Source organism: Elaeis guineensis, chromosome 10 (genome assembly GCF_000442705.2).
Source record: "Elaeis guineensis isolate ETL-2024a chromosome 10, EG11, whole genome shotgun sequence".
NCBI lineage: Eukaryota > Viridiplantae > Streptophyta > Magnoliopsida > Arecales > Arecaceae > Elaeis > Elaeis guineensis.
This window is the reverse complement of record NC_026002.2, coordinates 23,791,510-23,863,598: the sequence shown is the minus strand read 5'-3', so window position 1 is coordinate 23,863,598 and position 72,089 is coordinate 23,791,510. Positions and strand designations below refer to the sequence as shown.

Sequence of the window (72,089 nt, the reverse complement as noted above, 5' to 3'; positions counted from 1 at the left end):
TTATGGATCAGTGGAGGATCCTAATACATAGACAAGTCCTAAGTTTGGTTAATCCTAAGAGAGGTCCTCGATCTGTGTTATTAGGATCGATTATCGATAATTTTCTCCATATATGATCTTTATATTTGATCAGGGTTACGAAGAGATGATTGTCTGCAAATGATATCGAGTAGAATATTTTGTTAAAAAAATTTATAAATCAAAAAAGAATATTGATTTTTGTGCTTGGATCGGTCACCGATAAAGGTAAGAATCTCTGTACATGATCATCATTATATATGTTATTTTACCATTGATTTTATCTCATTGATTTTGTATCGTTGGATTTGAGATCGATGAATTTGTTATATCTAAGACACTGTTATCTATTTATGTGATTTTGAGCATGAGTATGTTATATCAATACATATGTATCAGTGATTGATGGCATGATTAATAAGTATGACATATTTATTACACTGCAAAATTTGAATTGATTAATGAAGTCAAATATTATAATTTCATGAAAATGAAAAGAAAGAGAAATATGGTTTGGACTGGCCTTGTCATGTGGAATAACCTGCCAGGAGCTTATGCCTGGGACAGCCCCCACAGGCTTATGTGTGGAAGAATCTGATCCGAGAAAGATCATGAATGATTTGATCCGAGAAAGATCATGGCCACTTTGATCTGAGAAAGATCATGAATATTTCGATCCGAAAAAGATCACAGAAATCGATCCGAATAAAAGATCGTCGCATGATCCTGGTAGTCCAAAGCCAAAGCCAAAGCTAAAGCTAAAGCCAAAAAGAAAGGATTAAAAATGATGTGATAATAGAAGAAAATAGAAAGATAAGACATGAAACAATCGTTGAATAAAATTATTTCACTTAATTAACATATGATGATGCATCTCTTTTGATGAAACAGATAATCTATAAATGTTTGCAGTATTTTGGACAGTGAATATCGACTTTTATGTATTATTACTTATCTTTATTTTTAGATTATATTATTATATTGGTGTGATATGGAATTCTTACTGGGCTGTAAAGCTCACACTTCTTTATCTTTTTTTTCTTCTCAGAGTTACAAGATGTCCATGGTTGGCTATGGTATGGATTTGTGAGTGAGCGGATGCATAGATAGGTACCGTTGATACCTGATCAGAGGATTGAAGGAATGTTAATTGTAATTATGTAAGTTTTATGAATTATTGTTGAAATAAATTATTATGGTTGATAAGGTTGTAATGATTTAATTTGGCCTTGCATATTTTTTAGGGCTTGCTCTAAGGAGTGTGCGGCCATCACGTATCCGATCCGAGTGCTGGATTCGGAGCGTGACAGTGACATAATAATCTCTAAGATAAAATATGGTAGAACAAATTTTTTTCTTTAGACGAACAATTTTTCCCATATGATGATTGCATCTAATGCTAGCAAAATCTCCGATCTCGACTACTACGTTTATTATTTTATTAAAAATTAATATCTTTTTTATTTATCAGATAATAATAAAAAAAAGTCTTGGTATTTGAAAAGCAAACTGGTTATAGGGTAGTTTTTTTTTTTTTTTTAAGGTATAAAGCATGGATAACTCATACGAAATAGACGAGCAAAATCATTGTATAGGCCTCTGATGTTGATTGGGATTTTCTCGGATCAAGCGCATTCATGAGACACTCTAGGGTGTCATACATTTTCCTCCTTGGGTCGAGGCATCTGATCCCATTTAAATATTTCACGATTTATTCCACTTTTATTACTCTCTAATATTTTGTCAAAGTAACAAGGCTGGAAGAAAATCGAAATTCCAATCCTTACCCCATTTCTATATTTGATAAGGGATCACATTTTCTTTGAAAACACCATTCTTTTAATTTAACAAATTGTCATTCCACTCTTTAAAATAAACTTAATAAATATATAAAATTAGCTCATATCATTAGTCAATAGTACATTCAGAACTTAAATAGAATTGATTCCATTTTGATATATAATACTTAAATATTAGAATGGGATGGACTATTTTTTGGCATAGTCCTTCATTTTCTATTCAAATACTAGAATAGGAATTCTATTTCTCATTTTCCATTCCCATGCCATTGTCATTGTCCCTGCTAGCATTGTTGATTTCACGGGAACATCGACACGAGCTAGGGAGTCATAAATTTTTCATTCTCTTGACGGAAGCATCAAAACAACTTTTCTTGATGTTATACTGTTAGCTAATTTAATATTTGATGAGGGGGGCTTAGAAAATATCAAGCTGGCAACAGAGGGAGCATATAGTAATTTAAGGATAAAGAAGGGACTTTAAAATAATCGAGCAGACAAGGCTCCTAAATCCATCGGTGCCTCCAAATTCCCTACCCTTTGTGCAGCCTCAAAGTCTTCTATCCTCATAAAACAATATTAAAACCATTTACTTGCTATGGATCCGGACCTTGGATGTCTGATTTATATACTTATCTAGAGTACATACTTGTTGGGATATACCGGCTGACCCCTATACGCCGACTTATCCTCAAGACAGTCCGACTGACGTCCGACTCTATCCATCAGGCAGATAGACGACTCCGATAATGACTGCCGACGATATCCGGCCGAAGGTATGCCGGCCAAACAGACCAATACTGTTTCCAACCGACCGAGCGATCGAACCCATATCACCGACTCACTGTCGGGGGTGGCAGCCGACGTCCGACTTCCTCGAGATACCAGATCAGCCGACGGTATTTCCGAGTCATCACCCGACATCCCGGCAATCAAATATCGACATATAGTCGGCCAATCCGTCCAAACATCGTACTACCGGTATGGGCTGTTGTCCTGTCAAGGACATGCTGTACGACCGTCATGGAGCGTTGTCCTGTCAAGAACATGAGTTAATTCTGATGACCTGACAACCCATGACGATTTGATAGCCCCCGGCGATTTGACAACTCCCTAGTTATCTGCATCATTAATGACGGGACCATACCGCATTCTATTATAAAATGGGATAAGGTAACGGTTTTGGTAAGCGCTCTCTCTCTCTGGCTGAGCCTCCTAATTTTTTTCACTGTTGCCTAGTCTTCTCTCCGACTTAAGCATCGGAGGGTCCCCGTCGGAGATATTTTCGATCAGTGAAGACTTTCTTTGCAGGTGCGCATCCCGGACGATCAGACGATGAGGGGATTGGCCGCAACAATACTTTAATGAACTGAAAGAAAAGTTGATTTAAGAAACTCTATGGTATTGTTTGTAGCCCATTGTCTCCTTTAATAGCTCGAAGTTAAAACGTTGAATGATAGAATGAGAATATTTTGGAGACTCAGCATGAGGCTTGCCCAAGATGACTTTTATTATTCAATATCCACTTACTAATAGCAACTGGAAGTTTGGAAAGGGTAATGGTTTGTGTTAATTTAATTCATGGCATTTAGTCCCAAGGGCTAATAATGATCAAATGTGAACATCATTTTTTGATCCAATAGATGGCTAACTTTGTTCATTTTTGGGTAAAAAGATGGCCAAATTTTAAGTTGCTACCAAATTTAATGAACCATTTATTTTCCACAACAAAGTTACGTTAGAATTTCAAATTACATTAAGTTTGTGCTTTACTTGATATGCCAAAAAGTTAATTTCATTTTGATAACTATATCTTTCAATTTGTAAAGTAATTTACTTTTCATGTTCAACGCATTTATGCACTTGCAAATTTATTTTTAAAAAATTATTTTTTCCTGATAGAATAAAAAATATCTAATTGATCAAGATGTTGTTATATCATTGCATGATGTGTAAGGAAAAGCATCACAATATATGCTATAACCATAAAAAACCCATAAGATATTATTTGATTTCTTTAAAATTCTGAATAAAATCTACCTATTCAATTTCATTTAAGTTTTTTATTCAACAAAAAAATTTTCAAATATCTAATAAATTTTCAATAATGAATGACATATTTTTTAGTTCAAAGAACCGAAAAAATAACTTCTGCGCTCTTCAGTTTCAATCACATCAAATAATTTTACCTAATGAATGAAAAACATCATTTGTTAAATAAAATTCTTCAAATATTTTGATTGAAATTATATGCTAATCAAATAGATTTTCGACAAAATAGAAATCTTAAAAGCCCTGAATGATGTGCTAATCTAGTACAATGCACCTCCACATAGCACAAGCTTTCTGATGGCCAAAATTAAATGACAGCGATTACACGCTGAGCTTGATCCTTTACAACTAGAATTCCAAGGGACCTTTTCCAAATCAACTAAAATGTTGACATGTGACCCGATCCGTTACACAACAATAGCATATCACAGGAGAGAGACTATGTTCACTGTCAATCAATAGGAAATTTTCCACATTCCCACATGCAAGTAATGACATTATATCTTTCTTTGGTTTAAAATTTTTCTTTGGCTTTTTAGAAAAAATGAAGAGCTTTTCCAATGGCATAGAAAATTTTCTGCACACGCCACCAACTTTCCTATTTACATTCACCAAAATTCCCCCTTGAAATCCCCTCTTCACACTGCCATGGGTTGATTCACCTATCACAAGAGGCAATTAGGAGTGGAAAAAAAAAAAAAAAATACTAGAACACAACATTGAGACTTTAGGAATTGAAGCCCCATGACTGCATGATAGACTCGGTATTGATTATCTACACATCTTGTACATCCTACAACTATGCAACAACTATGCCCATGCCTTATTTTTCTAGCGAGTCCCTCATGGAATGTGAAGGAGTCTATAGGTGTGCGGTATATTGCGTACTGGTGTTGGAAAGGTTAATGTCTAAAAGTAACCGTTGAGGATAAACTAGCACGTGCTTATAGGACGCATGTTTTCCATTGTGTGGAAATTTTATGCAGGCTAACTTCATTCTTCTGGAATTTTTTACAATAGTTGCTTTCAAATAAATTTAGAATTCAAAGCACATGTATGGCCGGCAACTGGGCTACGCAATGACCACCACCTTTTCATGCCAAAAATTTAAAATATGTTTGTTTTAAAGGAAGGCCGGGACCCAAAGAAACGCAAAGAAAATGAAAGAAAATTCCAACCTGGCGAATTGGACTTCCATCATATCAGACATGATGTGGGCTCTAAATTGAGGCGGAAGACTGGAAGTTGAGAAGAATATATAATAAATCAGGAAGTCTGATTCAACCATCCGCCAATTGCTTGGATTTCCTGGTAAGAATGGGATGCCTAAAAGTAACCCAACGAAGCTGAGCAAGAAGAGATAACATAGATTAAAGGATGACAACATTAATTGTTCCCTGAGAGGCAGTTTATCTTGCAATACTTGTTAATTCAACTAATAAATATGGATGAATCTCCATCAAGCCAAATATGTTTAAATTCAAGATTGCATATGGAAAATATAATTTTAACCGATTTATCAGATATCGGATCCGATCTGGTCCACTCCGAATAGAACAGATTTTATTTAATCCAATTAGAATATGAGATGGATATGGGTTTTAGAAAAAAAATATCCGAAATGGATTCGGATTGGATATGGATAATGATATGTCTTTTCCTGATCTCAATTCAATATAATTTTAATATTTTTTTTAAAATTATAATTATTTTATAATATTTACATGTATCCGATCAGATCCAAACTCTCTTGTCTATCCAATCTGAGATGGATACAGGGAGATAGTGATATTAGATTTTTAATCATAAGACGGATATCAATATTAGCCGATCTGATCCATTGTCATTTCTAATCAAATGCTGCCACCATCAATCCTCTTCACATGGATTGCAATTCTGTTTTTTGTACTAAGGTAGCATGATTGTGCAGAGTTTCGGCAAACAAAACAACTCCATAATAATCTCAAGTGATATATCCTACTACCGCATTGCCATTAGGCCATCAAGCATCAAAGATCAATTTTACCTGATCACAAGTTTACCTGATCACATGATAGGGTTTCCATGAATCGAATCTATAATTGGTTCTAATAGAGGCTTGAAATCTTGCCGGCTCAGTTTTGTCCCGGTTAGAGTCACTCCCAGGTAATTTCGTTGGCCTTTTTGTAAGGGGATATTGGGAATTTGTAGGATTTGTAGGGAGATAAAGGGCAACCTCATCTAAGTCCAACCGAAGATCACAAATAATCAAAAGGGCGGACATTGATAATTATTGAAAAAGCCAGCTATTTAATGCAGCACATAGTCCACTTAATGAACATAGAGTGAAATCCAAATTAGTTGAGAGCAGCATCAACAAATTTCCAAGACATCTTGTCATTGGCCTTCTCCATGTCAACTTTAATCATCATCAATGCATTTCTAGTAAAAGCTCAGTGCATGGAATGAAATATCTCTTGAGCGATTATTATGTTATTGATAATGGCTTTGTCAGGCACATTAGCTCCTTGCTCCAGTAAAACATGAGAGTTAATCAATGGTTTCATTCTGTTGACAATGATTTTTGCCACCTATTTGTAGAAAGTACTACAGAGACTAATCGGCCTCTTGTCTTTTGCTTCTTTAGGGATTTGAGTTCTTAGGTGTCATGACAATCTATGTGCTTTCAAGTCTTTTGGCATAGAAGCTTTTCAGAATGTCTCCTAGATTGCAGCAACAACGTCATTATTCCTAACAATAGACTAGAACTTCTTTAAAAACATAGGTTGGAATCCATCAGGACCTAGGGCCATATAAAATGATATTTGGGATAGAGCCTCAATAGTTTCATCCACTGTAATCTCATTAGTAAGAAAACAGTTCTGATTCTAGTAACAATAGTTTGGATTGAAGAAAGCTAGCCAATTGAAGAGCTATCATGAGCACGTACACCAATGATTCTAAAAGGAATTAAGAAAAATTTTTGTTATCTCAGCACCATCCTTTGCTATAGACCCGTTAGGTTTGGTCACAGTAGATTCTATTTTTTCATCTCTTAAGTAGGATTCTATAGGAAGTATTAAAATCGCCCTTAGTGAGCCATTGGACGTGTGATTTTTGGCGTTAATATACCTCGGGAGTTCGAAAGCTTTATCATACCCAGAGATTTTGTGAGATAGGGCAGCTTGATTGTGAATATTTGATCCTGTGCACTGCTAATTATATCGTCATCCTAAAGATGCTTAATTTGGCCTTCCAATCATTTGATTTTTTCAAAATGGTTGCCGACATATTCCTTGTTTCATTTACTGAGTGCCTACCTGGTATCTTGAAGGAGCCGAAGAAGTCTATAACTTCCCTAAGCATTTCTAATCAACCCTTCAACAACATCATAAGATAAACAGAATTCATGGAACCTAAAAGGTTTAAAAGATTTTTGAGATTTAAGCAACAACTTGCGATAGAAGGGAACAGTGATTGGAGCTAATTCTAGGAAGGTGAGACAGATTAGACTCCGAGAAAAGTTTCATCTAATCCACGGTTGCTAAAGCATGATTGGGTCTCTATGAGACTCTAGCTCCACCAAAGCGATTGCCGCACCGAGTGTGGGTGCTTCCAAAATAACCTAAGTCAATCAAAGCGCATTTGAATTAATAAACTCTTGGAACTCCAAAATTTCTCTATTCTCTCTGAAATGCTTTCCACCTTTCCTTTCATGACTTGAATAGATGACATTAGAATCCTTAATTAGTAACATTAGATAGCCCAATGGGATATAGGTAGCCCCCATGTCCCAAAGCTATCTCATCTGTCTAAAACAAGTATTAGCATAGATAATACACAAAATCCAATGCTTCATAGCATTCATCATGATCACCCAAAATTCTACCTAATGATTATAGCTATAGAAGCTGATGTGCTATACATCTTTTCTCCGGGTGATGACTATGCCAACAGACAAACCTTCAGCATGGGAAGGAAAATATCTTCCACTACTTGCGAATCTTCCTCTGTAACTTATTAATGAAATCACTAGAGATCTTGGTTCCAAGAAGACAGAAAATGTCTGACCGATATTGCCTAAGTAAATTATGAAATTGTTAAGGAAAGAGGGTTCGCTGCGCTCCTGCAATTCCAAGAATGATGTTCGTAAGGGGAAGGAAGGAACCAAGTTATCAACTACCTAGGAAGATGATCTCCCCTCCACTGAACATGCCACATCAGCATCTTCCACCAGTGATTGGAGACCATCTTGCACTGATTCTTCAAAGAGAACCTCTTTCACCTTTGTCGCAGGTTGCTCTGCTTGAAGATTTGATTCCAATTCTCTCTAGAGCATCGAGCACACTTCTCCCATGCAATTTCTTTGGTTAAATTAGGATCACTTTCCTGCTGTTGGGCGTCATGTAAGCTGGTGTGGAGAATCGCATCCTCACTGGATTTCTTACTCAGATTACTGTTAGGCCATTTAAAGGTTGTTTGTTCCTTTGAAGAGGCAAACTAGATTAATTTTACTCTCTTGAGTGATCCACATCCGTACCATTTAGACCCTTATCTTCGACTTTCAGAATTTTGGACTCAATTTATGGCAGGGATGGGGTATCCTACCTTAGCCTGTCAGTATAAATAGGCCATATATGTTTTTCCTTCTTAAGAGTTGATATCCCTGCCCCACTGTAATCTATTTTTTCAGGTTCGACCAACTTCTGAGCCAATTGGCAACACTTCGATACAAACCACGTCCGAATTAGGAATATCCTCTTCCATTGATTGCAAGGTGGAAAACCTGCATGCACCGGCCACTATTGGCTCTCCCACTACCCTATTCCCATAACCACCTCTACCATTGCCCCTTTATGGTGGGATGAATTGTTAATTAAATTATTAGGATTTGATGCCTCGAGATTCAGCCCATATTGAGTCCACAACGAGGTTCGCGGCAAAAAACGGAGTCCAACGAGATCAAGATCATTTCAAACGGAGCTCGAATGGAGGAGATACGAGCCTTTGAAGTCGGCACGAGATCCGAAGCGATGGAGGACCGCCGGCGGTGGGCCGGTAGAGCGGCGGCGTCGCGGCCACAGGCAGCAGCGGACGGCCCAAGCGGGGCCAACGCACGGGACGTGGGACCCAGGCGGGCGGGCGACCCTGGCGGGAGCGCGGCCCAGCCCGTGCTCGAGCCCGCGCGAGCAGGCCGACCCAGGCCCGCGCGCGCAGGCCGACCCAGGCCCAGGCGCCTTGCCTGGGCCTGTACCCCGGTCCACCGTGGACCGGGCGGTCTACGGTTGGGCCTGTGGACCGCATGGGCGTTTCTCACGCATTTCTCAAGGTCCACGGCACTATTCCGTTGATCGAAATACGATCGGACGGCATGGATGGCTCCCGATCTTGATCCGATGGTCCAGGAGGTTATTTGGTTTTGTTTAGAACTCCTAATCCCTCTCTAATCAGGTTTAAGCCCTTTAAATAGGGTTAATCGGTGAAATAGAGAGGAGGCAGCTTGGTTTTATCTCACGAAAATTCGTGAGGGCTGTGTTCACGCAGAAACCAGAGAAGATCGGGGCCCATGAAGGAGAGAGAAAAGACCGTATGCTATGAGAGAAGGAGCAGAAGGCTCTTGGACAGCGGACGCCGGTCACTTCAGGGGTTCAGGAGGTCTTCCAAGAGAGAGAGAGCTTTTGAGAGGAAAACTTCTAGTGAGAGAAAATTGGGTGCACAAGAGTTGAGGATGAGGTCTCTTCTTGTAAATTTTTTTTTTATAGTGAAGTTTGTATACTCCGTGGAGGTGAGTCCTTTTGTGGCTGATCTATGTATTTTGATTGTTTTGTTTTGTTTCTTCTTTCTTCCTGCTGTATCGCGTGGTACTGAAAAGATCTTAGGAGGTGGTGTCCTGTCCAGACATCCATCCAACATAAATGCCACTCTCATGAATGATGCAAGAAGATAGATTTTCCCATCAAAATAGATCCCTAGTTTCGCTCTGTCCTACTAAGAAACTTCACCCTTATTTTATGGAGGAAGCGTCGAGCGGAGCTGTTAAGATAGTCCTTCGTATACCAAATAATCTATTCATATCTTCTTCAAGTGCTCAACTTCTTCACCTCTAATACATGAACATTCATCTTCATTGTAACCTACTCTACCATATACCTAAGTTCTCTTTTCTTTCACTAATTGATTCTCCATATGCTATAAATAAACTAGGGTACATAGCCCCTATTTATAATAGTAAGATCAGTCTTTGCATAATTTGGATCAGATTCCTCTTTTTATCTTTTAGAAGGATATCTATCCTTGAATAATTTATGGGAGACTCCTCTTCTTAGTTTAAATAGAATTAGACCTCTAAAAAATATGATAAATATTAAAAATCATGAAAAAAAATTAAAATTCAATAGAAGATAAATTTCGGCTCATATATTAACTTTGCCTTAGTTTTATCAATTCTTTATAGGTTGAAAGATAACTTTTGGTCAAAGCTATTTTCAAAAAAGAAAGTGTCAGTTTGATCAGTTCATTTCGAAGTCTAAATGATTAGATTTTGATTCGATTTGTCCTTTAAAAGATTGGCCTAAAGTTGTAGATATTAAAAAGATACTTAATAAAGGATTATCTTAATTAGGAATCGTATGACTAAGTTTTAATCTTCTGAAGTTTGAAAAATTAATCTACATCGAGTCTGGTGACCCTCCAAATACTTATTGTAGTCAAAATGATTCACATTGAATCTAGTGGTCCTCTTAAATATTCATAGTAGTAGTGGTCCATATCGAATCTATTGATTCTCTTAAATATGAATAGTATCAGTAATTCATATCAAGTCTAATGATTCTTCTAAATATCCATAGCGGCCAAAATGGTTCACATTGAGTCTGGTGATCCATCTAGATCATCCCAGTCTAACTAAGTATGCTATAGGCATGGCATACATTTGCAAGGAACGCATTGAAACCAAACACATTATAGCTTTAATGATGATGTGGACTTAGGCTTACATTTCATCTCATCTCCTTTCCTAAACATGCTAAGAAACAACATATGTGAAGCTTTTGTCATGCATGACTTTGAAAGGAGAACTCCAATCCCATGCGTCGGCAAGGAGATGTTGTATCCATCTCTACTTATCTGAATCTAAAGAATGTGGAAAAGAATGATGAAGAATTTTGGTCATGGCTACGGTGGATCTTGACCGACTTGTCTAAAAGGGACCTCTGTTGTCTAGGTTTTCATATTGCCATTCATTTATGAATTTGCGGAGAAGATTGTAGCTACAGGAACGAATCTTTCAAGCTTTTCGACTAACTTTTGTTTCCACGTCATGAAGTTTGCTTGAGAGAGGTGACTGGCATCTCTCACGTCTAGAGGAAATCTAGGATTCATATCTGGTTGTTACTTAAAAAAAAATATATATATATATATATATATATATATATATATATATACATAGAGAGAGAGAGAGAGAGAGAGAGAGAGATTATTTTTGTTAGTAAATTATTGATATTTATCTTTTAGTCCTTCAGTGCTTTCGAATTCCCCAAATATCCCTGGACGGTCAGATTCCGCAAGTGGTTCGAGCGGATATTACTGAATTTTTATCATCACCTTTTCTTGTAGTACACATTCTTAATGCGTCCGTGAACGTCGCAACAAGATTTGTTAATTAGGTTTGAACATTCCACCCTCCGTACCCTATGGTCTGGGCCCAGAAAGCAACAAATTTATCGCGTGGTAAGACAGTGCTACTTTGATGTACTGGTAGCACTTGGAAAAAGTGTGCCTTCAAAAGAACTATGTCATTTTCCCATTTAAAGCAGGATGGCCTATCCAGTATCCATGTATGTTGGCAAATTCTTTGTGCACAGGGACGGTGTGGCGTGAAGCACCTCATTTTATTGGATCGATCTATATAATTATTATTTTTTTAATATATATTTAATTTTTATAAATTATTTTTTATTTAAAAATTTTATATAATAAAAAAATTATTATTTTTTTGATAAATTTATGATATTCTGCATTCAAAAAATTATAATTTTTATTTATAGAATATTATAATATAACACAAGATGTCATGTATAGAGTATCATAATTTTTTATAAAGGATAAAAATATTTTTGTCATTCAAAATTTTTAAATAAAAAAATTGATCTACAGACATTAAATGCGCGTTAAAAAGTGGTTGGACAAAAATATTCTTTTCATATTATGATATTCTGTGCCATATTATGACATCCTGAATTATAATACGCCGGAGGATGTCATAACTTTTTTTATAGGATTGGAGTATTTTCGTCATATAAAATTTTTAAATAAAAAAATCGATAACTATATAGACCAATCGAATAAGACAGTACATTCCACGTCAGATTTTCTACACCGCCCATGGTGTACAAAAAATTTCTCACATATGTATGGATAGACGTATGGATGCATATACGTGAGTGTAGCCACATAATATACTTCTATCGTGAGAAAAAGATATATACCTTGCCCAATTTTATAATAGATAATGAAACATTCAAATTAAAGATCCATGCTCCTAATAATGATCTATATTATTAAAAATATCTAAAAATCAAAATTTATATATCCTAATTGTCGCTAACTTATGCATCGGATGAGTGCGAAGATGAATAAATTAATATTTTACAATAATGATTTTTGATGATACAATATAATAATAATATTTAATATAGTTATTATATTATATTATATTAATTATAATATAGTGATACAATATTATTATATCATAATATTATTGTAATATAATAATATTATAAAATATAAATTTTAAAAATTATTATTTGTTATATTATTTAGATTAAAATATCAAAATAAATAATTTCTAAGAGTTTTTTATTATACAAATAGTTAGATAATTAAAAATATTATATAATATCATTCATTGTTATTTGCTGATACTAAAATTACTTTCTCAAATTAGCTATCAAATAAATATTAAAATTTTATAATAATTAAAAAATATAGTTATCAAATAATAAATAATTTTTTGTTAAAAATTCAACCATCAAAAACTCTACGGATAAAAAATCTTTTATCCATTATCTACGGTAATGTCAAATAAGAACCTATTCATTGTGTTCGGAAAGCGACTCAACTCATCCAATTTAGGATCTAACCCAAGGAATATCTTATTAGCCCATTGTAGATTAAAAGTACAGGAAACATGCATGGAGAAATATTGTACAATTACTTCGTCTGCTCCATAGAAGGGACTAATATTTCTTAAGGTATGCATTACAGAATGTCAAATGAATAATTAGCCTAACTCCACAAACACCTCAACTATAGCTAGCTTCCTCCACCACCGTCGGATCTCAAAACTACGTACATGCAAGAATCTATCCTACTTCCTAAGCTTTGGGACAATAAGTAAATTTGAGTGATTTGAACTAGGCTAGTTCAAAGGAAAGCATATTTAAGAAGGCTACGCAGTCACTTGGACCAGAGAATCTTTGATGGAAATTAATTCGGCTATCAATTCCATTTTCTTGGTTCTTCTTCAATCTCTACCGCAAAGCTCACGTTTTCCAACTCCTACTCCACTGTTGATAGGGAAATGTGCTGGTACACCACGTTATGGTGGGCCAGCATGCCTTTGACCCCTAATGTGGGAATTTGGTGGAAATTAATGGATGGTGATCGGGATGGATTTGACCGTCTGATTGATGGATCTCACCCACCTCCATGTGAAAGCGGCCATAATTCCAATAGCGCACAACACTTTGTTAGGCCAACATGAAGGGAATTTTGTGCTCCCTTTTGTTTGTTCTCTTGTTATCGTTATCTTAATTTCTTTAGCTCTTCTCATGGAGAGAGCGCAAGGAGTGCGGTAGTTTAGAACGGCAAGCAAATGGAACAGGTCCAAATGTCGGCACCACCTTTAATTGACATGAGGGTGGGTTATTGGGGGCGAATCAATGCCCTTTGCTCTGCCAAAAGTCCCATTTCTTGACTTCCAAGGCATTTGCTTTGTCACTCACCCCAACCATTAATGAGAGAGAGATTCTGAATGCCTAGGTGTTAGCTAGGTAATGCCCCAAGGAAATCGAGGTGTAATTTAAATAATGCCCACAAAGAATTGGGGGTGTAGGGGCTATAATAATATATTAATAATTGTCTACTCGTAGCACTGTGTCTGATAGCCTCGTAAAAGATTAGGGCGGTCAAAAGTGAGATTCACGAGGATCAAGTAACATTTGAGCATAGAAACAAAATTCATGTTGGCCATGTTTCGAACGTGTGAAATAGGAGAAGGTCTTGAGATAGAACAAATCTTGCTCATACGCAACCATGGAAACAAATTCGCAAATTGGTGCATGCATAGCAATGATTTTTCTAGTATTAATAAGTGTAAGTTGTTGGTTTATTAACCGACATAATTCAAAACTTTGATATTGTAAGAATAGTCGGATATTAAAAAATGAAATAAAAATCTATGTAAAATCATTATCTTAGATACCCGAATAAGTTGATCTCTTAAGGAAACAAATTTTAATTTTATGTTTGCTTCTCTCTCCTCTCTTAAAACCATACAAGATGGATTCCCATGAAAAGATGTAATAATAAATTTGAAAGGAACAATCCTTGATGATCGGATAGATCATGTTACGCTCACTCTTTCACATCTATAAATACAGAAGGGGATTGTTATAAATTAAATACGAAGTAAGTGAACTACAATGCATCCTTTAAGCATTTAAGAAGGGAAGATTGAGTCTATAAAAAAAAAAATTGAGGGAGATTTTATTTAATCTATTTTTTGATTTTTATTGCATCCGGATTTGATTGGTTTGATTTCGACGTTAATTCTCTTCTATTAAAATATACTTTAAAAACAATACTTGCAGTCTATTGTATCTTGAAAGTAAATCATCATCAACTAATTGTATCTGGGTACGGTGAATTCTACTACGAATTATTTACTATGTACTAAAAGTAGTTTACTAAATAATTAAGACAAAATAACAATATTAAGAGATTTCCAATATCTAGAAGAATTTTTCCAACATAAGTTTTAACCAACTATGTGTAACATGACCAAAATTAGAGTAAAATTATTAAACTATGATGAAATGATTGTTGCTATCCATATCAAAATGGGCAGCAAAGCTCTTTATGTTTGAAAGAAACTACGTACCATTCCCCATTGAGATGGCAATCAGTGAAAATGCTTCTTCGCTCTTTCCTTTTCCTAATTGATGTTGCTCCAGTTGTTATAATAGGCAAGTAAACATGAAAACATCGACTTGAATATTGCAATCCTAAAACGTTCTAAATTATCAGCCATAAGGTTCCACAAGCTTTCACCACAAATTTTTTAAGCAAAGCAACATCCATGCATGCATGCATGGCAAAAACTTGAAGCCATTCGTATTTCCAGAACCCAAAGTGTTCTTTCAATTATGCAAAATTCTCAACCTTTTTGTAGTATATAATAATAAAACCGTGCCAATGCTTATCACATCTTTCAGAAAGATAAAATTTTGTCCCCCTTAAATATCTTGTATAATTTGAGATAAATATATATATGTAGCCCTTCAAGGAGTTAAATTTGATCGTCAATCATCATGAAAGCTAACTACTCGTGCCTTGAGTTACATATAAAGTAAGAGCGAGCTCCAAGTAGAACTTGATGTACCGTTATGTAATGGCTGCAATTAATATTGATAGATCGTTGATATATATAGAACTGATGTCTCACCAGAAGCACCACTAGGTTAAAAAGAAAATATATACCCATGATCCCTAGCAAGCCTGTTTTGGTCTTTTTACAGATTTACAGAAGGCCAACTTCATTGTCTCATCTTGTGAGGTGTCATGCAGTGAAGGACAGCCCTACTTTTCTCACGCCATTGCTTTGTTCAACCTTTTTGGAGAGCAACGAGCATGTTTTGACCGGACTGGGTCAGAAGAGTAATTGGCCTGGCCTTAATATGTACAACTTACATGATAAGGGTTAGCCCTATTAATGGTGGGTAGAACTGCCTAACTTGCTATCATCAGTGGTTCTCATCACACCAAACTTGAGATGAAGAGAAATAATCAAAAGATGAGAGGCTTCGAGAGGAGAGGAGTGAGGCAGTACAACAGATCGGAAGCCCCTCGCATGCGATGGACCGAGGAGCTCCACCGCCGCTTTGTCGAAGCTATCGATCGCCTCGGAGGACAGAACCGTAAGTTTGGATCACATGAAGCTCTCTCTCTCTCCCTCTCCCTCCCTTTTTGTGTATGTGTTTATGTCTGTCTGTGTGTAAGGAAATGGTGGGAGCGCCATCGTCTATGTTTGAAAGGAGAACCTCTACCCACCGCATGCTTTGAGTAGAGAAGTGCCAAACACTGAACTCTCTCTTTCTCTCTCTAGAAAATGGAAATTTTGGCAACTCGGTCTGTAGTTGATACAAATATTTAGCATAAAGTCATGCAGAGGAATTAGCTTGATGCAGACACGCACCAATGGACTTTCAGACTTCTACGGCTTAGTTTCATTTTTCTATTAGAATTATGCATGTATTTATGTTCTCCTAATGATGAATATAAATAACCAATCTTCAAGGGGAAAAAGAAGAACAAAGTGCGGCCTAATGGATCACACAACTTGTGAACAAGTTGGGAATCGTTATCAAGGAAACATATCAATAGCCGTCTTGGGTACCTGTGCGATCTAAAATTGCAGTTATCATAATAATATCCAAGAACGAGAACCTACATGAATAGAAAAGTTTATAGTTTATGAACTTTCAATTTTATAATGTGAAAAGCTTAAGGAGTTGCTATTTGTTTATGATGATAAATACATCACTAGCGTATGGCCATTTCTGCTCTAGGAAGTCGGATCACGTCAATGAAACAAATGATTACCTTATTTCAGAAAACGGTAGTTTCTATAATATTTTTTTTGAGAATTTTCATAGTGCATATTAAACCACCAATTCTGACAGCAATTGGCATAGAAAAGTTTAAAAGCAATTAATGATCCTCATGGGTCCAGTATTGACGTCTTTTTACATGTACATGCACTGATAGCTATGTTGACAGAATGGCATCTAAAAATTGCTATATTACAATTTTATATTTTTTAAAATAACGCTGCATAAGAAAATTCTACAGTATGAAAAATAGAGGATTGAAAAGTTTTGCTTGGATCGGAGCATGTAAATGCTATCCTAAGAATGTGATACAGCCTCTCTACATAAGGATTTGGGGCGATCACGTCTCCAAAGGTGCAACAACTCAGCTCGATCTTTCTCTAATGAGCATGATCGCCGGGATGCTTAACCCAAATAGCTCCTTCCATTGCAACAGAGAGCACGGAGACAATAGAAATAGATATTTGTTGTTCTAATTAATATCCTAGGGCATTGGATCCAAAGTCTTTTTATAGACTCCATCCAACTGACCAAGGAGACGTTAAGATTCCAAGGTTATGTGATGTTTCCAAACACTATAACCTTTTGGAAATCCAACAAATACTTATGAAGTATCATAATACTTTGAAAGGAAGCATCACGCAAAAAGTATACATAGTACGCATCACGATGCACCCATGCCCCGCCTCACCACATGGACAGCCGACCGACCAAACCGACCACACATGCACATGTGTGTGGTCACCTACCCATTTTCCCCAAAGCCTGACTTGAGCTCCATAGAATGGGACTTCCTTTTGAGCAAGTTCGAGCAACTTGTGTTATTGATTTGAATCTCACTTATTATTATTGATTGTACCAATCTAAAGAAATTATAGTAAATTAGACATTGAATTAGATCTTTTAACTCAGACTTCTACTTAGTTATCACACGGACAATGCAAATTAATTAGATCTCTATACGGTTAGCATTAATTAAAAGACTTGCACTTAGTACCTTGATTTTTCATAAGAATTTATTAGGATTAGCCCAAACCCTTAGTCATGGCCTATACATTAATTCTTACAACCTGTAGATTTCTATCTTTGACTTATTAAGAGTATAACTCAATCTTTTAATTTACTTTGTCAACGATATGAGCACCCATCATAGGAATGGAATGAGATATAGTTCAAGAATATGCTCTAACATGATTATTCAATTAGTTTCATTTCACTATATTGAACTACTCTCATGGGATCTCCGATTATAGAGTTTAAGTGTCCACGATCGATAACCAAGTAGTGGGCTTAAGCTCACCTCTCTTAATGATTTCAGGACTCCACTCCTAGATAAACTCATGGTAAATTGATCTACTAAGTTTTTTGTAAGACTCGACAAATTCTAAGAAAATGATATTATTCTATTTTAAGTTGTCATACAAATTTATGATAAATTCAGATATATTAATTCATCTTTTTATTAGTATGTACTCATTAGGACTGAGCATGGATCAGATTCGATCGGATGGAAAAAAAAATTATATCCGACCAAATCCAATCGGATTGAAGAAAATTCAACTTGCTACAGATATTTATCATGTATAAATTGTTTGAAAATAAAATGAATGGTTTGTAGCGGGTTCGAATGGGTTGTGTCAGTTTGGACTTCAATGTTGACCAAATATTAATTTTAAGTCCAATATTGGCCCACTTAAGCTTATTTATCTTTTTTTATCAATTTAATGTAAAAAAGATCAAAATCTTATAAGTTACAAATTTTAGACTTATTTTTGAATTTGTACAAAATAAAATAAAAAAATATAAGATTTACTCTTCAGAAAATAACTACACCTGAAAGCTTTCACTTTAAAATTATCTCAAACTGATGTGCTTCCATCAACAATTCAACATTAATATTTTCATGAATTTAAATAGATGATGGCAGGTTTTTTAGAATGAAGTATTCAAGTCTAAATGACGCCGTCCCAAAATGAAAGTAAGTTTGTGAAATACTACATCGGTTGGGTTTATTTTTATACAAGTTAAAAGTATAGAAATTGAATCCGACCGTAAATAATCAATTTTTTATAAACTTCAATCTGATTTCATCTGATTTATTTCTTTCAACTAATCGAAATCGATGTTTATAATTGGGTCAGATTGGGTAGATTTCTTCGGATTTCGATTATTTGCTCAGTCCTAATACTCTTTTAATCAGTCAAGTCTATCATGGCCTTATTATCATAATGGATTGATATAATCAGACATAACTTAGGTACTAATGATAGCATTGAGATAAAATTTTTAATCTACTCTATTTCAATATAGGTGGTATCTCAAGCAGTCAATTCAACCTCTACAATACTTCGAGATATAATAGTTTGCCTAAAAGATGTCTAAGCTACAGCAACATCATCGAGAAGTAAAAAATATCCAATAGTTAATTTTAGATTAAGAGAATCGATAATGTAGTTTACATCACTATAACCCTCAACCAACTTAGGAGATTTAATGTATAAGAGAGGGGGAGAGATCAATCGTTCCCTTAAGATATTAGAATATCCTTTCAACAACTATCCAATTAGATTGATTTGAATTTTGAATGTATCTATTTAATCTTCCTATAGCATAAACAATATTAAGTCGGGTCTTGTTCACCACATATAGAAGATATTCTATGACTGGGAGTATTTGATTTAATCAACTAGTTTACCTAAATTTTTGTTAAAATAAATACCTGGACCATGGAAAGTAGATATAGGTTTCTCATCAGAGCATCCAAACTTTTCAAATATTTTCTTGATGGAATGAAAAAAGAAGAAAATTATTTCTTTAAAGAATTTGATCAGCTTCATCATTAGGATAAAATCAACTTCACTTAAAGTCTTTTATATCAAAATGATATGAAAAAAATTATTTAATTTCATATATAATTTTAAAAAAAATTAAAGATTAGAATATCATCGACATACAAACAAAAGATCACATAGTCATTGTCAATGATTTTGAAATAGACACACTTATCATGATTATTAATGATGAAACTGAAAGGCAAAATGATTTTATCAAACTTTTTATAGCATTATCAGGTACCTATTTTAGACTGTGTGGGAACTTAATAAGTTTATACACTTTATTTTCTTATTTCGTTACAATGAATCCTTTGGTTATTATATATAGATCTATTCATCCAGATTTTTATTTAAGAATATAGTCTTAATATCCATTTGATGAATAATCAACTTATGCATAAATGCAATGGCAAGAAAGATTTTAAGGGTTGTAATTCAAGCTACAGCAAAGTAGGTACCAAAGAAATTTAAACTCCATTTTTTGGTTATACTCTTTGGTTACTAATCTAGCCTTATACTTTTTTATTGATCTATTATGTCTAAGCTTTCTATAGAATATCTACTCATAACCTAATGGTGTACTACTTAGAGGAAGATCAATAAAGATCCAGATTTGGTTTGGATTATTAAGTTAAACTCAGAGTTTATGGTTTCCTTCTAGAAAGGAGTATTAAATGAAGGCATTGCCTCTGCAAAAATAAAAGCTTCGTCTTCAATTAGAAAGATAAAAAATTCTTCATCAAGATCTTTTTTCTTATCTTTATACTTCTTCAAGGTTCAAAAGATCTATGATCAAGGCTAAACCTTTTTTTTTTTCTTGATTCACAAGGAACCTTTGATTTAATAAGGTTAGGGTTAGAGGATAGATTAGATTGAATTGAATTTGGAAATTAGCTCCTAGACAAGAATATATTTTCAAAATAAGTAGCATCTCTGGTCTTTATGAGAGTATTGTTAAAGATGGCACTTACTTTTGAATTTATTACTATAATCTATTGATGCTACTATCTAAAAAATACCCTACAAAGATTGCATATATGATTTTAAGGTCAATTTTTCTTTTCTTAGGTTTAGGTATATCTACCTTAACTAGGCACCCCCACACTTTGAGAAAATCTAATATAGGAGGTTTCTAGAATTCAAAAGATGTCTTATTATTATCCTTAAAAGATATTCTATTCAGGATGTAACTAGCTACTGAAAGAGCTTCACCCCATAAGTTCTCGAGTATATCTGAACTGATTAATCTTGAGTTAGCTATATCTATTAGGGTATAATTTTTTCGTTCCACTATATTATTAGACTATATATAAGGAGTAAAGAGGAATTAACCAATGAATAATCCTATCTTTTTGACAGAATAGGATCATTTTATTCAAGATATATTCCCAATCTTGAATAGACCTAAGCTTTTTAAAGATCTCTTTAGTTTTAGTTTTAGTTTTAGTCTTAAATATTTTCAATCTACCTAAGACTTCATGCTTAGATTTGATAAAATATGTATAACAATATAAAAAAAATCATCAATGAATGCTACAAAGTAGTGATTTTCTTCCTAAATACCTGTTGTCTTTCATACTATATATCAATCTAACCAAAATTGATGGAGCTACTATGTTAAATGAAATGCCTATTATTTTTGTTATTAATTATACTAACAACAAAAATAGCCAACATAAACTTCTGGAGACTTTGTAATTTTTTGATTGAATTCTATTGTGGACATTTTGTTGCAGGGGCAACACCAAAGCATATTTTACAATTGATGGAAGTGAAAGGGCTGAACATATCTCATATTAAAAGTCATCTACAGGTATTGTTCTCATCTTTTAAATAAAAGAAATATATTTGTAATGGACTTTTAAGCACACCTTAATTTTTTTAAAAAAATGTTAGAACAAATGCCTATTGTCACCCGGCAACTAATCCTCAACCAGCTCTTTTAGCTATGCAAAATATTGTTATTAATAAGATAATGACCCATGTTAGACTGACATGGTTTTCAGCAATCCAATAGTTGTTTGTTGTGAAGTGTGTCTCTAATTGCAACATCTAGCTTTTTAGATGAAGATGGGCAAGTCAGAAAGATTATTCAAAAATAGCTAATAAGATACGCCATGGCTATCGTATTGTCATTAAGTGATTTTCAATAATATTGAGTTTATTATTTTCATTTTGCTTAGTTTTTATGATAAAATTATAATATTTTATGAGACTAGCAACATGAACATCTTCATATTATCTATATTAGATGCATGACAATTTTCTTACTGAGCATTAGTTCATATTATTATTGGGGAAAAGGTAAAAAGATTTTATAAATTCATATATTATTCTATATCATACTTTTTGGTAATATCATTATGGTTGCATAATTGCTACAGCCAAAAAACATCATTATATTATAACTGAGAATTTTGTGGTCAACAGGTTTCAGAAAATCATATTTTAGATCTTCAAAATATTTTGTTATACTATCCATTGAAAATATATTTAAATATTATCATTCTAAATAAATAAATAGCATTATAGATATATTTTGAAAATTTCATGGTGAAAAATTACAAAAAATAGTGACAATGCCAAATTTTCATTGTTATCACCATTTTATGACAGTTGTTGCATAGGCTATTATATATGTTCATAGAGTAATGAAGGTACATGAAATAATGATCACTATATCCAAAACCATGCCTAAATTATGAGTTCCTATTGCTCCAAAAGTTGTCCTTTCTTCCTTAAGTATTAACAACATTAGTTTCATGTCTTTCATTTTTACCATTCCAAAACTATAATACTTATCTGTTGAGTGTAAGAAATTTCTTGAAAAAATATACATTACATTTTAAGAAAATTTTGGGATTTTAGATGACTATTTTCTCTACATATTACTATTATTTTGTTATATAGATTTTATATTATTGAGAGAATTTTATTTCTTGTTTCACGATCTTATGTCATGCTAATGGTGAAAGACTCCCTCAAACTATATCTTAATTATTTGTATGTCCCGTTATATATAGTTTTCGTCGCTATAATTTTTTTTGGTAAATGAAAGATTTTTTTTTCTGAGCAAAAAAATGAAAGTAAAATTACTTTTCTTCCATGGGTCTTCTTCAAGTGATTCTTTCAACTCCATTAGGTTTAGTTGACAACCGAAAATGCACCATTTGTTATCTCCTCTAGCAAGAAGGATTCCTTTCTATTTTGTTCAAAATGGTGGGCTCCTCAGTATCTTTCATCTTAGACTTCAAAAGGCCAAACATATGAAGCAACAACAATACCTTCAATAACATCAGAATAATGAAGATTTGAATCTGATGTATTCCTCGTCACCCATTAATCGAGCCACTAGAGAGTAGGGAAGATAGCAACTACCATGAAATCATTAAGAAAGAGAAAAAAAACACCAAGAGGACAAAATGATAGGATGAATAATTCACATCAGCTTATAAAGATCCACCACTCTGGATGTGAATTCTACCATGCCTCAACTTCTCATAAAACTTAGATAACTGATCAAAGTCATGACATGTATGATTTGTTGAACAATATTATGTGATAGCTTCGAGAGAGAAAAATTATCAGGTTGGAAGGCTGGACCAAGAATTCTTAATTACATTTATCATGATTACGATTTAAGTTTAAATTAGAGGTGCAAGGTGATCATTGTTGCAGCTAAAAGCTCATTGCACGTGAATGCTTTCCTTTATATACCACAACATAAGTCAGAGTTTTTTTGACTCACAACCAATGTAGAACTAATGAATGCTTTCCTTTATATACCACAACATAGCCCCCCAGTCAAAGAAAAGTCTGTGTATGGACAAGAAGTTTTCTTCTCCTTATTTTTGCTATTGACTGATGTTTGGATGAGAGGAGCCCCACAGTTGTAGGGGTAGTCTCCTTTTCGGTACACCATTATTGTGGTCAAGAGCTTATAGCTCGGTACGTGAGATATTGTCTGCTCTGATTTATGAGCCTTACGATTTTGTCCTTCAAATGGTACCTCATATAAGAAGAATAATCTCTTCTTATATAAGTCAGAATCTTCCTTGACTCATAACCAATATGAGACTAACGATACCCTCCCTTCTACATCATAACAATCATATTGGGTGTAACCTAGGGTTGGACAACCACCAGTCATATACTGAAGGGCAAAAGTTCTTGACTCAAGTTAAAAAAGAAAGAAAAATGATTTTCAAGATTTCATAAAGCTTGTTAATAAGATGATTTAATGTAAATGTGGGAACAATAAGCAAATTCTTGCACCATTTCTGGCTATTGGGCCCTAGACTAGATTCAAAGTCCCGATTGGCCTAGGATGAGATCAAGATGTTGTAATCACTAGGGACTCAGCCAAACCGATGGTAATTCTTAGAGCCACCTCATCATGTAAACATCATGTACATTCCATGGTCTCTTGCCTAGCACCACATTTGCAAGTACCGATTTAGTTTCATAAGATTAGAAGCCTTCACTAACAAATAATTTTTGCAAATAATATGTTTTGACATAGAGTTATACACCTGTCCATTTGTCCAGCTATATATCTCAAGACTTCACACGTTGGTCACTAAAGACTTGCTTTGTTTGCGAGAAGAGGATGGAGGAAGTGTGGCCAAAGAAAAAATAAAAAAATATCAAATATTTGGTTAGAGTTTTCAAAGAAAAGAAAAAAAAAATAGCTTTCTCATTGGAATAAATTTTTCAAATTTTATAGAAAAGAAAAGTCCATCTAGGATATGAAAAAACCACTTTCCTATGGGACTTATGGTAAATACTGTTTTCCAAAAAATACCCTTAAGCCATCATAATTTTCTTAATGGCTATTTTTAATAGTTAATCTATTAAAACTTAACACAATGTAAAGAAGTTGTGGCAACTTTAATATAAATAATAACTATTAAAATAATCACAATAGAAAGAAGAACTATTAATTAAAAATGCAGCCCAAAAATATTTTTAATAGCTATTTTTAAATATTTTTAGATTTCAAAATATTTATAAATAGCTATTTAAGATATACTGTAAATTATAATATTCTTCGTAGTTAGATAAGTATCCAAATTGATTATGAATTATAGTAATTTTAATAGTTAAAAATATTTAAAAATAGCTATTAAAAATATATTTTGATCATTTTGGTGTTGGATGTTCAAAACCTCCAAACCTTAGTGTTCAAAGTATTTAATTCTAATAATTATGCATGTGATGTTTTCTTCTTTGTAGTCCTTTTATTAAGGGCGTAACAAAATATTTTATGCAACTTATCTAAAAAAAGTAGATACTTAACCAAACATAAATTATTCTAAAAAATATATTTTCTATGTCACTTTTCCATAGCCGACTAATATATAAAAATCATTTTCTCAAGTACCATATATCCAGGCATTAGTTTCTCAGGATAAACATATATTAAGGATAAATATTTCTAAAAAAATAGATGTTCGACCAAACATAAGTTACTCTAAAAAATATATTTTCTATACCACTTTCTCATGGTCAACGTAATGTATAAAAATCACTTTTTCAGGTATCATACATCCAAGCATCAACTTCTCAGAATAAAATATTCTATTGAGATAAGATTTATCCCAAGAACCAAATGAGTCCTAAAAGTGTTGTTAAGTAATGCAAGCAAAGCCTGGTCGCCTTTGCCACCAAACACTCTTGACCAAGTAGTTTAGACCTTAATAATTGTCATAAATAAATGCAATTATTTTGGTCCCCGGCCATGACTTTTCTTTAGTGAACAAATAACTAATGCTTCAATTGGTTGCATTTATTTCAAAAAGATATATAGTAGCTGATAATTTAGCATATATTAAATGCCAAATATATATTGTGTCCCTGGTACAATAGGCAATACACAGGTGATCACTGAGGTAAGCACGTCATCGTATCCGGCAAACTAGTCTACACCGTGATGGGAGCAGCATAAGTTGCCTGCCACAACAGAGGCTCACCTTGCAATCAGCTAACGTTGTTATTTATTTGTTTGTTTGTTTGTTTGTTTAAAAAAATCCAAGTGTCTCGTGATATAATTCTACAAACATGCAAACTTGTCTTTAATTACTAGTATAATCAAAATGCAAGCATTAAGGATTCTAGATACTTAAAATAAAAATTTTTTTTAAAAAAATTCTAGTACCGAAAGACTTACTAAGAGTGGATTAAAAAACTAACAATGAAAATATTTAGGGTCTTTTTCCATTATTGCTATCATGTATGTAAAATATGTGATGGTCACCGATTGATTTAATGATCTCAGAAAGTGTGGTATGATCATGAAAAATTTGTGTTTAGAGGCCGGGATTGCAGCAACTTAATCTTTCTGTCTTTTGCCAATAGATGTACAGAAGCGTGAGCAACCGTGCCAACCGTTGCAACTTCCTATCCACAAAGGATCTGAACAAGCAAAAGATGGTACGACAAGGCAATGCTGATGCATATAATTCAAGTAATTGGGAAGATTCGCATCTAAACTGCACCTCCAGTGACATCCACTCATTTCAAATGTGTGTAGTAGGTTCTATCCATTACCTTGACTTCACAAATTTTTTTCCTTTACCCCTTTCACTCTAAAGCTTGAGTAACTGTTCTACAGACCATCGTTTGAAGAATTGATGAGACATTGGGCAACAAAGAATGGAGTTTATGATTCAATAATTGGCTTCAGACAAACACGAGATGCAGTGAGCCGGCACAACCAGGTTTGCTCCATTATCCCCGCAATTGTACACCATAAGATTTGCCGTATTGTACCAAACCAGATTTCAGTATCGGTACATGGGTATGCCGAACCAGTCCCATACCGATACAATAACAGATTATAGCACCAGTATGAGGGTTCGGTATCGAAACGGCAAATCTTGGTACACCATATGTTCTAAAATTAGACATGCTAACGAGGTGACTGCAAACACCGCCCTTTTGTTTTAGTTGATTCAGCTGAGCTATCCTCAAGAAACGCCGAAGAGAGGCAGATGGGAGTTTGATGAGATGGTTGGCACTCCTCTCCTGCTAGGATCATGTCCGATGTTCGAAACTGGATGGCGGCAACCGGAAAGAGAAATGCCCGAGGGAACAATAGACTGTGAGCTGAATCTTTCATCCTTCAACTATGAGAAGAGGAGGGGTGGGGAAGAAACAAGCGAGATGGGATCGAGCATCGAGTCCGATACAAGCGAAGAGGTCCTCATGTCAAAAAACACAAGCCCTGATTATGCTACTGCCTGCAGGATTCCAATTGAGAAGAGCCACTTGAACTTAGAATTAACAATCTCATCACCCAACTGTTCTGTGTCATGTTCTGCAAGGAAAGAATGCAGTTGATGGATAGGTGCAGGCCCGGAATAAGTAATTGGATAGAGTGACCCTGGGGGTAAGCGAGTGAAAGTTTTCCTACAGTAATTGGATAGGTTGGACAGGGTGAGGAAGCAAATATAAGTTCCGAGCATTTGAGTTAATCTCATGACCCAAGTTTGCACAGCTGCAGACCACTTTTGCAAGAAAGACCAAGATGAATCGGAACGGATATGAGAGAGAGAGAGAGAGAGAGAGAGAGAGATCTTGTGGGCACTTGTTACGCAGAACTATTAGTTTATATATTGAAGTGCACGCGTCCATGTATGCTTTATGTATATTATTCCAGCGATACATTCCAATTGGTATTCCTGCCGGCAAATTATTAGATATTCTAGCAATCTGTACTTGAATGATATCGACATAAATAATTAGAAAAACTACCATTTATTTGCATAATTAAATATGCCCATTGTTGGTCCGACATGGATAATAATGGAACAAGAAGAAAAAAAGAGAAAAGAACAAGAGTATGCAATACATACGTGGTTCAGTTTATTGACCTATATCCACAAATAAAAATGATGCAAAAATTTTATTATAAAAAATTAGAGATTATAGAGTATGAGATTTTATCTCAAACCCTAGCCCCTAATACCCATTGCGCTATGCTCCAAAGGATGGGGCAGACGGAGGGGCGGACCATCTAAATTGGTCTATCTTTGAATTTTGCAAAACTTTTAATCGATTAGAGGAATATACATCATTGTAACTTTATCATAGAATCTTATCAAGCTTTTTTGTATAAACAAATTAACAAATCCAATGGCCTCAAAGAACTCTGTTGATACAGTGTAATATACACTCCACTAGCTCTAAGAAAGAAGCATAATAGGATCCTGGTTGAAAATATCAACCCCGTCCCATAATTAGTAATAATATTTTTAATTAAAACAAAAAAATATAAATAAAATTTATATTTATTTTTCATATCTCAATTAATTTAGATATGAAAAATAATTGATTATTAATTACTAATCATTTTTAATTAATAAAAATTAATTTTATTAATTAATTCATAAAATTAATTACTAATCAATTTTTATTTATGCCAAAGGGTGTCCTTTAGAAAAAAAGAAGGGAGAAAGAAAAACTTGAAAAGCAAAATCTATTCCCCAAGAGCAAATACATCTATAGAGAATGTGCATCCATCAAGTTGTATTATTAAAATCAAATGAAGAAAATATAGCCATCCAATGTGTTTCTTCGTGGAACAGGAGGTGGAGTAGGACACCCTGCTACTTACCCCTTTGTGCGGCCATCTTGATCCAACAACCCAATAAATATCCTCTATTTTTCTTTCTTCTTTTCTTTATTCCTTCTTTATTTTTTTTCCTTCTTTTCTTTTCCTTTTCTTTCTTTCTTTTCCTTTCTTTTTTCTTTTTTTTTCCCTTCTTCCGGCTCTTTTTTTTTTTATCATTTTTTTCTTTCCTTTGTTGTTCCTTTCCTTTTTTTTCTTTTTTTTTTTTTCTCCCTTTCTTTTCTATCCTAATCTCATTTTCTCATAGGGATGAGATTGGGACAACCACAATGTCCCCACCTCACCGCAGTTTAAAACATTAGGTAATATTTTATTGCCAAGGGCGACCTTTTCAAAGAACTTGGAACGTGAAAGCATAATCCCAAAGAACAAAAATATAGGTGGTGATAGTTCTAGTTAAGCACTTGCAACTTTATCATTATATTAAAAAAATCATCAAAATGAGCTTTTTCCAAATGAATGAACAACAAAGACCATCATGCAGCCTCCGTGAGTGATCCGTCAATGAAGATGAACATCTCCAGGTACATGAGATCTGATTTATTTGTCATGAAAATAAATACAGGTTCCTGGCTACAATGAGAACCAACAATGAAGTTTATCTCTATATACAAAATACAAGCGAAAAAGCTGAAGGGCAGAACAGGGAAATCAGAGCCTTACAACTCTCGAGGGTACCTACTGATCTGTATGCCCTGATTTCTGTATCCTTTTTTTTTTTCCAGTTTTTTTTTTTTTTCGCTCCAAATATAGCTATTGCTTGCTGATTATGCACCTCTCACATTTGCTGTACAGACTTTCACCTGCGGGAGTGCCAGGTGGAGGATGTGACAAGATAAATTACAGACATCCAATAAAGAAAAACTTTTCCTTCCATGCTACAATAGACCTCCAACCAAGGTTTTGGGGATTGAAAGAGACCTGTCAATATAAGAGAAGCAAGCATACTTCATTAAACATCCTTAGAAAGCTCTGCATAAGTTAACATGGATGGAGATTTTGCTAGAGTTTTGGAAATAGACCTGTCAATGCCATCAAATGTACACTTAATTGGAATAATTGCCCAATGAGGATTCACACGCTGATAGGAATTAGTCAGAATTAGGCTTGATGTTTACAGTTATTCTGGTTTATGAATTAAAAAAAAATTTAAAAAAAAAATCTCTGCCCCCTCCACAAGCAAATTATTTGTTTAATAACTATTATTTACCGCCATAACATTATGGACAGATGGTTCTTAAATAATTCCAGTTGACCATATCAATAACAGAAATTTAAATGGTATTGGTCTCACTAAAGTGATCAAAAGAAACGATGGACCAAAGAAAGAAAAAACAAATTTGAAAGCGGATTATTGAATTATCGAATAGTGGAACATACATCATAGAAAATCCCACACCGGAATAGCACAGTGCCCTTGATCGCCACCCTGGTGGTCCAGCTGGGGATTGCTCCCGACAAATTGTAGGGCATGTATATCAGGAGCCGGGTAACCCTGCAATGCATTCTCAAAAAATTATCCAGGTTAGTACAGTGAAAATATTTGAAACTGATGCAATAAACCTAAAGGTTCGCCACAGCCTGGTGACACCACCAGACCTAGTTTACTCTTCATATCAAGTAAGAGCGCACAGGCATTCACAAAATAAGCAGACACAGCTTAAAATAATGAAAGAGGGAATGGATAGAGCATGCAAACAGGGAGATGGCAACACTTTTCAAGCAAAGGTCGCAGTGCAATACCGAAATTTTACTAAACACAAGTTAATGAAACTAGGATATTATGCCGATAACATAATGACCTGAGTCAAGTGGGCACTCCCATGGAATGGTTGCTGCTGTAAAGCAGAAGCTGGAGAATCCTGCATTATAAATAAATACATTAAAATCCAATTGACCAAAAAAATGTCAGAAACATAGTTCAATGCACACTAACCTGACCAAATTGGGTCATGGGATGAAAGCCTTGGGTTGTGCCAAGTCCAAATTGATGAGCAGTTACGTAAGGACCCTGTGACCCAGAATACATAGAGTTCTTAAACATTTAATACAATGTAAAGTATGATGTTAAGGTCCCATTTGTCTATGCAAACCAAAATTCACCTGCATAAAATGATTTGGTGCAAGGAACTGATTAGAAGGATTTCTTGGTTGAGAGGGAATGGTGTTTGGTGCTACATGAGGTTCATTGTCCCTTGGTGCAACTTCTGCCTCCTCAGGTTGACCTATGACCAATCATTTTACAAGCCAACTTAAAAGCCTACATGAACTAGTAAAAGAGGATGAACATATAAAACTCCGAAAGATTTACACAAACCTTTTCTGACTTTTTGCCTGTTGTTTATCTCCTGCTCACTTTGATGTCTGCGGCGTACGCCTCCATTATTCCTCTTTCTCCCACTAACCTTTTGGGTTTCGTTGTTTCTGTCATGGTGTACATCTCCACTCTCAATCAGATTGCTATGTTGACCCCTCGGGGCATTAGCAATGGGTGGTTTTTCAAGAAGCCTTGTTTGCAAAATTTGCTCAACTTGTTCTAGAAGGTGATCTGATTGGTTGACCATTAATGTAAATGTGTCCTCATTCACTGCAGCCCTTGCTGCAATTTTATATAATATCCGGCAAAGAGAGCTATAACGATTTGATTGAGATGTTTTAGGGTCACCATCAAGAATAAACCCATGACTCTCTCTCATGCTTCCAGCTTTAGCATCCTTTCTCCACCTCTTTAAAATATATTGTGGTGGGAGCTCTTTAATATTTCTAAAATCAAGTACTTTCAGTACATGACAACACTGAATCCCAACACGCTCGAATTTTCTGCAGCTACATATGACAGAACCATCTGATGAGTCAAACCTAAGAAAGTACTCTTTAGTTTTATCCTTGACAGTAGCCTCATAATCAGACAATGTTCCAACCTCACCACAACTATAAACCATGCAATCCATGAACAATTCAAACTCCCTTCTGAACATTTCAAACACTGCAGGTGTGTATGCATTTGCAGCCTGCCACAACAACCTCAAAGGAGGTATTCTAGGAGTACCTTGATTTGCATGATAATCAGCTTGTACTTCTGCATATCGTCGTTCCTCTACTAACATCTCATATAGTTTAAAGAATAGCGAAAGATCTTTTTCTGAGTTCAAATATTCCTTTAGCACATTACTTAAAGTTTCCTCTCGTAATGTACCCTTTATGTCTGCACAGAATACATGCCGGCTATATGCCAAAGCCCATTTCTCCCTTTCCTCATATAGTTTAGTCAACCATTCATTATCTTTGAGATTGTACTTCTCTAGCATAGAGTTCCATGCTGCAAGGAACTCCTCCTCATCCTCAAAATCATAAATACATCGGCTGAAATCATGCGCAAAATTTTCAGAACCTTCAAAGACACGGGCCAAGTGCTTGACAGCATTTTGGTATATTTGCCACCCACAAAAATGATGGGTCGTACCTGGCCACACAGCAGCTATCGCATCACTTATAACTGCACATCGATCAGTCAATATTGTTTTTGGTTGTTTTCCACTCATTGCAGTTTTGAATGTCTCGAACAACCACTTAAAAGATTCCACAGTTTCATCATACAGAAATGCTGCACCAAAGATAACAGTTTGCTTATGATGATTCATGCCAATGAATAGAGCAAATGGCCTACCATAATCATTTGCTCTATAGCTTGTGTCGAAACATACCACATCACCAAAATAATGATAATCTATCATGGACTTTGCATCCGCCCAAAAGACATTTGTCATTTGATCATATTCATCAACTTGAATGGCATAATAGAAAGAAGGATTATCACCTTTCATCTTCTGTAAGTATTCCAACAAGGCTCCTGCATCTCCTACCTGCATGTCCTTTGCACGCTTCACTCGCAGATAATTTTTATATCCAGAAGGAATCAGACAAGCCGTTTGGCAAACTCTAGGTTGAACCTTTGTTAACAGCTTCTGAGATTTTAACATCTGAATATCTAATGGGGTTGCAAGCTGATGGTTATGGTCAGGCACAAATTCAGTCACACGATATTTACCGCTCGATGTGATTTTGATAGCCATCCGTGAAAGGCAACCAGTTCTTGTCTCTGGTCTAGGTCTCTTTGCTTCATTCTTTGGGCGAAATCCCTCTCTTGAACATACATACACCCTTGATCTTGTAACATTTCTGGCAGATCTATCCCACCAACCTTTCCGGACGCTGAAACCTAGACCTCCAGCATACTTGACGTAATACTCATAAGCTTTATCTTCATTTTCAAACACCATACCAACTATTGGCACTCCTCCAGCATTTGCAACAACTTCTTCAGGCAATTCTGGTTCTTCTTCTGCCTGTTCCTCCTGTCTATTCAAGGTCTAAAGCAACTCATCAGGTTTAGGGGGGAAAACAAAGAGTTCACAAATAAAAGCATGATAGGCATTAAATATTAAGAAGTATGAATAAGATGACGGATGCAGAAAATCCCACTACTGATACATCTGAAACAACTATTTATGAACCTCTAAAATGCAACACACACACTTAACAATTAATAAACTGATGTACAAGTTAAGGTATCAATTATTTTCCAGTACAATCAAGTTCCACAACAGTATGTCAAAGATAATCACATAGACAAAATAAAAACACAGTAAAATATGGCATACACAGCAATGACTTTAGAAAAATAGCTATGCAGTATAAAGAGTTACTCTACAGGATGTACTAGGTAACCAAAAGGCATTCCTCGATGTATGGTATAGAGGCATAGTCAATATACATGGAGTTGCAGATCTTCGGCGTATCATCTTGCATTTATCTGAGAAAAAGAAAGAGGCAGAAGGTCCGTCTGAAGATCTTGACCAGATTCATCTCATAATACACATTCAGATTATTAGGCTGTATTTTCTCCAGCAACTGAATGGAACGGCCAAGGTTGCCCAAATCAAACTTGTCTTCATTTATTTACAATTACAACTTAGCAGAAAATTGATAGTTAAACACAAGCTAATTAATATGCATGGTGAGAATATGATGTGTTATGGAGACCACCAATTCCCCAACCTAGCGGAAATATCAGCCCACATTTCAAGCCCATTAATGCGATAACTGAACCCGAGGAACCGGTGTAATGGCTTATGGATCCCTTCTATATAAAGGGGGGAGAAGAGGACCCTCAAGTAAGTTCTTTGGAACAGAAACTCTCTCTTGTTCTCTCTCTCTCTTCCGATTGTTCCCTAATCTCCCGCTAACTTAACCATCAGAGGGTCCTCCGCTAGACAATCTCCAGTAAATAGACTTATGGTTGCAAGTACCAACGTGCATCTTTAGCTCGTCTTCCAACTGACCTCCAACTCGGTTGTCTATCGACCATGCCTAGAGCTCAGCACAACATTGGCCATCCATTGATGACTCGTAAATCGGGGGTTGTCCAGCTCTAGTAGAATCTCCGAGCCATTTCCTTCACCTACACAAACGTAGGCTAATATTTCCACCATCGTGGGTGCAATAATTATCCATGACAGTTACACCATCACGGGTACAATAACTGCCCATGTTTCAAGCCCATGAATGCCATAACTGAATCTAGGAAATCCGGAGTAATTGCCCATGGATCCTTGTCCATGTAAAGAGACGACAATCTCCAATAAGTGGACTTGTGATTGCAGGTACTAGTGCCCATCCTCAGCTTGTCTTCCAACCAACCTCCAGCTCAGTTGTCTACTGACCATGCCTGGAGCTAAACGGCAACAGATTGGAGCTACCACCTTGGCCATCTACCGGCGACTCGTAAACCGGAGGCTGTCCAGCTCTAATAGAATCTCTCAGACCATTTCCTTCACCCATACAAACGTGGGCCGATATTTTCTCCATCGTGGGTGCAATAATCCTCCATGACAGTTACACCATCATGGGTACATTAACTGCCCATGTTTCAGGCCCATTAATGCCATAAATGAACCAGTGGAACCCGAGGTAACGGCCCATGGATCCTCCTCTATATAAAGAGGGGAGAAGAGGACCCTTAGGTAAGTTCTTTGGGACAAAAACTCTCTCGCGTTCTCTCTTTTTCGACTGTTCTCTAAGTTCCGACTAACTTAACCATCGAAGGGTCCATCGAACAATCTTCGATAAGTGACTTATGGTTGCATATACCAGCACTCTTCCTCAGCTTGTCTTCCAACCAATGTCCAGCTCGATTCTATCGACCATGCTCAGAACTCAGCAGCAACATGATGATTAACCAATAATATAAAAGGATTCCTCGAATAGACCCATTTCTTACAATTTAAGCTATGTAGCTGAAGTGCAAGAAATTAAATATAACCAGAACTGTAACTACCAAACATTATCCCAACTATTTGGGGAAATAGCGTGCTAGAGTCTAGAGGAAGGCTAGAAACTTCGACCTTGTAATTAAGAGCCACAAGTTTTATCCCTCAACATAAGCACGTACAAGTAAATAAATATAAGAGCAAGGTAAAAGATCTCCTATATTCATGAATACAATAGGAAATTGATAGGGTAATGGTCCTATTTAGAGGCCCATAAGATATCGAACTGAATAAGAAAAACACTTCAGTATTAAACTAGAATCCAGCACATATGATGCATCTAGCAATATATAAGACTAGAACCAACATGTGATGCACATGATTAAGGAGGAAAAAGCGGGGACATGGGAGAATGACTTATGGTATAGTGAAAGGGGGAAAAACTTGCATATGTAGAGCTTTTCCTTTTTCTCTTCTCAGTGGCATTGAGACTCTAGATGTCCACCTATAGATGGCAAATCGGCTCTAAAAGTTAGGCTACAGAAAGGCAATCAGCCATGAAACAAAAAGTCTAACCATGTGGGCCTCTCTCATTAATATAGTAGAAATGAAGTATTTGATGGATCTATTGTCCCACCCAACATTGGCCTAAAGATGGGCAGGCAAAATATCATGGTTAAAGATATAGTAAATGCTAAGATGGATAGAGCCATGACATTTGATTGAGAACAACTGTGAGCGATGTAGAGACTTAAAGACAGAAAAAGAAGCACTCTAGGGTTTGGGTTATATTTAGATTATTAGGTCATGAAAAATGTAATGCACAAGAAAGGAGGCATGGATGGCGATGACCGCCTTTTATGATTAATTTTTCTTAACTGTTAATGTGGAGTAATAGGCACCTATACTTTTAGCTAGTGTTATTTTTCTCCCTAATCTTTTAAAGGAAGAGTTGGAAGAAGTGGAGATGACAATGAAAAGAAACTTTCCTTTGGTCACCATATGACTTGATGCACATATGCATCACATTGATAGGGTAAAGCTGGAATGGAACCCAATGTAATGTAAACTGAATCAAAGATCAACTAACAACAGGCTAGATCTAATTTAAGATATGATCTGAGTTCTATGTTGAATTGAAAGTTTTGAACTAATTTCTGATATTTGTCACTGAAAATCAGCAAAGGGAAACATTAGAATGTTCAGGTGGCAATTATACAAACACACTGGAGCAAACAAAGGCAATTCCTCAAGCTCAGTAGGGAGACAGAATAAAGAAGAATAAAAGGATGGAAGTAGAAGTAGACCAGATTTATCATTAATTTCATTATAACTCAAAACTTTGGAGACAGCCTTACCCATAAATATGTGGTCCATGATTTCTTCTAAAATCCTAAGAAAGATTTTTACTTATCAAATCACCTACGAAGAACGCCTAGACAGCTGGGCAAGTGTTTGAGGCTTTGAGAGAAATAATTTCTAAAAATTATTAATTGTATGTATTTCATATATAAAGAATCCAATATAGTGCACAAAAGGATAACAACAAACATCATATGGATAAATAATAAATTTCTCTAACTATTTAAGTGATGAAATAATGAAATCTTTAATTTAACAGTTAATAACCTTCCTATTAACCAATTTAAAGTATTTAAAACTAAATGGACTCGACTTCTTTTAGTCTTGCATGATTTTTTTTTTTTAACTTAAAGATATAACTAATTTAAAATATCAGTGCCTTCAATAAATCAACAACCTGAGATGAAGGAAGCCCCCAGACAACCAAGGCACAAACCTAGGCACTTGGGCAATTGCCTGGCTTAAAGGCTTGGAAAGCACCAGGAACATAGGTGTTTGGGTCGTCGAAGTGACCAGGCAAGACCACTTAGTGGCCTGGGCAGCTACAGGTGACGAACTTGATCCTGAGAAACCCAAATTTGATCGAAACCATTGGCTTAGCTAAACTAACCCTAGCCAATGTTACATGGACATAGACACAGGAATCACATTCTAATGCTTGAGACTCTGACTCGGCAAGATGAACAAGAAAAGATAGTGGATACATGGAAAAAAATTAATAAACAAATTTAAATAGATTCTTTATGATATTAAAATTTTAAAAAAAAATAAGTGGAATACTTATTAAAACATAATATTAATAAGAGTACCAATTGATTGGAAGAAATCATTTTCCTTTAAATTTCAAGATTTCAAAAACTTTTGATCTAAGATTCTTTGTTAATATTTGTACATACATGAACATCACATAGAAAGTTACAAGATTATTTACCACCCTCCTGTTGTTTCTTTACATCCGGAGCTATGTAACCTTTTTTATTTTTTAAATAAAAAGATTGTGATACTATGATACGAAAGGATATGGTGGCTTTTTCCTTAAACCTTTGCAGGCAATATAGGCAATTGGCCATTAGAAACATCATCTAGATCCTTTCTAGATAAGGGTATGGATTTGCATCACATCACTTATCTGTTCCCTTTCCCCTTGGCAAGGAAAACAAGCGGCAGAGGAGCCCTTCAATAGGGAGACAGAGGGAGGTAGCATTGATGTCACATTCTTTTGTTTATTCTCATCCCTTAAGCAACAATCAGGAAGCAGCCTTCACTCCCTTGCCTATCCTTCATGTCTCTCCCTCTCGGATTTGGCAGGAAGCTGTTGGACTCACCTTCAAGAGTCTAATTCTTCGCAACACCTAAAATCATGAAAATGTTGTATGTGGTGCATATTCCATGTGTTTCACATGTATAAGCTCAAGGACATGTGTCGACATCATATTTCAAAGTCAGACTCATGTGTCCCAGTAACACCAATCCTATACCTCAAACTAAAATGACATTTTTATATCCCAACCACATCATGAGACCTCCAAAAAATAAAATAACTTGGTACATATGTCCACTATGTGGGCATGGCATCTCCAATAGACATGTATTCAAGAAAATTTATATTTATGATTATACCAAAAATAAGGGGAAAATCCAAAACTTAATTTTAAACTTAAAGCTCATCTAATCCTAAACCATTAACTTTACAGCATAATGGCTCCATTAAAGAATCTCAGCTTTAACCTAACTAGCCATGTGATGCTAGGTGTTAAATGCACCTTTAAAACAAAAGAAATGAAAAGGATGGCGATGAGATCAATTGTAGCGAGGCAAAAACCCCACTACCACATGTATGACATGAGATGTCAGAGCTTAAATGGTGGCAACAGTGAATCCACGTATTGATTAGCTTCCAATGAAGACGGATGATTGTTGGAGGAGGCGTAGTGGGTGGGTCTCTCTCTTCCAAGGCTGAATCACCACCTTGGACAGCCATTCCAAGGATACAGCTCTCACATACTCACCCACAAACCCTAGCAATACCAAAAGGGAGGAGGGAGAGCATAGAGAGAAGAGGTGGCAATAATTCACCAATTCAATAACTTAATTACCAGGACACCCAAGGAGCCCCAAGAAGTATTTACAGTACCATAGAAACTCTCGGAACCCTTTCCAAGTTAGGCTTTCTCCAAGTCTAATATAACTTAAAATTTCCCAGTAACATCAAAAATTCTCAAAAAGGGAAGTTTAGTAACATCAAAACTTCCTAAAGTTCACATAGATAAACTCCTAAATAGATAATTGGTGCCCAATGTGGGGCAATGCTCAATATGGGACTCAAACCGATGTGTCACCATGTCAACCCTAGATACTTCAGCATCACCATGTCTGGCAAGTCCTCAATAAGGATGGTACAAATTGTGAATCATGATGTTCATCCCCAAACAATGAGATTGTCTCTTACCTTTTGCAGTATGAATTTACTTCAAGTATGCTGATATATAAATTTTAAGTCTATTATGAAGAATATGGAAAAAATTGGACCTTAACGGTTTAAAACCAAACTGGACTAGCTGATTGAACCCCTTGAACTGTCAATCAGCTAAGGCTGCAGTGCGAATTAACCTCTGAAGCTTTTTTATAAAAATATTATAATTTATGAGAACCGCTCAAACAGACAGTTAACCAATGACCAGCTAAACAATTCTGATTTTCAATGAACCAACTAGTAGTCCATTGACACAAATCCTCACTTCTCACCAAATCTTTTTTTTTTTTTTTTTTTTGATAAGCAGAGCATTCATACAAATCTAATATGAATACAACCAAAAAGATCAAAAAACAAGATGTCATGGAATGGTCCTGGAGCCATCCCCATGTCTGTCCATAGCACGTCTGCATAATGCTCCGCAACAAAAAATGTCACCCAACCAGCAATGCTATTCATCTCTCAAAAGACATGCTTGATTTCAAGAGCAATGCTCCCCATCAACAGCCTCGAAATATCCTACAGGAGAGGATGAGTGGCGTCCCCCTTCGCATGCCCCTGAATTTATCCCACCACCATGGTTGAGTCTCCTTCAATGACGAGATGATCGGCTCCTAGCATTTACCTCGCATATGCAATTCAGCCCATGTAGCTTGCAACTCCGCTCCCGAAACGGTGGGCTCAAATAAATGAACCCCATCAGTAGCCACAAGTTTGGAATCTGGCCCACGAATCACAAACCTAGTGCCTCCTCTACTGCTGGTGACACTGCCATCGAAATTGACCTTGAGGTAGGTTAAGAGTGAAGGCCCCCAGGAGATGAAAATCCTACTGGTCGCTACATAAGGAAAAAGAAAATCCCAAACATCCGAAGTCCTAACATTACCTCTGACAACGAGAGGTAAATGATCTCGACCACCTGAGTCATAGCTCTCTCCAGAACAAAGCTCACCAGGCATCTCCTAAACTCAAAAACAAGGCTATTCCTAGTCAACTAGATGTGACAAGCAATATAAGTAGCTCAAATACCTACCAATCTGATAGCCTCACCAATTCCTTCAGGTACGGTTCCCCACATCACCTTGAGAGAAGCCACTCTTCTCTCCATGACACCTTAACAACTTAGATCTAAGGCCAACCTCAAGCCAAACCTCTCTTTTCCCCTTGAAATTGACTTGGCATCGTGGTGGCCAGCAAAGACAGTAAATAGTAGATGGGCATCAAAAAGACTGTGAGTCCAACCCTCACTCCAAGACACCTTTCGTGCTATTTCTCATATAAGAATATGATGATTGGGAAGAGGGGTATGGCTTCATTTTGGGCTCTACAAACATAGAAAAACAGAATATGGTTGGACAGGAAAGGGGAAGAGCATGCTCAGATGATTAGGATGGGTTATTTTGGCAAAGTTATCAGCATCAATAGGGCAAGGGTCTCTAAGGTGAGAATGGAGTTTTCTCTAATGAAATTTTAAATGATGGTAGAGTAGTAATTTGGCAGGAGCACAAGGGTAGAGTGTGACAGTATATTTTCAGAGATGTAAGATTGGGAATTCAATGGATAAGAACTATGCATCCATAAAGAGACTTATAGGGGAAGGACTTAGTGGTTTCTTTGATTTCTTCTTTGAAAAAGGGAACCTTTGAATGAGGAGGTGGGCATACATGGATCAGTCTGTAAACAAACTTAGCTTGCCACTTTATGACAATGTGTCAATTGCATGAGAAGATATCATGATATCATGCATTACAGTTAACTTATGTGTGAACATAAAAGGTACCGAAAATTGCTATCAATGTGATGATGAAAATTAGAAGTTTTTAATATTTTTTATATACTTCTATTATATGTTCTTATACTTTTATTAATAATTAACACATACATTATGTAATGATGACATCATAGTTCATCTCCAATTGATCCAACATTTGAACTAGTGACCCTTACCCGGTCATTTTTCCAGTTCAGAGAACAATTCAGATTTTAAAGCATTAGTAGGCCTCACTCAGTCACTCATATTTTCATGTGATTTCCACATGGCAGAAATGTCACGTGAATATTCCTCATGACATAAGCTTATAAATACAACTCAACTCAAAGACAATTCTCTCATAATATATGAAGGAAACTGAAGCAAAATATATACATAACTAAATCCTAAGGTTCACAATATGATACTACCCACTGATGCTCAAATGTAAGCGTGCTCCTTAGAAAAACTTAAACTATGGATATTTGCAAAAATATGATTTGTATATATACATCATGTTCATAATAACGTACATATTGATAATTTTTACAGCATGTCACATAATTAATAGAATAGGTGGACTAAGCAAGCAGGCCACCTAACCTATGTAAAAACAAACTCCAAATAATTTAAGCTGGTTAAAGCATCTATAAGTTCCATACCACATCATTAACATGCATGGTGATTGGTGCTGAGGTGCCACCACCATAACACACAGGTATCTCGACACAATGTATCACCCCATCATTCGAAATTTGAACACTTAATACCTAGGTGGCACAATATTGTTGCATATGGTAGATGATAACTGCAACACTTAATATGTGCTGAAATAGTCAATGACAATCAAATCCAATTATCAGTAAGATTTGTTACCTTTTGTAATGATATTGGCTTGGTATGAGGATTATTGGCATTTTACGGAGATAACATTGCAAATCCAAGAGATATTTAAAATATAACTTGCATGATAGGCAAATGGAAAATCGAGATATGATAATTTTAATAAAAGAAGATTTATATATTTGGTCATAGGGCTGAAAACGGATCGGATACGTATCAAATACTAGCATATCCATATCCATATTTATTTTATTTAACAAATACAGATACGGATACAGATATTAATCGGAGGCAAAAATTCATGTCCATATTTGTTCTAAATAGATATGGATATAAATCGAATACTGAAAATATGGATATAAATACGGATATAAGTCGAATGATTAAACTTTATAACCACAGAACCAAAGATATTACTAAATGGATGATAAATCAATAATATGATAATGTGGTCATTTATTTTTCTTAAAAATTCATAAGCGCTATATAAAATTAAATAAGATTATAAATGGAATCGGATATTTGGATACAGATCAAATAGTTGCATATCCATATCCATTTTTCTTTAACAAAAATGGATACAAATACAGATATTAGTCGGATGCTCAAATTTGTATCTTTATCCGGATAGATTCAGATACGAAAATGGATATGGATAGATATTATCTAATCCACTTTTACCCTTATTTGGTCTTCATCTAACTAAAGCCATCAAAAATATATTCCAATAGCATCAATGCTTTAAAAGATGCACTTATGAACAGTGAAACTCTAATTTTACCTGAATTCATATAACAAAAAAAAAATCCAGTTTACACTCTAGCTGGGACTCCTTTAGTAATTCTAACACAAAGCATGATTTTTTTTAAACTAATCTAACCTAGTTAATGCAGTTAAATAATGAATCTTATATCTCAATCTAACTGAATATTTTACTGATGACTCCAATAATCAAAATATGATTCATCAAGATTTTGTAATGGTTGTGCAATCAGACCACAATATGTTTAAGGACTGGAGTTGAATACCTGGAAAATGCAATCTAAGATTAGAGAATATATCATCAAACTCGAAACCATGAAATGGAGGAGCAAACCCTCCTAGGTTCTCTTAGGCCTGGAAGAGAAGTCTTGAAGGATAGGAATTATTACTAGGACAAGGATGAGGAACTGTCATCATCTCCAAGAAACATTTTATGAGACACAGGCTATAAACATGAAAGTGCAGAAGCCAAACTCAAGAATTATCTCCTCTCGCTCTTGGGATCCTACAATCCGCAATATGAATCTTACAATCGGATCTTGATCATGCTACATGTTGAATGATTCCTTGGATCCCAAGATCCCACTTGGTTATGTTATTCACAAATTGGACTATATGGAAATTCCATTTTCTATAATTTATTTCAATTTTCAGAGTTTTGAATAACTTTTGCATCACTAATAAGCCTCTAGCACATATTATTCATTGTCCATTTGGGTTTTTATTTCTAAGATGATATGAAAAGAAATTTAAGCACAAGAAGCTAAAAGTGAATTGTCAAATTCCAACCATCATTTGTAAAAGAATCAGAGCAATATTCTGCCTTAAAAGAAATTGAAGTAATATATTTGAAGGGACGAATCATGTTTCATGAGCACATTTAAAATTATGTATTACTTTGTTAGTACGAATATTAAACTCACTTTTATGATGCCTTATAAAGTTCAATGTCAAAGAAGAAAGAAGCAACCATACCTTCTCTTACACACAAATGAAGTATGCTTGCATATCAAATGATGATAATGATGGAAATATGGTCAATCATTTGTATTTATCCAGGTCTCTGTTAGCATATATACATTTGTTCATCAAGCCACCAAATAGACCAATATGATGAAAATAAATAGAACATATGAGAGTAAAATAATTAGTCTAGTAGTCATACATGTAGTAGAGATTTTAATATGTGTGTGAAATCACTTCAATACTTTATCCATGATTATTTGATGCTTGTTCAAGTTAGCTGTCATTTGCCACTTGTATATGAAAGTATACACTGTCAAGTACCTTGTGTTAGTTTATAGCTTACTATTCAAAGAATTTCATTTGGTATATATTTTAAACCAACTGCTATAGCCTAATATCATTATCAGCAACAGCATGCAAATCCAAGAAGCTTCATAGTGTTTGATTTTTTTAATATGCCAAAATAGTCATTCTAATAAAGTTGACCATTCTTCACTATAAAAGCAATCTTGATTTCTATATTTAAAAAGAAAAAGGGTTACCCACAGGTATTCTAACATGCCAATGCAAAGCATGGCACAACATAATATTAGGTAATCTACTTTTTGGCATGAATCATATGAAAGGTTTAAGTGACATGAAGGTGAGAAAGAGGGAGATGGTAAACATTTCTCTCAAATTTCTGATGTATCACATACACTTTAGATTTAAGACTTCCAGAAGAACAAATAGTACCTGCATCTCTTCTTTACTAAGAAATTTCCCTCCAACACCTCGCTGCCTTCTTTCTGCCAAAGCTTGCCGGGAAGGAATCTGTAGAAATGCATACATGAGCTAGCCAATCAAATAACAAAATTTTAACAAAACAGAGTTACATCCAATGCATATTTAATAAGCATTCCTAAGATCTTGTAGAGACAGAACCTAATCTTCATTCATTAAACAAAATTCCATATGACCAAGATAACTTTTTCCATCCCCCTAACACAGTGCATCTGTTCTCAATAGGCAGTACGAAATTGGATAAATTACCTTAATGGATCTATCCACAGCTTGTCTATTGCTCCTCTTCTGCATGTACTTGAGAATTATATCCCTCCTCTCCTCATGGGTGTAACGAGACACTCGTATCCCAAGCTCTCTCAGCAACCGAGATTGAGCTGGATTCGATACCAAAGGTACCTTCCCACCATCCTGCCCCTTGCCAACTGCAGCTGAGTCCTTTCTTGAATTGATCTCTGTTGCTGGTTCTTTTGGCATCATATCCTTCTCCGCCAAAACTGCTCCTTTTTTCAGCTGACCACTCTGGACCTCCCCGCCATGCTCATCACCCACTGCCCCTGCCCTCTCGGTCGAGCTCTCAACCTGGATTACCTCTACCACCTCACCATGTTTCTGAGCTTCTTTTGCATCTTTTTGGGCTCTCTTCTTATAAGGACCACGCTTCCTCTTCCTCGCAGCACCATCGGCAGCATTTCCATAGGGAGGGTAACTCCCCTTCGAGCATAAGAACCTCTGCATGATTAAAATCCGATTACCCCTCGACCGCTTCCCGGAGCCCGACTGTGCCTTGAACCCCATCTTCTCACCGTAAGTACTATAGTATGCCTTCGCCGCCGAGATGGAATCGAACTCCATGTCGACCCTCGGCACCAGCCCGCCGCCGGCGAGCGCTCCGGCAGGGTCCGGTGGCGGCTCGAGCTGGTGGGTGTGCTCCAACACGACTCTTGACACAGCCCACCTCCCGCTCTCCTTCCTTACCACCTCCATCATCGCCCGGCACCTCTCCTCCCCCGCCGCCCCGCCGCCGGTGGCGCCGGACGCTGCGGCCCCTCCCTGCCGCATGTAGAGGTAGTTCCGCATGATGTAGGCCACCCGGAGGGCGTACTCGTTATGGAGCATCTTCCCGGCCGGCGGCGGGCCATCCTCCTTGGGGTCCTCAGCCGATGGCGGGGCCAACTCGCCTGGATCGATCGCCGCCGGCTCTTGAGGTCTCTCCTCCGTTTCAGCTCTTTCTTCAGGGGGGCCCTCCTCTTCCGGCTCTCCATCTCCTTCCTTCGGCTCACCCTCCTTCTTCGCTGCCTCCTCCGTGATCTCAGAGATCAGCACCATGGGGGTGGAATTCGAGGGAGATCGAACGGAATCGAAACCCTACCTTGAAAAAAATCTAAGCTTTTTGAAGAATCTGAGAGCGGGAAGGAAATTTTTTTTTGGGGGGAATCCTAGAACGGTGGATCGTGATCGACGGGGAAGTGCGGGTAGAGTCGGAAGGCAGGGGACGGTCGGGTGCTTCGCCCGGGAGGCGGGGGCGAGCGGCGGGACGAACTGGGGGCTGAGGAGCGGATCACCGTGGAACAAGAGAGTTGGGTCGGGACTCGAGTGGAGGGGCGACACGTACCCATGGCGGCTTGGGACCCACGGGTAGTACGTTTTATCTTGGTGGCGTAATGAGGCACGTGAATCTGGGTACGTGTCGGGAGGCGACTGGTATCTGCTGCTGTGATCAGTTTTTTGGTGGCTGGGGGAAGGAAGATGAGCCATTTGAACCAGACTGCCCACCAAGAATATCCCCAGACCTGCATGGACCCTCCTAGCTTTGGCACGACATCTAAAGAACTGTTTGAACATTCTCAAAAAGAATTAGACTGCTCATTTAAGCATGGCTCCACCAACCAAACATCTTCCAATCAAATTATGAGGAAAGAAAAAAAAAAATTATAAATTTTTTTTTTCTTTCTACAACCCAAAAGTTGAAATTTTGACAAGCCCTTAAAAAATGCAAGCAATTGGCCAACAAAATCAATTTCCATATAATTTTTAGTCCAATCTTATAAAAATATCCAAACAAATCCGAAATTATAATTTTACTCTATGTTTCTCAATAGCTAGGTCTAGATACCTTTTGGGAACTTGTAGGTGATAAGTAGCATTTTATGTACAGTGAGAAGTACCTCGAATGCCCATTTTATGGGCTCAAAACAAATTCAATCATCAAGCTGAGCTGATCAGCTTGATCAGTCCTAGGCGTAATTAAATTCAGTTTGAAGTCAATTTCAATCATGAAAATTGGTATCAAGCTTGGTTTACTAAGCACTATTTTGAGCTTAGTTTTAATTTAATTTCGAACCAAGCTACACTTGAGTCTTATTGAAAAATCCAAATCGAGTAAGAAATTAATTCAAGTTTGTTTTTCAAGCTTGAACCAAACATGAAGACAAGCTTGAATCAAGTTTGATTACAAGCTCCATTCTTTCTTTTGAAGATTCGAAGAGATTGAGGGCTAACGTCAATTGGAATCAAATTGAACACTCGGCCATTAATCAAGGGAAGATACGATTTGAGTAACTACTTGCTATTATAGAAGAAATTCTTTTTATAGATTCATTGATGAGTTTAAAAAATGCTTTGCAAGATTTGCAATGTTTAAAAACAAAGGCATGGATTCATATCATATTTATCTGTAGGTAGAACACTTAGCAACTATTCATAGTTGTGATCTATACAATAAGAGTAATAACATCTATTCTCGTATTCTTTATGAGATAATGGGAAAATTTTGAGTGAAACCATCTCCAAAGAGAAATGTGATTCTCCCAAAATGTTTTTTACTTGCATACGAAATTAAATTTTATATAAGATCTTTAACTGCTTGATCAATTGCATCAAAGGCAAAACAACTTGTCAGTGATCTCTATCTCATGTAACTATCATGGTTGCTTGAATAATTTGACTTTTTAATATAGTTATAAAGTTTCTAGAGATTTATTTTCTAATCCATTGATCATATATGGACAATAAATTTTCTATTTCTTTATTGCATGAAACAAATGCTTGATTAAAAAAAAAAAATCAAAGTTTGAACTTCAATTCACAATGCAATATTCTTGAACAACCAAACAATTCATGTGTCTCATGATTCAATTCATCAAAAATTAGTCTACTTCCTAGTATTTCATTTTCATTTGAAGAGAGGAAAGTTCTTTAAACTTTGACCATTCTCAACTAATTTTGCTTAAATATATATCAACGCTAAATTTTTAAATTGATTTGATGAGGTATTAGTCAATATTTTAGCATTTGATCTCCTCAAACATTTTTTGTAATCATTTGAAGGTACCTCTCATTATTTATTTAATAACTTTTTTTAGGTTACTTTGTATCAAAAATATTTTTTTTAGATTACTATTTCATAAGATTTTAAGATTTGTTGGAAACATATGCCTTAATCGGGAATTAATCACACCCCCAACCCTGAGTTTAAATATTGGGAACGTGAGCAGCTGCCACATACTTACAGGAAACTATCTCGATAGGTATCTAGGGTATTTGCCTGTTAATAAAATAACTTAATCTATAGTTTATACAATTTATATATAAGAGACAGTAAATATCAGAGTACCCAATAGATCCAAATGTTCACATATGATGTCATACTACCAAACATCCTATCCGAAAATTCTCCTACTAAATTTTATAATTCAATTTTTTTAGCAAATAAGTTAATTACATAATTCAAAAGATACCATAATTTACGTAAACTTAAGCAAATCAGTTTTACTTGCTACATGAACGGCCTTGCCCCTCATCGGTATCCAAAATGCCAGTCAAATTGATCTCCGAACCCAAGATCTGAAATAATAAGGAAAGATTATGAGCTTCTTAGCTCAATAGGTAACAAATATATTTATAAAACTGATTTAAACCATATTAACATGCAGCTCAATTATATCATACATTATAAGATACTAATCTCTTTAGTATCAAAATCATGATATCCAAAATGCAATCATATGCCAATTTTTCTATAACCTAAAAATCAGTAAATAATATGAAAATCTATTATATATCCAATTTCATAATACTATACTTAAACACCGATATCCAGTTCTTTTAGCTTTATAGTCTCTATTACGGTGCATTTATATCCCTACTGCTTAGGTATCACTGTGATTGCTACTATGGTAGGGATCTCAATATCACTATGATTGCCCCTATAGTAGTGATCTCAATATCACCACAACTATCCCCATGGCAGGGATCTCAATACTCAAGTCTGGACATCTAATATGGTAAGACCAAAAGTTAAGTGATACATGTATCAATACATACATAAGTTTTGTATTTCTTTTCTTTCTGATACAACTTTAATACAACTCTGATATAGTTCTGATATAGTCGTGATATATGTATTTCAACAGACAATAATCACGATTTATCAAGTCTGATCTAATCATAGCATATAATACTATTCATTTCAACTTATAAAATTTAAATCATTAATCAGTTATTCATAATCATAGAAGTCTCCATGCAAAATTCCATATACGATTAAAGCTGAATGCAATCACGGCCATTTATATCATTTCAAAAAGATAAGATAAATTTACATTTAATTCTGCTCAAAAGAACTTCAAGAACATGATAGGGGGGCAGAGGGAAAGAGAAAGGGAGGGGGAGAGAGAGATACACACACAGAAAAAGAGGAATGGAGTGATAGAGAGCCTATCCTCTCTTTCTTTTCTTTTCTTGTTTGATTAGAGGAGAGTAGAATCGGGAGCAAGAGAGGGAGAGAAGAAGAAGAGGAAGGGAGGAGAGCATGGAAGAGAGAGAGAGGTCATGGGAGAGGGAATAAATCTAAAAGAACAAGAGGCATGAAGAAGAGATAAAGAAGGAGACGATGGCGGCGAACCAAGGTGGAGGTGTCAAGAGGGTGTCTAGGAGGATGAGAGGTGGGCACGGTGAGCAGGAGAGATGAGAGGGAGAGGCAATGGGGGGATTTGACTCAAGAAAAGATTGAGAGACTAGAAAAATTTTCTCCTTCCCTATTCTTAGTTTAAAAGGCTATAGGGCACCACCTAAGGAACGGACCCTACTCGATTTGGACCATGACCGGCTCAGTTCACCACAGAACCTATTGCCCAATTAAATGCTTTGAATGAGATAAAATGCCTTAACCAACCCTACCTATCTATTGCTGGAGTTAGGAGAATTCTCAAATAATAACACTAGCTAGACATTGAAGGTGCCTATGGCAACCTATTGATTTTAGTCCCTTTTTCAACAAATTCCTTCTAATTATATTTTACTCTAAAAGCACGCAATGAAAATTTGGTAAATTTAATTTTTCAACATCAGAAAAAAAAATCAGTTGTTGTAAACTTTTCAATTAGCATTATGTTACTAACTTATTAATTTATAAAAGTTGTTCAATTTTGTCACTTTTCACTAAAGTAGCCTAATTGCCGGTTATTGTTGGATAAAAAAGATAACATCGTAGTTTTTCAACTGTAAGATCCAGCATACTGTGGAAGTAGAATCATATCTCAAATCAAAATACCACTTGATTTCATCATGCCTTTTTTTTATGTTTGTTCTTAATTAAGAATGTTGCATATTTGGTTCCTTCATGAATATATTTATACAAATACTTAAAAACTCTCCACCAATTCTTGACTTTAATATCTACATGACATTTAAATTTCAAGAACAAATTGAAGATGTAAGAAGCAACAATCTCAATTTCATCTATAACTGCCATTGGTTTTTTTTTTTTTTGGGGGGGGGGTCTATAAATTAGGTAACCCTTTTCATCTGCTAGCATATATTCATTATATAGCCCCACATATTCTTTACTTTCCATTTCTTACATATGTATTTGGCTATAAAGCGCACATAGGGTATGGATCATATCATCTTACAAGGTAATGCAACAAAGGCTAAGTTTCTTTGTAAGGAATTTTAGCAAAGGTGGAGTAAGATTCGTGATTTAGGATCTTGACTCTAGATCTGTGGCGGCAAGCGGGAGCCACCTCTTCGATAGCACTATACGTTATAGAAAAGGAGCTATAAGTAGTTTGGATAGGTATCACCTTCACCAGGCTAAGACTAAAAGTGGAAAGACATATGATCGAGGGAGAATTGACTACTGTGATTGGCTAGATGCCGGAGTAAGTTAGAGAAGTGGCAATGTATCCACTCCTTCGTGACATATGGTGACTAGTGGGAAATTTTACCTTCATACATATCTAGCATATCTATCGGGAGGTCAATAGTGTCTCAGACTGGATGGCCTCCTATGCAGCAGAGGACATCAGAGAAATCTTCCGGACTGATGTTGCGGATCTACTTATATTGTTTCATGATACTCTTTTTTTCTATCTTTTTCTTATATTTATACTAGACTTGCATGAGTGCTCTATTTTTTTTAAAAAAAGACATCGATATATTTAAAAATTTTATTTTGTAGGATACTTCAAAGTTATCAATACATGATAATGTGGAAAACTCCTCTTCTTTTTTGAAATTCAATCACAGATAAAATTGCCTAAGACAAAGAGGTGAAAAACAATGAAATATATGCCTCAGCCATGATGCACACACATTTGAGAGAGAGAGAGAGAGAGGAGAGAAGGAGAAAGCTACGAACCATGCCTGTTCCTGTGTATGGCCAATGCCCAAAGAGAGATGAGAGTAGGGGAGATCAGAGCTTGGTCGATAGAGTACCAGAAGAAAAGAAGACTCAGAGCCTCCAGCAGAAAGGATCGCAATCCTATATATGCTTTTAGGTTACCAAGCAAAAATAGCTTTATCCAGGAAAACAAGAACGTGCACGGTATGACATTCACCAAGAGAGAAAGCGCAATGGAAAAGGGCGTCATTGGCTTTAATCCTACAAAAATAGATGTGCATGGCTTTCTATCTAGACCTACCATACGTTGAGAAAGTGGGGGTAGTTGAAGGTCACTACTCTGTCTAAACAATCCAATAATATTTACTTGTCATCAAAATCATACACATTTCCAAGCCAATCACTATCAAAAACATGCATTGCTAGGTGAATAAGATTGAATAATTTGATACCAGCATGGTACTTTATCCATATATTGAACAAGATTGATGCTTTTCGCATATGGATTGCTTTCCACAAAGAGAAAACATTATTGGATTTCTGGATTTTTCTTTTTTTCTTTTTGGCTACAAGAATTCCGTGTATGGTTATTAGATAACTAAAGTTTCCATTACACCTAATAATAGCACAAGTTCGAGAAATATCACCATATAGGAGGATAGGAGGGTAAATGTAAGACACCAATGACTTGGTTTCATTCCCACCCTTTCCTTGATTTAAGCTTGGCTTCCTCCATTCCTGGTCCTAAAAGGAGATACATTACCATTCATCCAAGGTTCTTGATCTCATGCATGGGTGCTCGGCTTCCTACCTTTCTGAAGTGGAAACAAGAATTTCCTCTGCAGCCTGCTATGATCCAGATAAGCTAAAATGCGAGCACAAGGCTCATAGATTGTAAATCACTTTTATACTCGTAAGGTGAATCTTGAAGTGATCCAAGGCAGTCCAAACATGTTGTGGAGCCGAAATAAAATTCTTTGCTGCTCACAGACATAAGGCAGGCCGGTTACTTGCGTGAGTTTATATCTGCCATGCATGCCACATAGAAGAGTTCATTGGCTTGCGAAGTTGTTCGCAATAAGCCTGGAGATTTGTGCAATGTAAATAATATAAAATAATTAGACTGTGGTAGGCCTATCAGAAAGCAATCATTGTCTTGCATGAACTTTGATGTCCACCATGAGCTCCTGGAAACTATTGGTGTCCATTGTACCGTGGACCTAAACTGTGCCTTGCAAGGCATTATTATCCTGATCTCCCAGCCACCACACAATTACAGGTTTTGGAGATTTTCTAGAGCACAACATGCAGACATCCTAAACAAACATCAGTATATTAAGCCTTGAAAGGAAGCTTTGCATGTTAAAAGTTAAGCATGAAATAAGACTCCATAAGGTGAGATGATGTTAACCATTACCCAGGAAGCCTTACTACTCTGAAAGAATTTATGTTAACTCAAAATCTAAGTCCCAAGTAGTTAAAAACAAAAAATAGGGACAAAAAAATACAAGACGGATTAAAAATAAGTGGCAAAGAAGAAAATATATGGAAGCAAAAAATAATTGGCAATAACAAAGGAAGGCACACAGTTATTTATAAACAACAAATCCAACAATTATTTGACGGTAGGTGAACCATTTTGTACATGTTGCATAGCCTTTCTTTGTAATTATTGCTTGCAGTGGGCAATTTGGAGCCAGATTCACGGTGGCCTCTGTTCAGCAACCTGAAAACTTATTGCAGTACTATAGCTGTCACCAGAGTGAAAGAGCACCATCGGGCTTTGTTCATATATTACCTGCAAGTTCAAATTAATTGCTGTTAGAATTTTCCATTAAAGAATGACACTCTCGACAAGCAAATTTTCTTGAACATCAACTTATTAAGAAGTTTAAATTGCTTTGCTATAGAAACTCCTCCCAGATTCCCTCTCTTGAAAAAAATATAACCATTTGTGTACATCCATTAGTTCTGAGAAGTTTATAGTCCAGTCAACAAATTGGGAATAAAGTAAACAGGTGCCAGCGCAAGTTCTTATTTTTCAACTTTCAAAAACATATTTCAAGAAAAAAAAATTTAGAGATAAGTACCTGCATGTGCGACCAAAGTTCTCGCGACATCAAGCTAGTGTCTAAGGTAGGTTGCGATTAAGAAGGCCCTTAAAGGAAAGGTAGAGATCCTTGTTCTCTGTACCAAAAATCTCTTCAGACTTTGCCAAAGTTTCCTGCCATCAAGATAAACAATTCTAAACCTCTGTCATACATTACCCATTCACCCAGGTACCCTAATGAACAACTCTCACAGTCAAAGGATGCATACCTCACATGTTTGCGTATGTGCATTGAACTCCTTGATGTTTGCCAAAAAGGCCCCAAACTGTTCATACGAAAGACGGCTCCTGGAGTGCATAGAGAGTAGAATAGTCAAAGATAAAATTTCCCTTGGTGAATACTCTATGACAGATGTCTGGAAGCATCACTGACCTTGCTTGACGAAAAAACTCTTTTCCATCTATACGAGGGCGTCCTGAAACATTACAACCCATATGAACTAACTGCAATTTGATAACATACAAAGTAACAGAAATTACATATATATTCAAGCCTCCTGTAATCATCAACCTGTTAAGGAATGCCTGTGTGGAGGAGGGCTGGTTGCTGAGGATTGCTGACTTGGTGGATACAATGATGATAATGTCAACTGCCCTTCAAAACGAGATTTTGTTGGTGATGTTGTACCAGACAACATTTTGGGCGATGATCCTGCAGTAGAGAATCCTCTAGGAGAACCACCAGTTGATGAGACCTTTGGTGTAGTACTGGGGGTCAGCCGTGGAGTGATGTATGGTGTGATAGAGAAATGATGTCCAGCATGCCTTGATGATGTCACTGTATATGACAAATTTCATCAGCAAGTTAAATTTTTGAAAGTTTAAATACTTCAGCATAATTATGGTCGGATGCATACCATCTTGAGTTGAATCCCCACTTTCTGATGATATGCTCACCAGATCTGATGCAGTGTGACTTGTGAAACCCTCATCTTTGTATCACATGTAAAAGAACAAGAACAAAGACAAAAACAAGTACAACAATCTTTGTATCACATGTAAAAGAACAAGAACAAAGACAAAAAACAAGTACAACATTTAAGCCTTAAGCAAGTAATCTATATAGGCAAACGAAGGTTTCAATACTGGTGGGATGGCAGAATGTCCCAAAGTACCAAGTGTCAGAATAGGGCACTATCCCAAGTGTTGGAATGGGATGAATCAAGAAATGGAACCATCCCAAGTGTTGGTATGCTGGATGTCTCATACCATGGAAAAATCAAGATGGACCCATCCCACAGTATTTAAAAACATTGAGATGAACAAATCAAGAGCTAAAACTAAGATGAATAGTACCTCTCCAAGAAGGAATTCTGGCAACTAGCTCATCAGAGGTCCCTACATCAATTGCTTCTGATTGTTCCTAGGTGACAACCATGATAAGGAGGGAAAACCTTTTAGTAAACATCTCAGTGAAAACAATGACGATTTAGAGAGAGAGAGAGAGAGAAAGAGATCTCAGTGAAGACAATGACGATTGAGAGAGAGAGAGAGAGAGAGAGAGAGAGAGAGAGAGAGAGCATCTAAAAGGATATGTACCAAATAGTTCTAAGTTTGTTAAACTTACAGGCATACTATCATCATGTAGTGACTGAACCAGGTGCCTCTTGAACGTCTCCAACTACAGAAAGAGACATGTTTCAGTCCATTTCATCAGGGAACTAAACAATGACCTCAAACTACTCAGAATGAAGAAATAGAAAAAGATTCTATGCAACACCTGGAGTAACATATTGAAATCCATAATATTCAACAAATAAACTAATATCTACAATTTCTGCAGATTCTTATCTCAGAAGCTAAACTTCATGCGGAGAAAACCACATGGATGGACACAGGAAATAGTGTCCACACTTGCTAGTTCAACATCCCAGCTTCGGGGCCAGGAATTAGAGCATGGGTAGCTAGATTTTTTAAAATAACACAAGGAGAACTGCCACTTAGAATTACCAAGGTCAAACACTTGGGAAGTACTTCTCAAGTTCAAAATTCAAACCCAGAACCTTTTTCCATATAAAGGAGAGATTCAGTATTGTCTTATAGCTCAGCTTGCACAATGAATTCATGTTCAAGTGTTGAAATATTATTTCTGTAATCTAAACCAGTTAGATTTCAAGTATTACAGATAAAGTTGATTTCCATAGGATTATTTCCAAACTGGCAAGGTTTTAAAGGAAGATACAGAAAAACCCATTTGCCGAGCTACTGTGCCCTGGTATAAGCACAGTCATGGAGCTGCTACCGTTATTGTGTTAAGCTGCTGGCATAGCATTTAAAGGGTTATTTCCCCTTCTTGTTTCCCAAAAATGCTCAGAATGGCCTTTTCCACTCTTCAGTAACAGTATTCAAGATTCTGGTCAATCAATTTTAGGGTCTCAATTTCAATATGTGGACCATAGATGCAAATCACATTGTGCAATAGAATCAAATGGCCTAAGATACATCAAATGGAAAATCCTAAATTCCTAATGATATTTAGATGCGACTGCTTCATTTCTTGCATTGATAGAAAGGGTCATGCCTCTCGTTTTCAATTTTTGGAAGTTTGTGACCATCTCACATCATCCATGAAACTATTGCTTTGCTAACAATTGAATATCCAAATTTAGAAGCAATTAACTAAATAGACAGCCATATAAACTCAATTGTATTACAAGATGCTAAAGCAACCTAAGGAACCAACCCATCTTAAAGGTCTAAAATGCACGACCAAAATCTATTTATGTGTAGGCTCAATTTTTCACATCTCAGCCTACCTAAAAAGTTTTGACTTGGATTGCTCCTAATAGAATTTATCTTGGAGAACTGCCAACTATTTTTCCTTTAGAGATAGACCCACTTGCCTGAGGTGTTTAGATCCAAGCAGAATGTACAAAAAGGAAAAAGATTTAATGATGCAAGATTAGGAAAAATAAAAAAAAAAGCAACACTTCTTTATGATGTAAGGTTGAATGAAATCAAAGTTATTTAGGTTGTTTTCTGTTTATTCCATTCTTCCAATGATGGAACTTCCTAAAGGATATAGGGGATAATGAAATCAACAGCCAACTTATTTCCACCAATAACCATACTAAGAAATTTAGTTTTACACCGTGTAAGACTCCACAAGTAGTGGTCCAATGAAACGTTCTTTCATGTAATCCAATTCTGCCACGGCTACCATAAAGGAAATCCAATCACACAATATACTTATCTGGCTGATTGCTACATGTGATATTCAACAAGTGCAACCTCTGTCCCTAGAACCTCACTTATGAGCCTCCAGGCATATGTTTTAACTTTTTAAGTGCCTTGCACCTATGCACGATGCATTGCTGTTGGAGGCACAATTGCTTCTATATAAAAAATGAGTCTACCAGCTTGATCTGCTGACTAGGGAATGGGGACCACTAATATTGGCCTGCACAGTATTCTACTGAATAAATGATGTCTGTTTGTGCTATGTCCTATGCCATGTCATTTGGGCCATCCATAAAAAATTCTTGCTAGGTTCCACCATGTCAACTGGTAGGCCCACCTTAATTCTTAACTTGCATAATGTCTCATCATCGTATGGTCCTTACTGACTATATCATGAGGGAGTAACACTAAGAGAGTACGATCAAAATTCACCATGGTCTAATATGAGAAACTCATTGCCAAGTCATTAGTGACTCTATCATTAATTTTAAGTGGCTTTCACACAATCATTCTTGATCCAAGGATGCTGCATAACAATTAGCATACAGGTATTTGCATCACTTTATTTACTTAACAACATCAAATTACTAGGGTACCATTCTACAAGCAATGGGGACCTTAGTCATTCTAATACTATACCATATGTTGGTCAATCATAGAATGCCAAACTGTCCCGAACCGTCCGGTTTGGAGCATGCCGAACCATACCAACAGCCTACAGTACAGTTCGGATGTTCGATTCAGAATGCCAGCAAAAACAAATCGAGGGAAAAGAAAAGAGAGGAAGAGAGAGAGAGAAGGAGAGCAAAGGAGAGGAAGGCTGGTGGTGGCCCTCCGAGGCTTCACCCTCGGAGAGAGGAGAATAGAGAGAGAAACAGAGGGGGAGGGAGAGGAATGGACAGAGTGAGAGATGATAGGGAAGCCACTAGAGGACAGCCAAGGTTCCTGAATGGTGGAAATTGGCCTCACAGTATCGTAGAAGCAAAATAGAGACAAGCCATCCTTGTTTCATGCATAAAATTTTTTTACACATTCACAATAATATCCGCGCCGACTTCACTATGAACGCGTAATAAAAATTTATGCATGAAACAAGAGCAGGTCACCTTGTTTTGACCCCACGATGCCGTGGGATCGATTTCTATCATCAGGGGGCCTCGACGACCCTCCGGTGGCCTCCCCGCCTTCCTTTTTCTTTGTCCATTCCTCTCCCTCCCCCTCTCTTCTCGATCTCTCTCTCTCTATTATCCTCTCTCAAAGGAGGGCGGAGCCCTAGAGGCCTCTGCAGCTCTCCGATGGCCACCATCAGCCGCCCTTTCCTTTCCTCCCTCTCCATCACTCTAACCCTCTCTCTCATTTTCTTTCTGCTTCTTCCTCTCCCCTGCTTTGGTTTCCATGTTGGTTCGGATCCGATATGGTCCGATACGAGGGCATACCAACCTGTATCGCCAACCAACTGGCACAGGGTCTAGTTTCGAGTCAGCAAACCTTGCATCAATATGTTAGCTTTGCACTTTAAGGGTTGGACCTACTTTGAGTGGTTATTAAGCCAAAATGGAAACAAGGTCCACAATCTCAATACAAGATATCACGTCAGTACATTACTAGTTCTGCATGGTATGGTTATTTTGATGTAATATGCATCCCATACCAAGATAGCTCTTGATCTCTCTTTTTTGCTCACTTTTTATCATGATACCACTTGAAGCTGGACAGTACGGGTTGGCACGGTATGATATGCACTCTAGGTTCAGGCTATGCAGGATAGATCCACTTAATTCAAACCAATTTGACTCATAGATTAAATTGAACCTTGATACCGTACTGTATCGGTACCTTATTGATATAGTATGGTCATATAGGTTGGCGTGGGGGACCTTGGGTGAAACCAGAGCACGTTGTTGACGTCTAAATTGATCAAAATAAATCAAACAAATAAACATACTTAACATAATGCAAAGAAGTATATATGAGAAAACTATATTAATTTGTAGCAAACTTGACCTAGCTCACCAATCCAACTATAACCCTTATTTTATACTTTGACGACGTAGATCTATCATGGGCAATTAAGCATGCAGCCTGGTGATTGCATACTTCCATCGCTCTTCTGTTTGAAGGAGGTTCCACATTTGAAGCTTGGGAGGTATTTCTCCTGTTGTTGGAGATGGATAACTCTTACATCATTTCTATGAAATGCTTAGCAGCATTCCCACCATTATTCTCCACAAAAAGGATCCAGCAGCCCTGATAAATAGTTGGTTTGACCTCCCCATGCAAGGCCTTACTATATCTACAATGACCCAGCCAACCTGGTGTGGACATCTCAACCTTACCTAAAAAAAAAATGGTCCGACAAGATCCACATTTGGATAAAGCCAATGACTTAGTTACGCTAGCATAACTAATATGGCCTTGTAATACCCGGTCCAGCTAGGCTGATTTTGGACTGAAGTTAGCAAGCCTTGCTGATTTCAATTCAAAATTTGAAAAAAAAAAATGGATTAGAAAAGGGGAGATTGTGATCCCCTGCCCGATCCTCACCGTGGGGAGATAAGGCCACCAAATAGTGGCTAGTCTAGATGCCCTGGGCTGGTACGAACAGCAAAAAGCCGTTGAAGGCTAGTGCGAACAGCTGATGGGCATTGGAGGTTCTTGCAACCAGCGAACAACCATCCCTATCCATCTGTGAGGCCAAGTTCATCTCCTTTGGTATCACCCTTTAAATGCCCCTCCTCCTCTATGATTGAGCATCACCAAGCCTTTCCCTCCCTTCTTCCTCCTCTTCGATAGCCGACATGCAACCATAGCTAAGCACAGCTACCCAAAAACCCCTCCTCTCAAAAAATCCCACCATTGCTCTATTTTTCAGTCTGGTTGTGTGCCCTTAAATCGCTAGAATCCGCTACCATCGATCAAGATCCACCATCTCCGTTGTTTGCTAGTGAGCCTCCTTTCCTCACCCTCTTCCACTTCCTCTCAAATGGAGCCCAAACCCTCCAATTTTCAACCGACCAAACACCCTGTTCCATGGTGTTTCTTTTAGGATTCGGCCATTTTTGTTGGCCACCACTACCGCCGGCTGCCTTGGTTGGTCGGTGACCCACCCCGCCACCATGGCTTGATGACCACTAAGCCTCCCTCTTCTCTTCTTTTCCTTCCCTTTCTTTCTTTCCTTCACTTCCTCTCTTTTATCACCCTCTTCTATTTCCTTTCTTCATGCCCATTCCTTCATTAATTAATTATTTATTTAATTCCTATACTTTGTACTCGTTAATTTCTATTCTTTGATCCGTATCCAGATATTGCGAGCATCAACAAAACAAACCTCGACTCTGATCTAACCCAGACCAATTCTCTCTCTACTTCTATCGATTTACCCAGACCGAGCCTAATCTTCTTTAATTAGGTCAATTTCCCATTAATTGATGAATTGGAACTAACTTAGGGATTTTAATTTGATTAGGTAGAAATGCACATCCTGATAGTAAAGAGGCTTGATTGCGACCGGATCCTTTGCATACAGGTAACCATGAACTCCATCTAATCACATATACTAGATAATTATTAAGATCCAAGTGTTGGTTGAGACCCCTGGGTATTAGGCTGAATTCGATGGTCTGGATTAGAATCTACTGTGAGATAAATCAAGCTATCTGGCTATCTGCTACTTTTATTAGCCTAATAAGATGTTTAATTATATTAGGTTTTGATTATTATTCCTGGTTGGTGAACTTTCACAAAATTCTAGGATGAAAATTATAAGTTACCTCTACCCCTAGTGTATTTAATCCTGCACATGATCTAATTTGAACAATTATCTATTTTGATCGTATTCTATTTAAATTAAGTATCATATATGCTCTACATAAAAATGCTTATAAAATGTTAAATTTACAGGATATACTTAGATATGAATTGTATTTCATTAAATGTGTTACATGTCGGTTTCACTACTCTCTAGTCCAACTATAATCACATGGATTGAGGATCTAGTCTCTTTCTGGGCCTCTAGTGAGGCAATCATTGGCGTATGCCAGCTGATGATGTATTGTAATCAGGAACTAATTTTCTTTCAGATCTAGCCAGACGAGATTGATCACTGACACATGCTAATGGGAGCATGTTTCTCCGTGTGATATCAGAACAAGTTTTCCTTCCGAACCTCCAGTGAAACGATCACTAGTGCATGACCGACGGATGACATATCGTAGTCAGGATCCAGTCTCTTTCGAGGCTAGCCATAGACTTATTGTGGCCATAGTTAGTGGGACTAGGAGAGTGAGAGTGGATGATCGCTCCTTGATTGTTTGAACTTTAAAAAATATATTTTGATCAAATGCATATTTTGATTCTATGTTGATTGATATGACATTTTTTTATACTCATTGCAACATTTTTATGAAAAATCATAAAATCTGAAATTTTATTTTTTCATACAAAATATTTAATTAAACTAGTGGTTTTAATAACTTACTGAACCCGTAAAAGCTTATTTTTTTAAGATCCAAAAGATCTTATACAGCTTGATAGAGCAGTGAAGAGCATGGAACTTTAGACGTAATTTACTTAGTTTGATTTTTGAATAAATATTGATTTATCCTTATTTGTCTTTGTGAACCATTTTTACTGAATAAATGCATTAGAAGTTTGCTTTTATTACCACTACCTGAGATTGACATGAATATATATGCATAAGAAGGTAGGCTTTGCATACTTGGTGAGGCTAAACCCTAGAGATATGTGGCCATTTGTCATGCCTCCATCTTGGGCCGTCGGGTCAAGATATGATAGGCCCTTGCTAAATACGAACATACACACATATACAAAAGGAAAAAAATAATAAACCAAAGAGGGACTCGACTAGAAATCACTCCTCTCTCTCTTCTTGCCCGGATCTCCATTTGTCATCTATTATTTAGTCACCTAGAATAATCCCTTCAACTTCGTTATATTTCCCTTGATTCCCCTCTATCTAATTCCTACACTCATCCGGTTTCATCTCACCACATGCATGAGAGAGAGAGAGAGGAGAACTCCATAACACATTAATCGAATCAATTTTTAACCAACTACCCTATGTCTTAATGTCAAAACTCCCACCAGCTCTATAACAACCTATGATGCATGCCGAAAGCCCTCCACCTTTTGGTTCTTGATCCCTAGTTTCTCTTGCATCAAACTCTATAACCAAAGGCCTCAAAAAGTGAAATAAAGGTCAAGAAAAAACCACCAAGGATTAAGAAGATGTCATGGATGCATTAAAAATTGTACTAGAATAAAATCAAAGGTCGATGCCCCATGATTCATGCCAAACTTATTTGAAATCAAATCTATATAGTTTCATGAGTTAGATATTTGATCCACAAGTATCCAAAAGTCTTATCTTTGAACTAGATATTGACCTTTTGTTTTTAGGTCAAGTCCTAGCCAAAAGGAGCAGTCTAGTACACATCACATCTAAAGATGGCATCACTATAGTATGCACAAATGGAATTTGAGCTTTAAATCACTTCCATTGCATCCAACATTGATTTCATTTTCTAATAAATTCTGAATAATCGCAATCAGAGATTGGATGAGGAAGATATTGCCTCTTTAGTAAAGACTGTCATTGTTGACAAAATTCAAGATAATTATGCATATGTCATTCCTGGACCAACTCAAATTAATGATGATTTTTTATATATATATTGTTGGTTTTTTCTTACTTATCTATCTAGATAAAAGAAGGGTGTCCCGGAGCACAAGGCTCCAGCCACTACAGGGTCTAGGGAGGTAAGATGTAAGCAGCCTTACCCCTACATCCGAAGAGATTATTTCTATATTTCGAACTCCTAACACTCAAATCATAGTGGAGCAACCTTATAATTGGATCGAGGCCTGCCCTCACTTCTCCATCCAGAAATAGTTGTTAATTAAGTTAGAAGTCTTACTAGACTTAGGAAGAATTGCTTTTGTTATTATCACTTTTTTAGAATAATTATATCCATATGAAACTAGAAAATTCTGTGAGCCATAGGAGCCCCTCACCGTACTCTCTCAATTTTTGTGTCATTAATAGAACAAACAAGATTTTCTTTTGGTAATTTGTGTGTCTCTCTTGTGTGGTGGATTCTGCACATCCTATAGTGGCTTTTAGTGCGTGTGCTGGTGGATTTTGAGGAAAGTCAATAGTGAGTTGCTGAATTCCGGCAAGTCATGGCAAACTTTGTAAACCTTGAGTTTGTAAGCATCAACAAAGAACTCTGATAGTGAGATATAGCTACTAGTTATTGCTAGTTAACCTTTTTAGTTCCTTCCAAATTTCATTTCTAGTTCTAGTTCTTCCTCTAATTAGTTCTAGTTTGATATTAGTTTCTTTTTCCTTTCTATTTCAGTTCTATCACTCTGAAGCTCCTCCCCACCTATGGCAACCACTGTCATAATCTTTAGAAACCAGTCATGGAATTCCATCCCATGACTAGCAACAACAAAAGAGAATGGTTAGGTGCTCTCTAGAAAACTTTGTTTCCTATTTTTTTTTTTTTTATGCAACTCTCCAATTAAAACACTATGAAGGTTTGAAAATTCTTAATCCTCTTCTTAAGTTCTAGTGGTGGAATTTTTCCTTTTTTCATTTCCTGATTTCCCCCTCTTTTCTGCTCCATTTTTTTCTTCATTTTTTTTCTTCAAGGCTGATAATGGGCCAGCTATGGCTTACATTGCCTTGTTTTGACGATTTCATATCTGAGAGGTCATCTTTTATTTTGTGAGACCTGGATCTTGAGAATATGGGCCGGCATATTCTAATGGCTCTCTAAACTTGGTCCCTTTTATGCTAAAACAAAAGCTAGGAGTGTTATTTTAAGAAGCCTCTAAATTGAAAGGCGTGGTTTCAATGGGATAACTGTTAGACTGGTTTTGCATGAACCCTATGCTACTAACGTTTTGGTTTTAGATGACTGGAGTTCACCAGAAATCCAATTTCCACAGATTACAAGAAAACTGAAATCTTCCAGACAACAATGAATTAAAAGACAGCTGAACCTCATTGGCAACAATGCCCAAACAAAGACTAATTGATAGGCCATGAATGAAAAGGTACTAAACTACATGGCCAAAATGATTTAAAGACAAAAATCTTCTGAAGAACAGTCTATCATAAGCTAACTAATACATCTGACAATATTGCTGAATTGAAGAAGACTACGAGTTCTATAACAGCACACTAACAATAGCCCAACTTCATAGTTTGAACTAAAGGCATATTTCTTATCAAACAACAATGTTATCCAGCCCTCAGCCCTCAAAAACATGTGATTGCAGAATGATGCAAAGAAAATTTGTTTCTGTTGACTGATACAAAGATTTGTCCCCTGACAATGTGATGAAAGAAGCTTTAGTTCTTCTAACATTTAAAGGAATTCAAAGACCTTGATCATATAAAAGAACTAAGAGGATAATTAGTTCCATAAACTAAAATATGATCTCCTCCATGGAGCCCTCTCTCCCCCCTCACTCTGCCTCTGCCTCCCTCTCACTCTCCCTCTTCCTCTATCTCCTTCTCTCTCCCCTCCCCTCACTGATTTCTCAAACTGAGGGGTAGAACCATGTCGGTCCCCCACTGGTACAGCTCGGTCACCCTGAATTGGGCAGTTCAGGATGGTACCACCAACCTTGACTATTATCATCATATCTACTGATGAACACGTTTGATTGAATGGACTTCTTTCACAACCAGCAAAATTATCCTTCCACAATGTGTGCCAAGTGCACATAATTTGACTACCATTTTTTTGGTAATATTACATAGTTAAAATGCTCCACTTATCCCATCCACCATATACTACAACCAGATAACTAATTTACAAACATTATGTAGTGCTTCTCCTACATTAACAAGCAATATCCATGATCCACCACAAGTTGAAGAGCAAGTGTTAAGAATACATATGGTATTCTACTGCATGCTCTACAATCTACACCATGGAAATTCTATCACTAGTATCATACCACCCTTAATTATAGTATTGGTCTCCATTTGGGTTACATGCATTATGAAATCTTTCTAATAGCTGCTCTCCACAAAGCAAACTATGGATCTTAAACACAGTTGTCGGTCAAGAGGACTTATCTGGAAAAGAAAGAACCTGAAGTAAATTATTTGGGATTTCACACCAAATTCACCTGAATTTTGTCCGCAGACCAAAATATTCGAGTTCATGAGAATCCTCAAGTGTCCACCTTAAACTGATTGTTGCATTTCGGTCCACATGCATCAAACAAGTTTCTTGCATAGCTTAAGGAATCCGTGCAGCACACGTATACTGAATTTTCCTCTCTTGCCTTTTATTGGCACCCACCCTATTGTTGAAATCTTAAATTCTTCAATGTGTACTTTGAAACAGTCACCGATACATAGATTTAGACTCTTATGGAGCAAACATTCATTTTTTACCATAATTTTACCATGGCAGTGTCAAAACGAAAAATATGGTCACCTTTAATATGCCATATCTAATGTAGTATTTTTGTTTATCTAAGTAACTAATTGAATTGAGATACTTTTATAACCTTCACTTGCAATAATATATCTTTCTTTCCTTTTCTTAAAGAGAGATTCACCTAGGCCTCTTTGAGGCTTACACCTCATCTAAAGGAGAGTTTGCACAAATTTTTGAAATGAATAGATGACTTTGCCTCAAACAATGAGATTCAGTTAGTTTGCAAATTATTGAGTGGTAATGCTCACAGCACCCCCCCACCCCCACCCAAACAAGACATGCACCCTATGAACGTGTAGCAACTAAATTCCTAATTCATCAATCATCTGAGCCCAACAAAAGTATGATTTGACTAAAATGATGTGTACACAACCTCCAGTTTTGAGCATACGTTCAACAAAGAGATATCATCACCTCCATTAATACTGAATATAGTCTAAAAAAATTTACCCTAGGCATCACCCAAGTAACTCAGTTCCTTCTATCTAAATTTTCGCTATCTTGGGCAAGCCATTTCTACATGATATACCTATACCCATCCCTTATTGCAACCCAGACAGCGATGAAAAAACAAGTTGCATCTTCCCCCCACTTCATCCCAAAGAAAAATAAAGAAAAAAATAAAAAAGAAATTCTGCAGGTCAGATATTGAGAATCCATGCCTGCTTCTTTATTATTTGGTGGAACAGGATCGCCTCTACTGTTGAGAACCATGCAATCCGATCAAGCCTAGAAAATATAAACTCGCATATCATGCACTGTTGGGGAATACCCACCGACCGACCGACTGCCGGAAGGACCGACCGACCGACCGACTGCCGGAAGGACCGATTGGCGGTCGTAGCGACCGACTGACGGATGCCATCACCGGCTAATTATCGGCTCACGACCGACTGAGGATATGTCGGACGCACCTTTTCTGACCGACTGAGCCCAGAGGTCTGATTGCTGACTCATGTAAGACTCCCCGATCATCGGAGGGGCCCGACGCCACTCAGCTGGCCACCGACTTAGGGTCGGTCGGCTCCTCCAATCGCCGTACAACCGCCAGACCTTGTCAGTTCTGACAGCGACATGCGGCACGGCCATCTAGGGGCATTGTCCCGCCGAGGGCATTGTCAACCCTGGTGATTTGACGGCCACACGGCGACGTGAAACTTTCACGGCGGCTCTGACAGCCTACAGTGAGTTGACAGTTCCTCACTTGTCTGCACCATTAATGACGACGCCATACCGTGCTCCACTATATAAACCGGGGAAGGCAACAGTGCAAAGGATCCGCTCCATCGCTCCCACTTCTCGACTTCGAAACCACAGGCTCACTCCTCTCTCCCTCTCTCTCTCTCTCGATCGAGCTCTCTGTCTTCATTTCACTGTTGCCCAGTCACCTCTCTGACTTGACCGTCGGAGGGTCCCCGCCGGAGCCGCCTCCGGTCAGTGCGGACTTCTCGTTTTTGCAGGTGCACGCTCCCCGGCGATCGGGCGACGAGGCGATTGGCCGCAACATGCACCATTCCTTTTCATCTTTCCAATGGAATCCTATTTCTCTATCATACAAAGTGCTACAGCCATGCAGCGTCAAACAGCTAATACTATGCATTGTGCTAAATTAATGCAACCGAAATGATGCACGAGAGAGCTCCCAACCAATCATTGAGAAGTTAGCATTCCTTTAAACGATGGATTGCAACAAAATAAAAAAGATCACACCTTTGCCAAATCCCTCCCGAGTTTCTTCGAAGTCAACGCCAGCATATCACGTTCCTTAGAAAGTTTAGCCTTCAATCAAATAGAAGAAAAAAAGGGAATAACAACCAATTAAAGCGAAAGGCCAGTCAGAGAATTCAATACAGGACCAATTAAAGGGCTTACATTCTCCTCGAGAGCAGCCCGGAGGCGGGCGTCGGAATCATGGACCTTGCGATCGAGGTGGTCGAGCCTGTCCTGGAGCTCGGAGATCAACCGATCCCGCTCCGAGATCTTCTGACGCAGCCGGCGGGCCTCGTCCTCGAGCCTCGTGACCCGAGAGGCGATCGCCATGGAGGTGATCTTGCGGGCGACGTCCAGCTGCTCGTAGGGGTCGGTGGGGATCACCGAGAGGATCTCGTCCGGGAGGTGGAAGTCCGCGCCGTTCTGCGCCATCACCCACGCGAAGAGCAAACCCTAATCCTATCTCTGGATCGAATAGACGGCTAGGGTTAGGGGTTCGGTTAGAAGAAGGTGGTGGCGGAGATTCTTTTTTCCCGGCGGCGTTGGGGTCAGACTTGGAAGGGAGATCGCCCACTGTGAGAAACGAGGGTGGGGGGTGGATTGTTGCAATAAGGGGGGGTGAGAATAGCGACTCCTTTCCGTTATGATTGTTTTCACGTTGCAGTTGGAGCTGCTGTCCTTTTCCCGGGAGAATCCGGTGTACCATCCATGACAAGGAACAGCAGCCGGCTCCGGAGTCCGGCCCCCAATCCTGTGAAGGATTTTGGGTGCGGATTGAGGCTTTTCAGGCTCCAAAGTAACTTGCTCTAATAGTGTTTATTCACTGATCATATAACTTGTGGAAGTAAATTACTTGTACTGGGATTATTCTACTATTAAGTACTTGCACAGGGATTATTCTACTATTTGCGGCACCATTGATTAGTGTAAAGTTCTTACCAAAAAAAATTAGTGTAAAGTGAGAGAAATTCATTTAAAACATCCCTTAAATTTATAATTTGAAAGAGTCACATTCCACATGATTATAAGCTTTTGCCATATTACTTCTCAAAGCAAGAGAGCCTTTCTCCTGGAATTCTTCGGAGTTCTTGAGTAACGGAGAACGGTATTATCATAGATTTGATGCCCTAGTACAAACGCACCTTGAAATGGAAAGATATGAATAATTATAAAAATATTTAAAAATTAAAATTTAAAATATAAAATTTATCATTATTCTTGCATACTTTACTTATATTATATTCATTTTTCATATAGTTTTACTCTAAGTATTTAACATAAACAAAATCCAATTAATTGTTAATTAACCTAGCTCCTTGGCCAGGTCATTCTCCTATTAAGGTTCAATAAATAAAAATATTTTATTTATTTTAATATAATTAATATTTACTTTATATATTTAAATATCTACTACAATGTGACAAATCGATAATCATAATGATACGGTAGAATTATATATATAGGCTGTAATTAATAATTCAACATCTTAGATTTTAGTTAGATGCTAAGGATACTCAAAACCAAAACTAATGATTAGAAATATTTGAAAATATTAATTTATAATCACATCCCCGGTCTATGTTTGAGAAAAGTCTCTTTAATTATGGGTCAAGTCAACTTACCAAACTGATGGATCTGAATTCAGATTCTCGTATTTGTGATAAGAAATAAAATAATTGTATGATGAGAAAATGGCCTGTCACATGAAAATCATAGTTTTTATGGTACCAATCTATCATCAAAAAATCTTAGAGGATTTAATGATAATAATTTGTTACATAATAACTTTAGTGATAATAATCAAATTTTGATCACTAAAAAGTTAATTCTACTTTCTTGGCGTAGTTTTATTTGATGTCAGAGAAAAAAGAGAAGATCTTTTTTGAAGAACGAGATATTGTTTCTATTATAATGTATTGTATTTATAGACTTATAATTACATAATAATATAAATGAAAAGTTGACCTAATTGATCTGATTTAGATTATAAAATTTAAAATATAAATTCAAATTTAAATTACAATAGAAATGGTAATCACGTTGGCATATTTCATGATTGTATAAATCAAACCCACTATCAATGGCTGATATTTAAAATTTAAATTTGAGATGCATCAAAAATAGTAATCATGTTGGCGTATCTTATAATTGCATGAATTAAATTTGATGTTAATGGCTATTGTTTAAAATTTAAAATTCAAAGACATTAGAAATGACAGTTATATTGATATTTCTTATGATTGAGACGTATATGAATAAGTGCACTGTTATGTTCCTTCAAGTTAAACAAGTAAGCCTGAATATTAAGCTTGATTTATAAATAATGTAATAATTAGGATGTAAGTCTTTAGTGAAAATATCAGTCACTTGACCAATGGTAAAAATAAATAAGATGTCTAGTTCTTTATGGGCTATCTTTTTATGGATAAAATAATAGTCTAGCTCAATATACTTAATGCGGATATGAAAAATTTGATGAAATATGATGGAGATGGCAGAAATATTATTACACTATATGAGAGGAGTAATTTGGAGTGAAAGGTGAAGTTCACTGAAAAGATGATAAATATAAGTAATTAGGCTAAGCTTCTATATTCAATCACTGTAGATGATTGGACGATAGTAGATTACTTCTTAGTAGATCGAGAGACTAGATTAAAACTAAAATAAGCATAATATATGATAATCATGTTAGTATATTTCATGATTGTATGAATCAAACTTACCATTCATGGTTGCTGTTTGAAATTAAAATTCAAATTTGAAATGCACCAAAAATGATAATTATGGAGACATATCTTGTGATTGTATAAATCAAACTTACTATCAATGGCTATTATTTGAAATTCTAAATTAAAATTTTAAATACAACATAAATGATAGTTATGTTAGCATATCTTATGATGGGGATAGGTATGAACCAAAATTATCATCAGCTAGAAGTTATAATAGTAGCCTTTTATTATGGCTGTTAATATGTCATCACCTAAAGATATCATTTTTGCAGTGAGATTTTTCACTATTATAAAGCATAATCTTAAATTTGTAATTTGTGATGACTATTAATTATTATTAAATTGGATATATTTCATGATAAGAATCTCCGTTGTCATAGATAATCCAACACAATTTTCTTGTAATATTCATTACAACACCAAAACATGAATTTTTATTTTGAATTCATGTGGCCATAATAAATTATGAGAAATGTTAGTGAACTATCGTAATTATTTAAATCTTTTTCTCCTCACAAATTTTAGAAAACATCATTCTTCAAAATCAAAATAACTAAGATGATCAAATTTTATGATAAAAAAAAAAGTTAATGAATGACAAAATATTTTGCTATGAATCATAATTTGTTAATAATAAGTATCATAAAATAGCAAAATATACTATCATTTAAATAGTCTTCTTAGTAATGAAATTATATTTTATTGCTTATTTTTGTAGCCAAATTTATGGTGCCAAATTTATGGTACCAAATACTCCCACTTTGGCCTTTTGATGGAATTTTTTTGGTAATAGTTTATAATATGTTTGTAATAAAAAATTATTATTATGAATACTATGAATTTTAATAATGATATATTCTTGTCACGAATTGATTAATAATTTCAATGATAATGTTATAATCATTTCCAAAATATACTTATGGATCAAAAATTAAAAAATTAGTAATTTCTTGTGATGAATTAATTTTGTTACTAATATTTTTTATATTTGGCAATAAAATTATATTTCATCACTAAATATTTATTTATTAGTGATGTGTGCAATTTTATCACGTAATTAAGCTATTTAGTGATAAAATATTGTTTCATCATGCATTCTTTGATATATAAATTTATAATAAAAATTATTTTTATTGCTAATTATCTTATTAACTTTGAGTAATGATAATGCTTATGTTGTTTACTCAATTTTAATGATAAATTTTTTTATCACAAATTATATATGTATCAGCAATGATATACATATTATTATAGAATATTGAATATTTTATAAAAAATTACTATTTTCATTGTATATAATTTTTAGCAATGGGGCATTGGTTATGAACTCAATGATAATTAATAAAAAGCTAAGATCAATTTTGGTGGTCCATCTATGAGAAAATTAATTATTTATCATCTAGCAGTAGGTTGTCTTTTTTTTATTTAAATATTTTTTTATTTAAATAGACACTATACCATGGTAAGAGATATGGTTAAAGATGCTTATTAAATCATATAACAACAAGATCAATCCATAAATTATGGTCGGCTATTGGATGAACCACCAATATAGATGTTATGCTTCTTTCTTTCTCTCTCTCTTTTCTCTCTCTCTCTCTCTCACACACACACATATATATGAAATTATGTGAATATCTTGCAAAATTATCATTTACACACATATATATGTATCCTTATAAAATTATATTTTTAAATATATATACTTACATTTTTTGGTATGCCTATCCATACTCCATTAACAAGCAAGAAAGCTTAAAGGGGGGGGGGGAGAGAGAATCAAAGAGGTTGTGGGACTTTTACCCAACTCAAAGGGATAAAATGATTAATTTATATTTTTAATTAATTTATATTTTAAATATATATCGAATTTAACTAATGCCTCAAGAAAAGAGTGACATCTGGAGAGTATATGAAAAATAATACTTTATAAGGGCATAGATATAAATAGTAATTTTATGAGATATTCATATAATTTTATATATTTAGAGGGATATACATGAAAATATCTAACTTAAAATATCTTATTATTGTTATGCTTTAAATTTTTATATCATATTTATTTTTAATTAGTCTAAGCTTTGGGTCAACCATTTAATCATTAGAATTTATTTGATTGAAAGTAAGATTTATCATCTTAGTACTGAACCTTATACTAGTATCATCATATTATTATGTAGTTATGTCGAATACAATAGTTCATTTGGCATACCAACATTCAATATACACTACATATTATGTATTGGTTTGATAACAGTACAATCAGTATGCTCCAATACCTACTGATATATCAAAACTTGATGGGAGATAATCCAGCATAGAAAATAAATTTTATATTAGATTACTATGTTTGCTATGAAAAGAGAATGAGAGATGAGATAAAATAAATAATATATTCCACATCTATTTTGTTGGAAGAGAAGGTAAAATAAATACCATCAAGAAGGTATTTTTTTTCCACATCAATTTACAGAACAGAGGTAATCTAAAATTATCATTACTTGAACAAAATGGCCAACTTATATTACTAAGACCATATTAATTATATTATATAATAAATATATGAATTAAATCAATATATTATTTTTGATATTTTATATATCAATATATTATATTATTTTTATTAAACAAATGTTACTGTTAGTATATATTTATTATATATTTTATTACTAAATATATTTTTATTACCAATATAGTAAATATTTATATTATATAATTAATATATTGTAATTATATATTTATATTAATTAGTTATGCTAATTATTGTTATTAATATATATTTATGTCAATCATTTATATCTATAGTTAATATATTATAATAAGAATAATCTTAGTAATTAATATGTCAATAAATATACTTTTTAATAAATACATTAATTTTATATTATTTGTACATACTGTGCTGAATATATTCATATATTTTATTAATAAATTTTATTATATAATAAATAATATTTATTAATTATTAGTAAATTTGATGCAGTATTTATTAGTAATTAATATATTTTTTTATTAATAAATATATTTGTAGAATCTATGGTAGGTATATTTATCATTATACTAAAAATATACTAAAATTTATTTATAATATGAATAATATTTTCTAATATGTGTATAATAAAATTAATAATATTTATTTATTAATTTAATTTATTTTAATAGTCAAAATGACTTATATTGAGTGTCTCCAAGTAAATGGGTCATAATTAGCCAAAAAAGGATCGAAAAAAAATTAGATTAATATTAGAATAGCTATATTATCCAATAAGTATATGAATCAAATTAATATATTATTTTTGATATTTTATAAATATATCAATATAGTATATTAATTTTTATTAAACAAATACTACTATTAGTATATATTTATTATAATAACATTAATAGATATATTTTATTACTATATATATTTCTATTACCAATATAGTACATATTTATATTATATAATTAATATATTATAATTATATATTTATATTAATTAATTATGCTAATTATTATTATTGATATATAGTTAATATATTAATTATAACAAGCACAATATTACTAATTAATATGTCAATAAATATACTTTTAATAAATACATTAATTATATTATTTATACATATCATGATCGATATATTCATATTTTTTATTGATAATTTTTAATTTTTAATAAATAATATTCATTAATTAGTAATAAATTTGATGTTGCATTTATTAGCAATTAATATATTTATTTCTTAATAAATATATTTGTATATTCTATGGTTGGTATATTTATCATTATACTAAAAATATACTAAAATTTATTTATAATATGAATGATATTTTCTAATATGTGTATAATAAAAT

The 72,089-nt window shown here is 35.6% G+C and overlaps 2 protein-coding genes and 1 non-coding gene across 4 annotated transcripts; 1 reads left to right on the top strand and 2 right to left on the bottom strand.

The window, feature by feature from the left end:
• Positions 1–15,841: 15,841 nt before the first annotated feature.
• Positions 15,842–27,319, top strand: LOC105059849 (uncharacterized). Its single transcript, XM_010943314.4, has 5 exons — positions 15,842–16,045; positions 21,309–21,385; positions 25,930–26,096; positions 26,186–26,291; positions 26,521–27,319. Exons 1-5 carry the CDS (start codon positions 15,901–15,903, stop codon positions 26,911–26,913), a joined length of 888 nt encoding a protein of 295 aa, XP_010941616.1. The 5' UTR covers positions 15,842–15,900; the 3' UTR covers positions 26,914–27,319.
• A 1,345-nt stretch (positions 27,320–28,664) lies between these two features.
• Positions 28,665–45,104, bottom strand: LOC105059847 (protein FAR1-RELATED SEQUENCE 7). Of its 2 annotated transcripts, XR_002166303.3 has the most exons (9): positions 43,662–45,104; positions 43,365–43,442; positions 30,522–32,574; positions 30,308–30,429; positions 30,141–30,215; positions 30,007–30,066; positions 29,585–29,699; positions 29,227–29,285; positions 28,665–29,125 (listed from the first exon to the last, which is right to left on the bottom strand). XR_002166303.3 is itself a non-coding variant. In XM_010943313.4 (8 exons), the coding sequence occupies exons 1-7, from the start codon at positions 44,739–44,741 to the stop codon at positions 29,586–29,588; spliced, it is 3,582 nt and encodes a 1,193-aa protein (XP_010941615.1). In that variant the 5' UTR covers positions 44,742–45,101; the 3' UTR covers positions 28,665–29,125; position 29,585. The 2 variants fall into 2 exon arrangements, 1 of the variants encoding a protein (XP_010941615.1); XM_010943313.4 differs by lacking the exon at positions 29,227–29,285 and having other exon boundaries at positions 43,662–45,101.
• A 6,334-nt stretch (positions 45,105–51,438) lies between these two features.
• On the bottom strand, positions 51,439–66,285 carry LOC105059846 (uncharacterized protein At4g15545). Its single transcript, XR_012135026.1, has 10 exons — positions 65,686–66,285; positions 65,524–65,592; positions 53,715–53,768; positions 53,444–53,510; positions 53,005–53,079; positions 52,659–52,925; positions 52,521–52,563; positions 52,357–52,435; positions 52,128–52,261; positions 51,439–51,835 (listed from the first exon to the last, which is right to left on the bottom strand). It is a non-coding gene; the product is annotated as an uncharacterized protein At4g15545 (transcript).
• Between the last annotated feature and the right edge of the window lie 5,804 nt (positions 66,286–72,089).

Bases quoted from the DNA above. Each gene is read 5' to 3' on its own strand.
- LOC105059849 (XM_010943314.4), top strand. From the start codon at position 15,901: ATGAAGAGAAATAATCAAAAGATGAGAGGCTTCGAGAGGAGAGGAGTG. The intron at 16,046-21,308 runs GTAAGTTTGGAT...ATTTTGTTGCAG, and splicing joins TCGCCTCGGAGGACAGAACC to GGGCAACACCAAAGCATATT. The intron at 26,292-26,520 runs GTTTGCTCCATT...CTTTTGTTTTAG, and splicing joins CAGTGAGCCGGCACAACCAG to TTGATTCAGCTGAGCTATCC.
- LOC105059847 (XM_010943313.4), bottom strand. From the start codon at position 44,741: ATGGTGCTGATCTCTGAGATCACGGAGGAGGCAGCGAAGAAGGAGGGT. The intron at 30,067-30,140 runs GTTAGTGTGCAT...TTTATAATGCAG, and splicing joins CCATGACCCAATTTGGTCAG to GATTCTCCAGCTTCTGCTTT. The intron at 29,700-30,006 runs GTCATTATGTTA...AATGCATTGCAG, and splicing joins GGAGTGCCCACTTGACTCAG to GGTTACCCGGCTCCTGATAT.